At 33.2% G+C, this 60,948-nt stretch overlaps 1 protein-coding gene across 3 annotated transcripts; it reads left to right on the forward strand.

The window, feature by feature from the left end:
- The first annotated feature begins 55,740 nt into the window (after positions 1-55,740).
- Positions 55,741-59,664, forward strand: LOC104882119 (receptor-like protein EIX2). 3 transcript variants are annotated; one of them, XM_010664135.3, is made up of 3 exons: positions 55,741-57,167; positions 57,233-59,260; positions 59,476-59,664. In XM_010664135.3, exon 2 carries the CDS (start codon positions 57,260-57,262, stop codon positions 59,255-59,257), a length of 1,998 nt encoding a protein of 665 aa, XP_010662437.1. In that variant the 5' UTR covers positions 55,741-57,167; positions 57,233-57,259; the 3' UTR covers positions 59,258-59,260; positions 59,476-59,664. The 3 variants fall into 3 exon arrangements, with proteins under 3 accessions (XP_010662437.1, XP_010662436.1, XP_010662438.1); XM_010664134.3 differs by having other exon boundaries at positions 55,743-59,260; XM_010664136.3 differs by having other exon boundaries at positions 55,751-57,305.
- The last annotated feature ends 1,284 nt before the right edge of the window (positions 59,665-60,948 follow it).

A 60,948-nucleotide genomic window follows, 5' to 3' on the forward strand; every position in this document is an offset into this window, starting at 1 on the left:
GTCCAATTTATGCATGCTATATGTCGTTTCGAAGCTCAGGAAGTCAACAATCCAATGATTCAAACGGTGCGCAATTTGGAGTTGAAATGAAGGAGTTACAGCCATTTCAAGTCGGTCACTTCAAGCTGAAGGAAGAATTTTGCACAGCGCTGCGAAATCACCCTTTTGTTGCGAAATGATTTCGCAGCCTTTTTGTACAGTGCTGTGGATTTCCCCCTGAAGTTTTCCGTCATGATGGATGCCGAATACCACAAGCTGAAAGACCACTTCGCAGCGTTGCGAAATCAGCCGTTTTCTGCGAAGTGATTTCGCAGCCCTTTTTGTGCATCTGCGAAATCTCGCAGACCTCGTTTGCACCTGCGAAATGGTCCCTAGTGCTTCTTGATATTTATGACCGACACTTGGAGATATTTTTCATCAGATTTTTGATGTCTAAATCCCCATTTTCTCCTTGTAACCCACCAATTATAGGATTCCTTAGTTATGAAGTTTGGAAAAGGGGTGAATAACCTCAGATATTTTGTTTTGTAATTTTCTTTATATATAGCTCTCGGGAGCTTGTTCTCGGGAGGATCATGTAATCCAACGGGATATAGAAATATAGATATATAAATATATAGAATATACAGAGCCTTGCTCTGTTTTTTCCTTCTCTTTCTTTTTCATTTTCTTGCTAACCAAACTCTGAGGATTTTTCCTCAGAGGATGAGAGGCTAGGCTTTTCGTCTCTTGGAGTGAAGAAAGCCGGGTAAGTTTCCGAATAAAAAATTGGAAGTTTTGTTGTTTTAGTTTTTAATGAAGAGAAAGTGTGACCCGTTAATGGTTTTTATCTTTTTAGTTAACTTAAAACGCCTTTAAATCACCTGGGCCAACACTTGGTAAGGCAAGTGATCTCCGTCCATGGAGATTCACTAGTTTACCCCTTGCGAGCCTTTGGGAGGTGACTTAAAGGTAGGATTTTCTAGAATAGCCAACACTTGGTAAGCTTTTGGACTCCAAGGAGACATTCATTAGTTATCTCTTGCGAGCTTTTAACGGGTAATCCAAGGTTAAAGATCACCTTGAATGGCAAGTGCTAGGTGAGAGGTATGAGCCATTGCAAGGTGCATCAATGAGAGGGATTTAGTGTTTGAACCCATTAATGGGAAGCATCTGTACAGCACCGGTTAGAGAATTAACTATATGTTAATTCTTTAATGCGAGGAAAAGAAACAAGTGACCGGAACTCCCTTTTTGTATGAGGAACCTGAGCCTAGTGATCTGAACTCCAAGAAACATTTTTCTTTGTAAGTAAAATCAGTTACTATTTTTGGTTAGTTTAAATCTAAACCTTTTTCATTCAAACATCTTTATGTTTTCTTTTAAAGCTAACCTTGAAATGAAAAGACACCAATTCAACTTTGAATTAATATCATTTGTGAAGTGAAAACCCATCCCAGTGAACGATCCTAGAGCCACTATGCTATAGTAGCTTTGTCTTTGCTACCCTAGTATATGGTGTAATAGGTTATAAATTTTGTTGATTACTCCCTCAATCAAGGAGCACCAGCTAGACATGAATCAGCTGAGACACCAATTGGGCACGAATCAAGCCATTTCGTAAGGCAAGGCAAAGTACCTTGCCAAAATGCAATTTTCGCTAGGTGAAAATGCACCTTGCCAAATTTGGCAAGGTGAATTTACTCATGATGTGAAAATATGGCACTTCGCATCATGAGTAATTCACCTTGCGAAAATTTCGCAAGGTAACCTTTTACCTTGCCAAAATTTCGCAAGTAACCTTTTACCTTGCCAAATTTCCTTTGTTTCTCCATGCACGCACCACCGACTTCCCAGATATTTTTAGCTTGATATTTTCTCGTGTAAATTCCTTTTGTAACCTTGTATTCAGCCGACATAAGGCTTTATCTTGTAATTTTGCTATATATAGAGGTGCATAACGCCTCCAAAAGATTTATTATTGGGTGATCGATCCTCTGTACATTAATTTAGAAATATATAAAGCTCTGTTTTTCTCTCTTCTCCTGTTCTTCCCCATTTCTATTTTCTTAGTAGCCAAACAGCCTCTGAGGACTTTTCCTCAGAGGATGATTGGCTAAAACTTTTAAGTTTCTCAAAGTATGGATGTTATGTGATGGCTTGGATGCAATCCCATGGAAATTTCTCGCACCTGGAAGGTAAGGTAGTCGTTTTTCATTAATGGTTCATTAATGCAAAGTTTGGTTTTTATTTCCTTTGGACAACTGCTGACGGCCAATACTTGATAAGCTTTTGGATTTCTATCCATTAGTTATCTCGTACGAGCTATTGGAAGGTGAGGTTTTCAATTCCAAGTTTTGCATTAATCCGTTAGAACCAATTTCAATGGCCATTGAAAGGTGAGTTTATCACCTGGAATGACTTTGAGTTGCCAATATTTGGTAAGCTTTTGGATTTAGACCATTAGTTATCTCTTACGAGCCATTCAAAGGAATTCTAAGGTGAATAACCATTGATGAAATTCACTACCATCTGTTTTGCCATTTTAAAGGATTAAAACTTGATTTGCTAAATCCATACCGGTTCGGGAAGCAAGCGTCACCATAGTTGCAACCCCAACGCGAGGAGCCTATCCTGAGATTTCCAATTTGCATAAGAGCCAGAGCATAGCTATCCTATCTTTGAGAAACTTGTTTTTACACCCTTTCATTTTAGTCTTTAATGTTAGCTTAGATTAGTTTAAATATTTCTAAAACATTTACATCTTCTTTTAAAGCTAACATCCATAAGAAAATCACCTATTTTCCTAATTTGAATATCACTAGTGTTTGCGAAAACCCTTCCCAGTGAACGATCCTAGAACCACTATGCTATAGTAGCTTGGCTACTTTAGTAATAGTATTTAAGGTATAAATTTTGTTGATACGCCTTTAAAGCTAAGCTACCATAAGTCACATCACATCTTGTAAATTTATCAACAATAAGAAAGTAAGAATTTTCTGTTAAATTTCTGCTTTCATTTAGAATTTATTTTATTTTGTGTATTTTTCTTACCCTTAGGGGTAAAAAGGGTAAAAAGGTAAAGTAGGGAAATGAAAATTATTTGAATTATTTTCCAATTTTTTTTACTAGTTAATATCTATAATATACATGGATCCTTTATATATATAATTGATAAAACAACGGCTATGAATAATTAAGGAAAATACCCAAAAGGGGGGGGGGGGGGGGGGGTGAATTGGGTTTTTCAAAATCTTTTTCCACACAATAATATATGCACAAAATAAATAAAGGAAAGAGATAAAGTTAGAGAATTCAAACTCGGGTTTATAATGGTTCGGCACTCCCTTGCCTACGTCTACTCTCCTCAATCTCCTAACCAAGTGAGGGTTCCACTAACTTGAAGCTTCAATCAAGCTTTCAATCGTCTTACACTTGGATTCCGGCTTCAATGGGCTCTTACACAATCTCTTCAAGATTTGAACCACTTGAAGGCTTTCACACTCAGTTTACACAAGGATGAAACTCTCAACCTAGCTTGATTACAAGAGAAAGCTAGGATGAATTACAAGAGTGCACTAAGAATATGCAAGCGATGGTTTAATGCACTAAGAAAGAAAATGAGAGCTTTTTAGATCAAGAACAGGTAGGTAGGCTTTGAATGCAATTGTTCTCTTAGTCATAAATGAAGAGGAGCTCTCAATTTATAGGTTTCTAAGCTCGGGAGACAAAAACAGCAGAAAGTAGCCTCGACCGGACGAGCAAAGGGTCGACCGGATCACTAGCCGTTGGAGCATTTAATGCATGGCAGGTTACCGTTGCCTCGACCGGACCTCGACCGGACAAGGGTGAGGCTCGACCGGGAAGAGAAAGCTACTGGGAGAGAGAGAAGGTTTTTGTGCCTCCTTCGACCGGACCTCGACCAGACAAGGGAAACCGGTCGACCGATTCCCCAACCGGTTGGCCATAGCCTCGACCGGATGAGCCTTTTGGCCCTGAAAACCTATCCTTTTTTTATTTCTTTCTTTTCCAATACTTAGGCAAGGTCTTTAGGTGAGTTAATATGCCAATTTTGAATCAATTTGCCTAAGGTATATTTGATAAAACTCGGGTTTTAAAGAAAATCAAGTTTTAAATAATAAACTGAGTTTTCTAAGATGCATGAAAAGGTATGAACATCCTAAGTGCACTCATGCTATCATCTTACATTCATTTCCTATTATCACAAGTCTTCCAAATGATCTCGATCCCGTATTCGTTTGGTCCTTGATGAATTTTTGAGATTATGCCTAAGATTCTTAACAATTTAAAACAATTAGTCACTTAACCATGGTTTGTTATCATCAAAACCTGATTAGGAGAACCCTTGGGCTAACAATCTCCCCCTTTTTGATGATGACAAACCTTGGTTATCTAGGAGACAGAGAAATCTCCCCCTCAAACCAACCATGGGATAATCAACACAAAATTTAGGAAATTTAAAGCGAGAAGACAATGTAAATCAATAAGAGTGTCATATCATATATAAGCAAGAGCAAGAGTACATGAAAGCATAAGTATGATATGCATGGAAATGAAAAAGTCTCCTAAGGTCCCTATCCTAACATATCTCCCCCTTTGGCAACATAAAAAAGAAACGAAGGGGGGTCCCAAACAAAGTCAAGGCTGAGGAGGTGGTGGTGGAAACACAGAACGGAGGTAAGCCATCATCTCCTCGTGCTGACTCTCCTAGCGGCTCTCAAGACGCTCAATCCTCTGTACAAGATGCTCAAACTGAGAGGTGAAGCCGACCTGATACTGATCGATGTGATCCTCCATGGAATAAAAGCGAGTATCATGAACTACTGCTAACTCCTCCATATGAGTCCCGAGAGAGCTAATCTGTGCCGACAAATCCATCCAAGGTGGATGATCAGGAGCATGAGGAGCCTGAGATGGTAGCTCGGTAAATGATGGCTGAGATGAAGGGCCTGCTGTGAAGGATGGCTTAGTCATCATAGGCTCTGAGAAGGTAGCCTCAACATGAATGCCCTCTAACTGATGTGGAAGCGGAATGTCAAGCTCGGGCCCTCTCTGCTCAAGGTCCCTCTGAGGGTCCAACCCATCCTTCATCTCTCTGATCTCGTCCTCCTCCTCTACTCCGGGGTGTATCTGATCATGTCCCCAGGCCTGTCGCTCGGCTTTCCTAACCCAGGAGCCATCGGGGGCCTTCTCAAGCTTCATGCGCCCCAGAGAATGCTCGTCATACGTGTCATAGATGCTGGGTGCCTCAAACTCTGTCTCTCTACTCAAGTCTACCCCAGCATCCTTGAAGACACGAGTAAGGAAGCGGCCGTAGGGAAGCACTCGTGTGGTGCTCTCACAGCAGGACATCATATGCCTCATCATCACATATCCTACATGTATCCGCCTCCCGGTGAGAAGTGAGTCGACAAGAAAGGCCTCATAGTAGGAGACCTCGTCCCGATGTCCTCCCCGTGGTAATAGGATGGAGCAGATCATATGGTGAAGGACTCGGCTAGGCACGGTCAGGCTATGTGCTGAAGGTTTGCCCATCCCATGGGCATCTGCAAGTCCGCACAGTCTCTAAATGGCCTCTCTAGGCTCGAACCCTGGGATAGTAAGCCATGCCTTGGCCTCATATACTCTAAGACCAACGGGGGGAATGTCAAGGATACGGCAGATGCTCTCCGGACTCAACTCAATCTCAACTCCTCGGACAGTAGTCCTAATCGGTCCTCCAAGTCCATAGGTCATCCTGGAGTAGAATGCACTCACTAAGGTCGGAAAGATAGGCTCGGAAACCGTCACAACTGGCAGCCATCCCATCCTGATGAAGAGTCCCTCAAACCCGAGGCTCTGAAGTTGGGAGAAATTTATGTTTCTCCCTGGAACCACCTTTCTCTTGGCGAAATGCGTCTTGTACCTCTGATAATCCTCAACTGAGCCGAAGAGGGCGGTGTCGTACCTCGCCTTTCGACGAGCCTCGGTCTGCTCAGGCTGCTGAGAGGGCTCAGCAGGGCGCTTGCCCTGAGCCTTGGAAGTACCCGTCTCCTTTCGAGAAGCCATCCAAAATCCAAAAATGGAGATAAGCTCGGAGAACTGAAGCGAGCAGGCAAAGAGAGAAGACCGACCCGAATAAGCCCTAGGCGTGTAGGGAAGGAGCAAAACCAAAAGATGGTGCGCAAACATAGAGGAACCCGCCCAGATCCGAAGTCCAAATCCGTCTAGAGATGAAACCCTAGCCTCAAAATCTCGTCAAAAATCACTTCAAAACCTTAAATCGGTCCAAGGAATAACCCAAACTGGTCTCTGAAGGCGGGAAGATGAAGAGTCTTCAAGGAATGGCAAAGAATAGTGGAAAAAAAAAACTGACGCACGGGGGCCTTTTAAATTCCCAGCCCCGACGAACCGGTCGACTGGTTACCCAACCGGTCGACCGCCTGGTCAACGGTCAACGGTCACATTTTCCAATTTTTCTTGCTTTTTCTTGTCTCGTGATCCTCTCCCTGCTCTTTTCAGTTGAAATCCCCAATTTTTTATGTCCAATGCCACGGGAATTTTGATTTTTGGTCAAAAATTGACCTATTTCCTAAGGGATTGCTATATGATGCGTATGAGATGAAATTTATGCAATCATAATGCATTTCCAACAAGAATTCATTATACAAACATCAGATCAAAGAGAAATAACCCCTAGTTGTCTTCTAATATCGGAAAATTGTTCTTCACTTAGAGGTTTTGTAAAAATATCTGCAAGTTGATCTTTTGTGCTTACAAATTCAAGTGTAATGTCACCCTTTTGTGCATGATCTCTAAGAAAATGATGTCTAATTTCTATATGCTTGGTCCTAGAGTGTTGCACGGGATTTTTTGAAATATTTATGGCACTAGTGTTATCACATTTGATAGGAACATGCTCAAAAGACAAGTTAAAATTACTAAGTGTTTGTTTCATCCAAAGGATTTGTGCACAACACAAACTGGCTGCTATGTATTCTGCTTCCACCGTTGACAAAGCTACCGAATTTTGCTTCTTACTATGCCATGAGACAAATGAGTGTCCTAAGAAATGACAAGTGCCACTAGTGCTCTTTCTTTCAACTCTACAACCGGCAAAATCAGCATCCGAGAAACCAATCAATTCAAAATTATCACCCTTAAGATACCACAAACCAATATTCATTGTCCCTTTCAAATATCTAAGAATTCTTTTAACGTCACTTAAGTGAGATTCTTTAGGACAAGATTGAAATCTAGCACACAAGCATACACTATACATGATATCGGGTCTACTAGCGGTCAAATAAAGCAAGGATCCTATCATGCCTCTATACATAGTTGAGTCAATAGATTTACCTTTTTCATCCATGTCAAGCTTGATGGATGAGCTCATTGGAGTTTTCATCACCTTGGATTCTTCCATGTTAAACCTCTTGAGAAGATCCTTTATATACTTTGCTTGATTGATGAAGGTTCCTTCCTTTAGTTGCTTGATTTGAAGTCCAAGGAAGAAATTGAGTTCTCCCATCATGCTCATTTCAAACTCACTATGCATACACTTAGAGAAATCTTCACAAAGAGAGTCATTAGTAGCTCCAAAAATAATATCATCAACATATATTTGAACTAGGAGCATATCCTTTTCTTTGGTTTTTATGAAAAGAGTTGTGTCAATTTTTCCCATTTTAAAACCCTTTTTCAAAAGAAATTTACTTAGTCTTTCATACCAAGCTCTAGGTGCTTGTTTCAAACCATAAAGTGCCTTTTTAAGTTTAAAAACATGGTTTGGAAAGTTAAAGCTTTGAAAACCGGGTGGTTGTTCAACATATACTTCCTCATTTATGAAGCCATTTAGAAAAGCACTTTTCACATCCATTTGATATAGAATAAAGTCTTTGAAACATGCAAAAGCAAGCAACATTCTAATTGCTTCCAATCTAGCTACGGGGGCAAAAGTCTCTTCATAGTCTATTCCTTCTTCTTGATTATACCCTTGGGCTACCAATCTTGCCTTATTTCTTACTATGATGCCATTTTCATCCATTTTGTTTCTAAAGACCCATTTGGTTCCAATAACACTTTGATTTGAAGGTCTTGGTACTAGTTCCCATACTTCACTTCTTTCAAATTGATTTAATTCTTCTTGCATAGCAATCATCCAATTTTCATCAACTATAGCATCTTTTATGTTTTTAGGTTTAATTTGAGAGATGAATGCAAGATTATTACAAATATTTCTAAGGGATGATCTAGTTATTACCCCACTTGATGGATTACCAATGATTTGATCTTGTGGATGGTTGATGACAAACTTCCAATATTTTGGAAGGTCTTGGCTTGATTCACCTTGCACTTGTTGAGGAGGAGGTAGTGCCAAAGGTGATTCTTCTTTCTTGGGATCCTCTCCACTTTCTTCTTGTTGTCTTTTGTCCTCAATTTGCAATTTTCTCATGGAGGTCTCCAATCCTAAATCATCATCAAAACTATCTCTTTCTTGAAGAGAATTGTTAGATTCATCAAAAATGACATGGATGGACTCTTCTACAACCATGGTTCTTTTGTTGAAAACTCTAAAAGCTTTACTTGAAGTTGAGTAGCCAAGAAAAATTCCAACATCGGATTTTGCATCAAATTTTCCAAGATTATCTTTGGTGTTTAATATAAAACATTTGCACCCAAAGACTTTGAAATAGCTAATGTTGGGTTTCTTGTTTTTCCAAAGCTCATAGGGAGTTTTCTTAAGAATGGGCCTCAACAATATTCTATTTAAAACATAGCAAGAAGTGTTTACCGCTTCGGCCCAAAAATACTTTGGCAAATTGTTTTCATTTAGCATGGTTCTAGCCATTTCTTGAAGAGTTCTATTTTTCCTTTCAACTACCCCATTTTGTTGAGGAGTTCTAGGAGCCGAAAAATTGTGATTGATACCATGCTTATTGCAATATTCCTCAAAGTCAAAATTCTCAAATTCTCTCCCATGATCACTTCTAATGCAAGTGATTGAAAAGCCTTTTTCATTTTGAACCTTGTTACAAAATTTTGAAAACTCATAAAAAGCTTCACTCTTTTGACTTAAAAACAAGACCCATGTGTATCTAGAGAAATCATCCACAATGACATAAGCATAAGATTTTCCTCCTTGACTAGGTGTCCTAGAAGGACCAAATAAATCCATGTGTAGCAATTCAAGAGGTCTAGATGTTGAGATGAAATTTTTGTTTTTAAAAGAGTTTTTTATTTGCTTTCCCATTTGACAAGCTTCACAAATTTTGTCTTTTTGAAAATTAATTTTGGGAAGGCCTCTAACGAGTTCATCTTTGTTGAGTTGGGAAATGAGGTCCATGTTAGCATGTCCCAACCTCCTATGCCATAACCAACTTTGATCATGTATGCTTGAAAAACATCTATCATGGCCATCATATTTTGAAATATTTATAGCATATACATTTTCACACCTATGGCCCATGAAGATGGTTTTTGTCATTTTGAATATCCTTGATGATACAATGAGATGCTTCAAAAATTACTTTAAAACCTTTGTCACAAAGTTGACTAATGCTCAAAAGATTGTGTTTTAAACCATCTACTAATAAAACACTTTCAATAAGGGAGGATGTACCATTACCTATGTTACCTTGACCAATGATTCTTCCTTTTGCATTGTCTCCAAAGGTGACATATCCTCCTTTTCTCTTTGTAAGGAAGGCAAACTTGGATTCATCCCCGGTCATGTGTCTTGAGCACCCACTATCCAAGAACCACTTATCCTCCTTTGAGCCTTACAAAATAGAACTCAAGTTGGTTTAGGTACCCATGTCTTTTTGGGTCCTTGAGGGTTAGTGACTTTGGATTTTTCAATCCAAAATTTTTTAACCTTAGCATTTGAATTCTTTTGAGCACCATTTCTTAAGGGACATGTACTACTAATGTGCCCTCCTCTTCCACAAAAGTTACAAATAGTGGAAGGACATTCACTTGAGGATTCTTTTACAAAATAGTTTTTAAAATAATTTTGGTTCTTTGAAGATTTAAATCCTAGTCCTTGTTTGTCAAAAACACATTTTTGGCTTGCTAAGATCATTTCAAAGGACTTTTGTCCACAAGAGAAAATTGAAAGAGAGGAGGTCAACCATTCATTTTTCTTTTTCAAAATTTCATTTTCATTTCTTCAAATCTCATTCTCTTTTTCAAGATGAGTTTTAGAGATTTCATCAATCGAAAACTTTTCTTTCACTTCCTCAAGTTCTTTTTCAAGTTCTTGAATTCTCTTTTTAAGAGAATTATTTTTCAAACTAAGTTTTTCAAAATCCTCATATAGTTCTTCAAAAATAACATGCATATCTTCATCACTAGAGTTAGAGTTTACCTCATCAAGATCATCTATTGCCATGAAGCACATGTTTGCCACTTCTTTTTCCTTTTCTTCCTCGGAAGATTCTTCACTCACTCCAAGTGGCCATCATTGCCTTCTTCATTCTTCTTTTGGATTCAATTTTGTAGAGAGGACAATCATATTTAATGTGTCCCGACTTTTTGCATTTGAAGCATATCAAATCTCCTTTCTCTTCCCATTTTTCCTTGTCACCATGTGATGAGGATTCCCTTCTTGAGGGATTTCTTCTAGAGGTAAACTTTTTCCCTCTAAACCTTTCACCTCTCATGTACTTGTTTAGCTTTCTTGTGATGAGAGCTAAATCATCATCTTCTTCACTTGGTTTTTCTTCTTCAACATCTTCTTCTTCCTTGGTTGTAGCCTTGAGAGCTATGTTTTTCTTCTTTTTGTCTTCACTCTCTTGTAGTTACTTTGTCAAACTGATTTCATAAGTCATTAATGACCCTAAGAGTTCTTCCATAGGTAGCTTGGTCAAATCTTTAGCTTCTTGAATAGCGGTGACCTTTGTATGCCACTTTGAGGGGAGAGACCTTAATATCTTCATCACCTTTTCGGATTCATTTATGACCCTTCCCAATGCTTCAAGGCCATTGACAATTTTAGTGAACCTAGTGATCATCTCAACAATAGTTTCAGTTTCTTTCATTGAAAACAATTCATAGTTATGGACAAGTATATTAATTTTTTACTCTTTCACTTGATTTGTTCCTTCATGAGTTATTTCAAGCAATCTCCAAATTTCCTTAGCAGATTTACATTGGCATATTCTATTATATTCATTCCTATCCATAGCACATTGCAAAGTAAAAACGGCTTTAGCATTTAATTGAAAATTTCTTCTATCAAGCTCATTCCATTCTTTCTTGGGTTTTGGAACCAAAACTCCATCAACTAATTTAGTGGGAAAAGTTGGGTCATCTTCAATGACATCCCATACATCTAAATCAGTTGATTGTAAGAACCAAGTCATTCTAGCTTTCCAATAGGGATAGTCGGTTCCCGTAAAGAATGGAGCTCTATGTTTTGAACAATTTTCAGTTTGAGATGAGCTTGATGGAATAGCCATTTTCCTCTTAGATGATTAAGTCTTAAGCAAGAGGTCTAGCTCTGATACCAATTGATAAAACAACGGCTATGAATAATTAAGGAAAATACCCAAAAGAGGGGGTGAATTGGGTTTTTCAAAATCTTTTTCCACACAATAATATATGCACAAAATAAATAAAGGAAAGAGATAAAGTTAGAGAATTCAAACTCAGGTTTATAGTGGTTCGGCACTCCCTTACCTACGTCCACTCTCCTCAATCTCCTAACCGAGTGAGGGTTCCATTAACTTGAAGCTTCAATCAAGCTTTCAATCGTCTTACACTTGGATTTCGGCTCCAATGGGCTCTTACACAATCTCTTCAAGCTTTGAACCACTTGAAGGCTTTCACACTCAGTTTACACAAGGATGAAACTCTCAACCTAGCTTAAGGAAGGCTCAAGTACAAGAGAGAGCTAGGATGAATTACAAGAGTGCACTAAGAATATGCAAGTGATGGTTTAATGCACTAAGAAAGAAAATGAGAGCTTTTTAGATCAAGAACAGGTAGGTAGGCTTTGAATGCAATTGTTCTCTTAGTCATAAATGAAGAGGAGCTCTCAATTTATAGGTTTCTAAGCTCGGGAGACAAAAACAACAGAAAGTAGCCTCGACCGGACGAGCAAAGGGTTGACCGGATCACTAGCCGTTGGAGCATTTAATGCATGGCAGGTTACCGTTGCCTCGACCGGACCTCGACCGGACAAGGGTGAGGCTCGACCGGGAAGAGAAAGCTACTGGGAGAGAGAGAAGGTTTTTGTGCCTCCCTCGACCGGACCTCGACCAGACAAGGGAAACCGGTCGACCGGTTCCCCAACCGATTGAGCCGGTTGGCCATAGCCTCGACCGGATGAGCCTTTTGGCCCTGAAAACCTATCCTTTTTTTATTTCTTTCTTTTCCAATACTTAGGCAAGGTCTTTAGGTGAGTTAATATGCCAATTTTGAATCAATTTGCCTAAGGTATATTTGATAAAACTCGGGTTTTAAAGAAAATCAAGTTTTAAAGAATAAACCGAGTTTTCTAAGATGCATGAAAAGGTATGAACATCCTAAGTGCACTCATGCTATCATCTTACATTCATTTCCTATGATCACAAGTCTTCCAAATGATCTCAATCCTGTATTCGTTTGGTCCTTGGTGAATTTTTGAGATTATGCCTGAGATTCTTAACAATTTAAAACAATTAGTCACTTAACCATGGTTTGTTATCATCAAAACCTGATTAAGAGAACCCTTGGGCTAACAATAATGTTCTTGTCAATATAAAAAAAATAAAATTGGGTTATTTAGAAAATTTTGGGTGTAAAATCAGGTTTTAAAACTAGAGTCTTTAGTCTTAACCCTTGACCTATGACCCGTTTTTGCCGAAAAAATTAGCGTGTTAGGAAGACTTTGTCTGGTAAGAAGGGGGGTATTACCTTGGCACAAAGTGATGTTTTAAAATTTTGATTTTTATTACCTGAATTTTTGAGATATCTGATTTCAAAAACTTAACTTTTATGCATTAAATGGTTTCATACTATAAACTCAGAGCTTTAAGTTAAATATGTTTTACAATAATAAGTGTTTGAAAATGTTTATATTAAAATAATGAGTGTTTGAAATGTTTATATTAAAATAATAACTATTTTGAAATGCTTATATTAAAATAATGAGGATAATAAATGCATTCACACTCTAATTGAATTTAAAACTTTCATTTTGAACGAAGATTTCAAAACCCCTACCACTATGTGTCAATAGCAAACTGTTGTTGAAATTGTTGCTACTGCTGATGGGAAAATTTTGTATCAGAGCCCCTCTGTGTATTGCAATATATTGCAAAGGAGACTCTAGATTCAAATTAATTTTCAGAGTACGAAACTTTATCTTACCCTATTTAAATATTTGCTTGATTTATTCTGCATCTTTATTTAATCTGTTATTTATTCGCTCATTTGATATGAATTAATGTCTTTTATTTGTTATCCTCTCGGTATATATACATTAATTCATATCAAATGAGTGGATAAATGACAGATTAAATAAAGATGCAGAATAAATCAAGCAAATATTTAAATGGGGTAAGATAAAGTTCGTTACTCTGAAAATTAATTTGAATCTACAGTCTCCTTTGCTAATTAATATACTGCAATACACAAAGGAGCTCTGATACCAACTTTTTCCATCAGCAACAGCATTAGTTTCAACAGCAGTTTGCTATTGACACACAGTCAAGGTAATGGCAAGGGTTTTGAAATCTCCGTTCAAAATGAAAGTTTTAAATTCAATTAGAGTGTGAATGCATTTATTATCCTTATTATTTTAATATAAACATTTTCAAATACTTATTATTTTAATATAAACATTTCAAACACTCATGATTTTAATATAAACATTTTCAAACACTTATTATTTTAATTTATATTTAACTTAAAGCTCTCAGTTTATAGTATGAAGCCATTTAATGCATAAAAGTTAAGTTTTTGAAATCAAATATCTAAAAAAATTCAGGTAATAAAAATCAAAATTTTAAAACATCACTCCGTGTCAAGGTAATACCCCCCGTTTGACCAGACAAAGTATCCCTAATACGCTAATTTTTTCAACAAAACGGGTCATAGGTCGACGGTTAAGACTAAAGACTCTAGTTTGAAAACCTGATTTTACACCCAAAATTTTCTAAATAAAACAATTTTTTTTTATATTGATAGGAACATTATATATATAAAGGATCCATGTATATTGCAGATATTAACTAGTAAAGGAAATTGGAAAATAATTTAAATAATTTTCATTTCCCTACTTTACCTTTTTACCCCCTAAGGGTAAGAAAAATACACAAAATAAAATAAATTCTAAATGAAAGCAGAAATTTAACATAAAATTCTTACTTTCTTATTGTTGATAAATTTACAAGAAGACTTAAGATACAGATGATTACTCCACTTGCTACTTTGCTCTCACTTTTCACACACTTTTTTCTACACTCCTTCGGACACACTTTTCTACTGCAACTAATTTATAGACAAAGCATTTACAAGTGACAGGTGAAAATTAATTCAAGTGGTTGGATGGTAGGAAAAATATTTACAGGTTTGGTTAATAATAAATACAAGGATGGTAAAGTCATTATGAGGTTTGACTTTTGGTTTTTCTTTAACCATCTGTCTGATACTTCTTCCACTTTCTCCTTGTCTTTTTCTTTTCTTTTCCATCACATGCCAAATATGTGGCTTGTACATGGTCTTCTTTTTGAACTTCTACTACTATATTAAATTTTTGTAGTTGGAGATGCATTTACTGCTTCATTGTCGTCATTGTTGACATCATCCTTCCATTGCATTTTGCAAATTATGAAAACTTTCATCATCCAAGTTTTCCCAAAATAATGTGTCATCGCTGAGGTAGGAAGAGGGTTCTGGTATATCTACATTGAGTTCGGTTATAAAATCCCATTCTTCAGAAGTAATAAAAGGTTTTGGAACAATGATGTGTTTTAACGGTTTGTTTCTCCATATAGACATGGTTTTTGTTTCACCAATGAGATGAAATAGCTTTTTTCGGGTTGGTCTAAGATCATAAATCTGAAAAGCTCTAAAACGAGTAAAAAATTCTAGAAATTCATTCGAACAGGTCATTTCCCATTCTGGTTCTTGTTGAGGGATGAGTGGTTCTTTATTGTGTTTTATATATACATGGTGATAGGATGGTACTACTGATCCATTGGTTTGAAATAAAGGTGGAATGGTTTCAAAAGAAATATATATCTATTTTTCGGTTTTAAAAAGATAGGTTAAAATATCCTTCAATTTTTTTTGGGAAATTTTCAGGGATTTGAGATACATGGTTCATAAAAACATTTTTTAAAATTCCTTGATCCATGAGCTAGGGTACTAAATAAAAAATTTCTCTATTTACAATAGACATATTTACATAAGCTAAATATATAACAACGGAAAATTCAGGGTCATGATATGCCATATACCTTGTTTTTATCCCGACATTTTTTGTTCTAAAATGTTTATACAAAAGTTCTTGATTTTTAAACACTTTGTTATATTGGGGTTGTAGAAAAAAGGTTTCGACTAAAGAGTAGTTATTAGCTCCAATTAGGTTTTTAACAACAAGTTTTTCATATTGTTCGGTCAGAAGAGTTGGTTTCTTAATTAAACTAATTACTTCAGGTTGACTATTCGAACAATTGGTTTGACTGGTTGACACTGTACTGGTTTTCAAATCTTCTATAAGTTTTTCCTGATTTTGAGGTTTTGAAATTTTTGGGTTTCTAAAGCAATCAGTTGGTTTTGAAGGTTTTGTAAATGTTGGGCTAAAGTTGACACAGTTTTTCCATAAGCGTATTCTAAATTTTGGTTCAAAAAACTTTGTGGTTTTAGAGACCAAAAGTTATCTACAATAACCTTATGTTCTTCAAAAAGGTTTTGAGAAAATAAAGAGTTAAACCTCAAATTTAGATTCAACACTTCGTTCAAACATATGTTTCCATATTGAAAGGTTCTAGCTTTAGTGGGTTTTCTTTTAGCCATGTTCCTATAATCATAAAATCAATCATTAGTATTATCAACATTATTAATTATTTATCTACTTAACCAATCTACTAATATATTATCTTTTCCTTGTTCAAATTTAGGTTTGAAACCAATTAAAAAGTTTTGAAACTTTATCCATCTTTTGGTAGACAGTTTTGAAGAATTTTTGTTTTTAAAGAATTTTTGTTTTCAAAGAATTTTTTAATATTCTCACAATCGATTCTTAAGGTAAATTGTTCTTGGTTAAAAAATAATTGGAATTTTTCTAAGACTAATATTATTGCTTCAATTTCTAAGTCTGTAGAACTAAGTTCTTTTGATAATCATTAAAAGTTCCTCTACAATATCTACAAAGTTTCTTTTCTCCTATATTAGTTACTGCTGAAAGAATACCTCCTCATCCTGTTTGACTAGCATCAGTTTGAACTATTTTATATTCATTTTCTAAGGGTAAATGTAAGGTTGGGAGATGCTTCACAAGTTCTTTTATTTTCTGTACAAGTTTAATATCTTCTTGGTTAAAATATCTTTGCCCTGTGTTTTTTGTTTTACTATAAAGGGGTCCAGCTAATCTACTAAGGTTTTTAATATATGGCCTAACATAATTTAATAATCCTAAAAAACTTTGAAGGGTTTTTAAGTTTTCGAGTTTATCCCAAAAATTATTTATTTTTTGCACTATATGATCTTGCAATTTGATTTGTCCATCCTCTAATTCTAATCCTAAAAATTGTATTTGGGTCTTAAATAATTTCAATTTCTTTTTACTTACTATTAATCCATGACTAATTAGTTTTTCAAAAATAAATTCTAAATGTTTTATGTGTTCCTGAAGAGTATATGAAAAAACAAGAATTATCATCAATATATACAAAAACAAAAGAATATTTACCAAAAAATATTATCTATCATTTGTTGGAATATCTGAGGAGCATTTTTTAGTCCAAATGACATTACATTCCATTCATATAATCCACAAGGACATGAAAACGTTGTCCATGGTTTATTATCTTCTTCTAATCTAATTTGCCAAAATCCACTTTTACAATCTAACTGAGAAAAGTATTTACATCCTTTAATAGAATTAATTAAATAATCTTTATTTGGAATTTTATGGCATCATCATATGTATTATCATTTAATCTTTTATAATTAATAACCATCCTAGCTTTTCCTCGTTTTTCTTCATTATGGTTTCTAAATAAAAAAAGTTGAGGATCTATGGGGACTGAAACTTGATTTTATGAGGTTAAAAAAATTAAACGAGACAGGGCAAGACAAAGCAAGTATGTGAATTTCCCATATCCGCCGCCACGCCCTGTTTAACTTTTTTTTTTTTTTTTTTGAAAAAAATTAATTTTTTTCAATATTTTTTATTTTTTTAATTATATTAAAATAAATATATTTTATAAATAATTAAAATATTATAATTTTATATAACTTATTTGATTGAAAATATTTTATTATTATCATTATTATTATTATTATTATTTTAAAATTAATTTTATATATAATTGAGGCAAGACAAGGCATACATGAACCCACCCTCTTGAGTATAAAAAAAATCTCAAACTCGATCCTAACCCATTTACTTAAATTTTAAATTTGTCTCATTAGAGGTATCGGAAAAAACTAGCCCTATTGTCATTCCTAACCAAAACTAATGAGTCAACCTTGTCAAAAGTCTTGAAAAATTTAAGGAAAAAAAAAATTAGTGGGGCCTTACTAGTTATAATTTTAGAACCAATACCGTATGAGAAGGGACAAGCTTAATGTTTGGATTAGACATAGAACCATGAAGCCAATAAAAGTAGAAAGTTGTCACATCCTTATTCACAACTTTGATGACTTGTCGATTCAACAAACCATTTTTTCTTTCTCATTTGCCATTACTAAATTTGATTTGTCTTTATCAAAGTATTATGCAACTTGAATTAGAAGCCATCTTATATAGAAATGTCAAATGTTTATTATTCATAAAATTGGAAATTTGCTAGAATTTCAAATATAAATATTTGAAAATTTTAATTTCTATTTTCAATCAAAGCCCGGAATAAAGTAGAAGGAAACTACCAGAAAATTTCTAACATAAAATGCATTCAAAAAGGTGGGGTCAGAAAAAAAAACGACGGTTGAAGAAATTTGAATCAGTCAAACCTATCATTCAGGTGAACAAAGTCGTTAAAATGGTTTCATAAATTAATATATATATATATATATATAAGTGGAGAAATTAATTTGTCGAGGAGAGCATGTAGATAAATTAAACATATCCAAATATATTATATAAAATCTCAAGTTGATATATATGTGATTTTTTCAAGAGAAAAAAAATGTAGAAAAAAATGTACAATCTTCCACAGAAGACCATGAAATTGAATGAGTTTCCATAGACTATTTAACAAGAAAATGTATTGACAAAATTTTCCACACGATGAACAGATAACGATGAAATTGAATGAGTTTCCATGGACTATTTAACAAGAAATGAACAGATATTTTCCATTGACTTGGATGTTATATAAGACTTCCATGTGGAATTTTCAAGTGTCGCGTGGTTTCGGGAAGAATGAATGGAAATTTTTGATGAGTTAACACTGTCATATTTAACGTGGGCCTTCCGACACGTATGACGTCATCGATCATCCAAAACAATCCAATAAATTATAATAATGATATAAGACATAATTAAATGGGTGGGACAAGCGTGAGAAATAGAGCGGTTGGCTTAGTAGAGAGAGAGAGAGGTGCACATGGGAAACAGTTGCTAAGGAAATTGCTGGGTCCTTTCTGTATGTTCAGTCATTGAATCTGTCCACCTTCTAATTCCAAAGTGTCAAATGGTGAGAGATTGCCTACACAACAAAACTCTCACATACAAAAACACAAAGAAATTAAGAGGTCATTAGGCTTTGTGTGTTGTCAATCATCCCAATGCCTACTATTTGAGTTATACTATACCTCTTAACCAAATGTCCCTACTATTCAAGTTATATTGTACCTAAACCAAGGAGTGTACCTAAAGTTAGGATACCATCTCTCTGCTACATCAAGATTGATCTCAAAGTAGGGCAAATCTGCTTTAAGAACAATGCTCTATCACTCTCCAAGCCACCCTAATTTGATAAGTGCCTAAACCTTCTTTTTTTTTTTTTCTTTTTTTTGCCCACTTGTTTGTTTGTGTTTTAAGCTTATTCTTGTTTCTACTTAGTTAAATTCAACCCTCTAGTATTTTGAACCAACAATCCTAAAGTCGAGCTTAATTTATAAAGATTCTTCCTTAGTTCACACCCATCGCTAACCCTCTAAGATTGATCCTTTCAATGGGACCTTCTTGAAGACATGGTAGGAAATGACCTTTTCTACCATTAACATTGTGAACTTGGAACATATTTTGATTGGCCTAAAACTTGAGGAAAATTATGAAAATTTGCCTATGTAGGAAATTGGAAATAGACAAGTTAGGCATGTTATCCTTAGTACACTTTCTAAGGAACTATTTGATGTATATTGTCAATATTAAATAGCTAAAGGTACTTGGGATATCACAAATAAGAAATATGTTATGAAAGATGCAAGAATCTGGAAATATGTCATGGGGAATTTTAAGAAAATGATCAAGGATATAAATGTATCATCTCAAATCCATGATTAACACTTGCTAATTAATAAGTTATCTAATGAGGACGTAAAACTATCTAAACCTTTTATGGCTATGAATTTGCTGGATACTCTTCCAGATTCTTTGGAAAGATTATAAAAACAACATGAAACGCAAAAGGAAACAAATGTCCCTAAAAAAATGTTATAATCGATATTTTAGGACTAGTCCTTGAAAATAATCAAGTGGTTGTCAATCATCCTAATGCCTACTATTTGAGTTATACCATACCTCATAAACAAATGTCCCTAATATTTGAGTTATATTGTACCTCAACCAAGAAGTGTACCTAGAGGTAGGATACCAACTCTATGCTACATCAAGATTGATATCAAAGTAAGGCAGATCTACTTTAAGGACAATGTTTTATCACTCTTCAAGCCACCCTAATTTGATACGTGTCTAAACTCTCTTTTTTTTCCCACTTGTTTGTTTGTGTTTTAGGTTCAGTCTTGTTTCAACTTAGTTTCAACCCTCTAGTATTTTGAACCAACAATCTTAAAGTAGAGCTTAATTTATAAAGATTCTTCCTTAGTTCGCTCCCATCCCGAACCCTTTAAGATTGATCCCTTCAATGGGACCTTCTTCAAGAGACGATAGGAAAGGACCTTTTTTGACATGAACATTGTGAACTTAGAACATATTTTGATTGGCCTAAAACTTGAGGAAAATTATGAAAAATTGCCTATGTAGGAAATTGGAAATAAAAAAGTTAGGGATGTTATCATTGGTACACTTTCTAAGGAACTATTTGATGTATATTGACAATATTAGATTAAGAATATTTGGGATATCATGAATAAGAAATATGTTATGGAAGATGCAGGGATCCGAAAATATGCCATGGAGAATTTTACGAAATTTTGGATGACCAAGGATAGAAATGTGCCATCTCAAATCCATGATTACCACTAGCTAATAATGACTTATCTAATGAGGATATAAGATTGCCTAAACCTTTTATGGTTAGAAAATTGATAGAAACTCTTCTAAATTCCTAGAAAGATTATAAAGACAGCATGAAGCATAAAAGGAAATAAATGCCCTTGAAAAATGTTATAATCCATATTTTAGGACCGATCATAAAAAGGAATCAAGTGGTTGTTGATCATCCCACTTAAGAACTTATTTGGATATGTAGTGATCTAAATTGTTGTTTTGACAATTTAAGAGGTTTGTTCTTGGTTTTCCATTTTCTTTCCAATTCATTCTTAAAAGAAATTATAATCCTTTTAGGCTTACTTCACATTATGGAGTTATAGGTAGATTTTTTAATTTCTTTGTCCTACCTCAATTGTACTCCACCAATGTATTTGATTAATTGGTACCCTATTTGAATTTGCAAGGCTAGCATTAGCGGTTGGGAAGACTCTTGTTAATTCAGGTTTGTGTTGAAAATATGCTTAATCCATCTATGAACTATTTAATAGTTATAGTAGAATACCTTGATACTTACACCACCCATTTACTAAATAAATAACATGACATAACATGTTTAATAAATAGGTTGGATTGAAATATTAATTATGAATTGATACTTTTTACCCATAACTTGATAGCATGATTCTAACTCGTTAAATCGGTTAACATAATTACAATCCATTTAACCTCTTTATGATTTTGAATTAATAAAATGTATTTTTCAAATATTTTTTAATTACTTTTAAGTTTTAATTTCAAAAATTTTCTAAATCATAATTAATTTAATTAATTGTAATATGCAATATGCTTATAAGATAAGAGAAAAATCAAACTTTAATTTACACTTGTATAGAGTTTTATTTTAATTTTTCAATTATAAAATATTTTTAATCTTTTTAATTTTTTAAATATATAAAGCTTTACTCTATTAGTTATTTAATTTTTTAATTAATTAAAAACTATCATTTTTTGAATTTTAATATATATAAAAATTAATAAATTTAATGGTTAAACTTAAATAAATGAGTTTTTAGCAACATTTTTTCATCAACATCTGTTGCAGGAAATGAATAATCCATAAACCTTGCAATATCGTTGCACTCTTTAAAATTTTAAATTTATAAAATAATATTTTAAAAATGCTATTTACTGAATTTTAAGTTTTCTAAATCTTGATTAATTTAATTATTTATTTTTAATTATAATATTTTTATATGATAAAAGATAAAATTAAACATTTAATTCTATTTATAAAAGATAATTATATATATATATATACACACACACATAGACACCTAGGACAAGGTCATATGCAATGAAAACAGGAATTATGTCATGATTCAAAACAAAGAAGAGGGTTAGAAATCCAACAAGATAAATAACCAAAGAAATTTAAAAAGAGAAGGAACCACAAATTTTTTAGTTCATTTATCTTGTTGGATTTCTAACCCTCTTCTTTGTTTTGAATCATGGCATAATTCCTGTTTTCATTGCATATGACCTTGTCCTGGGTCAGAGCCATCGAGAAGGGAAGTTGGGTTTGTTTTGGGTGTTTTGAGCTATCCTAAGATAGGTAGCAGTGTGCCTAGGAGCACTAGCCTTGCCGGTAGAGCCGTTGTTAGCCATGGATAGGTGTTTGTTAGGCTGTAAGAGGGTTGGGGTGACATCTCATAAGGTTTGTCAATCTGCTATTAGGCTCCAGATCAAAACCCTAAAATGAGTTCAATTTTCAGAACCATGTCTAGGAGATCCAGTGATTCTCAAGATACTGTTGTAAACAGTGAAGAGATCAATTATCCTAAGATCCAAAATGATTTAGATGATTGGAAGTTACCCAAGGTGTCTAATCAAGAAATTTATAAGAAATGAACCTTTAAGTTTTTCACAGATTGTACCATCAAGACCTCTGAAATGTCAGTCAGCTTAGAACAAGACGACCAAGTCATAAGACTTCTAGATAACAGATCCATTGAAAAGCATAAGAAAGATGGCTATAATTTCATACACTTTGGTATGATTCAAGTAGCAGCTAAGCCTTTGACAAGATTAGGTTTAAACACCTCTATTGTCATGTGTTTAAGGGATAATAGGCATCTCGAATATCGAGATTCTATTATAGGCACAGTCCAAGCTGGACTGAATGATGGCCCAGTTTATTTCCAGTGTTATCCTAACTTCACAATTAGAATAAGAGATGCAGACATCTTAGATTCTGTTGTCCTGCATATTAAGACCCATGGCTTTAAGATCAAACCAGGAAACAGTCCTGTTTCAATCATAACCAGGTTTGCCTATAAAAGCATGAACACAAGCGTTGGATCTAGGGCTCTTTGCACCAATCCTAAGGGTGAGACCACTTACTTTCACTCAGATATGCTTGATAAGTCAGATTTCATCATCCCCAAGAAGATCTTGTGGAAAGATGTTGAGTTTCCTGAAAATTGGCATTTTGCTAATGTTGTTCCAACCATTGCACAACGATCTGAAAGGATTGAACAAATTGTTCAATATCCTGATGGAGGAGGAGAACTAGTTTTCTCCAACTCTTTCAGACATTCTAGCAGCCCTAGAGTTTCAGTTTATGAACCCTCTAGAGCTTCAAGCTCTTCCATTCCAGTTAGAACCACTAGAGAAGAGGAAGGTTCCAGCTCAGGAAATCCTAAGAACATTAAGCTAACAACTGTTAAAAGTCACACCAACGTGGCTAAACCATTTTACACAGAGGAAAATGAGTCTACTCAGGAATCCCAACAGGATGAGTCCCCTGTTATGTCTCCTACCTATTCCCAGATGATTAACACAATAAGCCTAAGTGATGAGGGCTTTGAGATCAACAAGGATCTCTTAAGAAAGGACTTCTATTCTGAAGTCAATAAGCAAAGAAATGATTGGTTCTTTAGCATTGTCCCTAAAGTCATTAGAACCATTTACCAAGAAGAATTCTATGCCTACTTAGGACAAGAAAAGAAAAATATTAAGTTTTGGATTTGGTTTGAACTCTTCAAACAAGAAGAATATCCATATTATCCTTATAAGCGTGTTAATAACACTAAGAGCACTAATAAAATTAAGTCTTTTGAATTTTTTAAGGAATTCCAGGAAAATCCCCAAATCAACCAGGCTTTTGTTGATAGGATAAATCAGAAGATTAAGGATAATCTTGTTGCTCCTTTGACTGTTCAGCCTCATAAGAGAATCAATATGGTTAAAGGTGATATTAGTTCAGAAGAAGAAGCTGATGAACTAATTAAGATGTTTGAGGAACCCCATAATCAAATTATTTCAAAAGATATTAACAATTTGGAAGCCTTTAAGATTAGGAATTATATTAATTTATACTCTTAATGCAAAATTACTTAGTTTTGAGCATATTAAAGAATTCTATCATTTAGACCGCGATTTTTGTGAGGAGTTTCGGGCCTGTGAGAAAAACGCAATGGGTAAGTTCTTTAGGTACAAAGGTTTCTTATTTCGAGAAAATAAATTGTGTGTGCCGAATTGCTCTTTGCGTGAATTGTTAGTAAGAGAATCCCATGGTGGAGGGTTAATGGCGCATTTTGGAGTTGCTAAGACCTTATTCATTTTGCAAAAACACTTCTATTGGCCACACATGAAAAGAGATGTTGAGAGAATTTGTGGTAGATTTGTCACATGTAGGCAAGCAAAATCCTGAGTGCAATCCCATGGTTTATACACACCACTGTCTATTCCTAGTGAGCCTTGGATTGATATTTCGATGGACTTTGTGTTAAGTTTTCCTAGGTCTAAACGTGGTAGGGATTCAATATTTGTGGTTGTGGATAGATTTTCTAAGATGATACATTTCATTCCAAGTCACAAAATCGATTATGCTTCACATGTTAATTTGTTCTTTAGAGAAATTGTAAGATTACATGGTATGCCTAGGACAATAGTTTGGGATAGAGATGCTAAGTTTTTGAGTTACTTTTGGAAGACTTTGTGGTGTAAGTTAGGAACTAAGTTATTATTTTCTACTACTAGTCACCCACAAACAGATGGTCAAACCGAAGTAGTGAATAAGACTTTGTGTACTTTGTTGAGGGCTATTATTAAAAAGAACATAAAACCTTGGGAATAGTGTTTACCACACGTTGAGTTTGCTTATAATTGTTGTGGACCCGCATTTTTCACTTGCGCCCCCACTCGATCGGCGAGACTCGCCTTTTATTTGTGAAAAATTAATTTTTAGAAAAGTTGGAGTCGCCACTTATTTTATTTTTATTTTAAAGGGAAAATAAAACAAGAAAGAAAAACCCTAAAAAATGACTCCATAATTTTTGGAAAAGCGTGTCTTTGAAAAACCCGAGTCTAAATCCGGGGATCAGGTTACTTATTGGGAAGGTACCTTTAAAAGGTAGCACCCCTCTAAGCCCTACAAAGGTCTCTACTGACAAAGTTAAGGGAAGTATGGCAATTAATCAGTTAATTATAGATACCTAAATAGGCTAGGTGATTTTAAAGAGTGGCATGCCAAACACAATCAAATTGCAATAAAGGAGAGTTAGGGTGCGTACCTGAACCGCTCTTCAAGCACTATCATAAAACATAAGAGTTAGTGTAGAAATCTATCACACAACATGTGTCTTACCAAGGCAAATCTAGTATATATTTAAACACCCAAGAATCACATCATGCATGGATATAGTCACCAATAGCGTACACGTCCATAGAATTCTCGAAAAAATATATGAGAAGGAGCGTACCTGGATAGCAAGCTAAAACACCTTTATGGGAAGCAAGGTTAACCCAATAACAAATATGAAACAAATTGAAGCATATCTCCAAGAGGAATCAAAATCAATTAAATACCAAACGATCATCTTTAAAATCAATATTAGTGAAGATATAAAGAATGTAGGACCCCCCACCAAAGTCCATATTACTTTTGCACGAATTGATTCAATGAATTCCCTTGTTTGGAATCATGAAGTTTGTTCATGCTTGTTGAAAATCGAGAAAATCAAAAAAATCAGTTGAAAATCAAATAAAACAATAGAAATGCGTGCCAGAAGGAAAGCGGCAAGAAAAGATTTGTTAAAATCTGGATTTTAAGCCTAGAGACTCCTAAAGATGTTTAAAGAAAACTGGAGTTATTTTGACGTAAAATGGTTTTGAAATCTAGATTTAAAATGTATAAGATCACAAAAAGAAGAAAAAGAAACAATAGGAGGAGTATGATGTGTGGCGAGGTGGCCAAGCCGGTTTAGTGTATAGGCTACTTTTGAGACAGAATTACTTGGGTTGCCTGAGGATGTTTCTGCAAATTGCTGAAATGGAATTCTGCGTTCTGACATCAGTGGTCACTGTCTGCAAACTCAATTCACTCAAAGCAACTATGAAGAAAGAAATTTCACTGCCATCTCTTCCCAAAGTTTCTGTTTTCATGCTACTGGCATCACAACCCAAACCAGATTGGTGTACTCCAACTGATGTCTTCCAATATTTCTTCTAATTCGGGTTTAGAGAATGACGAGAAGTCATTTGGATTCACCACATTGGAGGGAATAGAACCATTGTCATTATTCTAAAGGTGTTTTACCATGGCAGGAAAGAGGAAACGCTGGCGGAAAAGCAATTTTACAGCTTATCATCTGATCTGGAAACATGTATGAGTAGTTTCTCTTATATAAACATCTGAGTTCCATTTCTGTTGTCAACTTTCTCACAGATAGTTTTCTTCAATTGAGTGCTCGTGTTTTAATTGATTTTCAGATATTCAATTTCCTGAATAACTTCCCATTCTTTAAGCGCATTGAATTGCTCAGAATCCGAAGTTTACCCTCAGTCAATAAGATTCAGCTACTTCTTCGCGTGTGTGAGGGTAAATGGGTAGTAAGCTAGGGACTTTCTGATAGATTCTGCATTTCTGGACTTTCGAGAGTGGTTGCCAAGAAGACACCAAGCTCCACCATCCTCTTATTCCTCCTGAAGGCTTCTTCTCGACAGTCTTCTCTGCTGTTCTGTGAACCAGGACCATCACATGTAGGGCACAGAGTTGGATGATCTGCTCATTATTGATGTCTTCTGGAGATGTTGGGGTTTTCTTGAGCAGTTAATGGTCGAATGACAATTTGGCCTATTCCATCTTGAAGCTCTCTTGAAATAGACAAGCTGACTAAATTATTTACATCTGTGTAACCCTCCTCATTCAAATCTGAATCGTTATCTGGGAGCTGATCTCCATCTTCTAAACAGCTTAGGAGTTAGTCGTCCGTTTGCCTGCAGAAGTTTTGAGCACTGCAATGGTGACTCCAAAAAGTTCAACTGTACTTATACTTTCTTTAACGCCAAACTCTTAGCGTCTATACTCTACAGAACATGGCGTGTTCCCTCTTTTGTTATTGGACTTGCATACATTCTGAACCTTGAGGATGTCCCTTTAAGTGTAGTCAGAGTGTTCTATTATTTTGTGAACATGAGATACTAGAAAATAAGAAGCAGGCACCAAGCTTTACAAATTCAGGGACCATTCCAGCGAATCTTTATTGCCATTGACTTGAATAGCCGGCACCTGAAAACTGTATCCCTAGACTGTATCTTTGGTCTGAACATGGTGTCGATGAGTTCGTCGATCAACTCTAAGGAGCCTCTATCTTTTACTCGTTCTCAAGGACTTTGAGCTACTCCAGATCTTCTTCCAGTAAGAGAGGAGTAGGAGAGGGCTCTGAATATATCCTTAGAAACTGGGCATCCTTAAAGTGCAAGCATAGTATCTACTAGAGGAATATGCATGCCTATGTCAATTACACAACCCTCCTGTACCATGCTGCTGATTTATGAGAAATTCAATCAGTAAACTGCAATCTCTTCAAATATAGGAACCGAATAGGCACCAGACTCAATGAAGGGAAACTTGATTTGAATCAGGATGAATGCAATTGAAACTCAGATCAAAGGAAATTTGAGCGAATCTGAGATAGATCTAATAAGTAAGCAGGAAGGGCAAGCTGCTGGAAGGCCAGAGCATGGCTTCCTTGTGACAAGATTGAGCTTCTAGTTGCCCAGTCCATCAATTAGCGGAGAAGTTTGACATGACCCAGATAATGGCTAGATCACTCCTAGTTTTTAGTCTTCTTATGGTGCAGAGATGACTGAACAGCAGAATTTAGCAACTGAAGCAGCCAGGATATCGTCAGTTGACACAATCATGTGATGGTAAGAGTTGTCAGAGAGTAGAGAAAGTAATTCCGGAGAAGGCAACTGTTTTCGTGCATGAGCATTGGAGGAGTATTCATCAGTCAGATAAAGAGACAGGCAGTGGGAATGGCATTTGCTGCAAAGTGCTTATTCATCAATTCTGCAAACTTTGATTCCCTGATATCCCTTTCAAGTTTCTCCATCATTGCCCGTAACATGGAAGCAAATGCCTTTGCATCATAGTGTTTGTTCTTCAATTCAGAAACAAGTTGACTGAATGTATTTGGAAGCTTTAGAAGATGCCTTTCTGTTAGCGGTACTTTTGGTAGAACCAGTATGGGTAACCTTGGAAAGCTTTTCGAAATCTAGGCGAATCCATGTATGAACTGTCCAAGTATTCTCTATTCGTGCGGTGCTGTACTGGATACATAACAATAATCTCAATAATCATTCCAACAACAATACATCAAATACACAAATTACCACAGGCAGTGAGGATCTTCTAGAAGTGCCTAATTAAATTGATGCTATCCACCAAATGAGCAGCCTTACCAAGTCTATGCAGACTTTTTCAGATAACATGTTTAATTCACAAGCCTCAAACATCAATTGATACCGATCCAGAATTCCATGACACTCCTTCAATACCTTTTGAAATGACCCTTCACCCGTTAGATTCAAATAGCTCCTTTCGATGAACTTAACCACCACACAAACAGGCAAAAACTTCGTACTCTTCCTTACTCTTCGTGACTGAGTTATAGTCAAAGGTGATCTCCTCACCATCTAGTTGTGTTTTCTGATTTTATACAATTACTGTAGGAAGACGGGTTTCTGCCATCTTCTCGCATATTGGCTTCAGCACTTGTATCAACTATCCAGACATCTTCGGTCAGTAGATCATCTTGACTATTTCATTACTGTTTCCTTCATACTGCCCATCTAAAGATTGGCTTTGGCAAGTTTGACCATCTCCGAAAACGATTCGATTGCAATTTCTGGTCGATCCTCATGCAAATAACCAGACATTAATAAATTCCAAGTGGCCATGTCCGATAGGACATTTCATCGAATAGCCGTTGAGCACTTGAAGCCGCACCACATTTACCATACACATCCATAGGAACAATGGACAGCAAGTGTGGGGTTGTCCCCTGTTTCAGCAAATGAATTTACATAGAAACCCAGCATTGTGTCCTCCTAGGTCTGTACTTTTTTACGAGTGACACATTCAGAAATCTACAAATGACAAGGAGGACCGAGCCTGAAAGAGATTCAAATCCTACAACCCCAAGAAGGATTCCAATGGATAGAAAACGTTGGAAGATGCAGCTCCATGCTGAATGGAACCACCAAAGAAATTCCCCTATTTTATAAGTGTCAACCACAATATAATTCACAATCCGGCCAGAGAAGTCCTCCTTAATGCTGTCCCGGATGAAGAAGTCGGTGGTACATTCCCTCTCTTCACCTTATCAATGACAGTGGGCTCAAAGTCAACAGACACAGCACCGGGGACATGCTTTCTAATACCACTGTGTCATTCCGAGACTTTCCATCATGACCCAATCATTTTCTGCATTTGTTTTTATTGAAACATCAATAGGACCATGCACTGACTCTCGTGGTCTCAGCTCAATAGTTATAAACTGAAGCTTTCTTCCCCTTTTGAATTATTCATGACATCCCAATGAACCTTTTCAAGCTGAAGGATGGCCATCTGTGGGAGGTCCATATGGTAAAAGGATATGTAGAATAATATGCATAATGTTCTGAAGATTAAGGCATGAACACAGTTGCATTTAAGGCAAGTAATATATTTATACCCTCCAAAGCTGTAATGGGCACAACCTTCTAACAAATTCTGTTTAATTCTCTGTATTTCGCCACTTTCTTTAATAGCACCCTTTCTATTTCGTTGCCACCACTGGATGACCAGCAAACCCATGTAGAAGAGTCTTCCTTCAATGCATATAGCCAGGCACTTTTGAGAAGTAGTTTCCTTTAGCATAGGCCTCGACAGTACTCTTGTAGTATCTTTGCCAGGAAAACATTCTCAGACTTTGTCCAACCTAGGTTCCCCACATCTTTCCATATAAATTCTTCCTACTCTTTCTGAATTTTAGTTTTAGGCCACGCCATGAACCAAAGTAGTTCACTATGCAATGAATTTTTGATACCTTCCACTCCATCCAGATGAATTAAAACTTCTACTGAATCACATTTCACAAAGGATTAACATTTGTATGATAGATGCTTCTTCTCTGATGCAGACTGAATCATAAGCCGCCTGTGATAATCTGTTTGTCACTTGATTTATATGATCATGCAAATCATTGTATGAGAACTACCCAGATTCACAGTAGTAGGTGATGGACGGGGATGGAGGAAAAACACAAGACTCAGAATCATCCCTTGTCGTGTCTGAGAACTTTTTGACTGTAGCCACAGAAGCAGACTCAAACTCTCTTCTCTGAATTTATTTCTGATTCTCGAATTCTCTGGAGTTACTAAGAACTTGGCTTTCTTTGCTATCCAAGGACTAATCACAACTGACCCAGGAGAATACCCAGTAGGTGTGCAAACTATCGTGCAGCAAGGGATGGGTGATAGAGAAATAGAAAAAGATGCGAAAAGAAACAAAGAAACAAAACAAAACAGAGGAAAGGTGGGCATAGAGTAAATCATCAAGCAAAGCCACATTCCATTACTTTGTCAATGGGCTAAAAAAAAGAACAGGTGAGGATATCAGAGGAGAAGAGAACGGTTCTTGAATATCAATATCAATGATAATCCCATACATCAGCCATTAACAATAGAGATTAAAAAGATTAAAAATAGAAACCAAAAACAGAGCATACTCATGTTTAAATATATTCAGCAAGAGAAACGATCAGTCCTAAACCTCCACAACAATCAATAAGACAATACCCGGACTTGCAGAATAATATCTAGGATCATATAGGGATGAGAGGATGCAAATTTGGTGTGACCATACCTGGAAGAACCAATCTTTGAGGAGTATTGCTCGGCTTCAAGCGAGATGAGGATGCCTGCTGCCAGTCCCTCTCTCTGTGTTTTTTGCCCCAGACGATCCCGGAATCCCCAAAAAATCTACTCCTTTCTCCCTCTCCTTCCTCCAATGCGTATCCCACTTTTTCATTCTTTTCCTTTTCTCACCTATATATATCACCCCTCAAGACCTAAATTTGTTTCCAAAAATGAAAATTCTCCTATTTCCTTTCTTCTTCTCTTCTTTTTTTTTAAATCTTCCACAAATCTTCCCAATTTCAAATTCCTCTCCAAAACCTTCCAAGGAGAGTCCCACCTTCCTTAAACTCCAATGGTAAGTTTCCTTGCAAACACATGAAATTTTTGAAGTTAAATAATTGAATGAATAGATAAGCAAGTAAATAAATTAGGAAACGGTAAAAATAAAATAAAATAAAAATAAACCAATAAACAAAAGTCGAGCCCAAAAGCCATGTAACCATGCAAGTCATACAAGTCACGCTAAAAATGTCCAAATGGGCCAAGTGTGCCTAAACGGGCCTATGATGAGACTAAGTAGGCCTAGAGCGGTGCCTAAAGGCCAAGTGTATCTAAAAGCTATCCTAAAAATGAATGAAAAACCTAAGTCTAAATTAGGGCTGCCAAGGACCATAATAAGGGGTCAAATAATCCCTCAACCAAAATCTCCGAAGTGACTTAGAAAAGGTAAGTCGTACGAATAGTAATGGGCCACCAAGGAGTTACTATGGGGCACTGAAAACGAATTTAAAGACATGTACTAAAAGGACAAAATTGAGGGTCTACAATTGTACTATTCATTCTGACACTAAGTTTTTACCATTTGAAATTGTTTATGATTTTAATCCTTTAACTTCATTAGATTTAACGTCATTACCTTTGTCTAAACGTGCTAACTTAGATGGAAAGAAAAAGACTGAATTTGTTAAGCAGATACATGAGAAAACAAGGCTCAACATTGAGAAAATGATGGAGCACTATGCAAAACAAGCTAATAAAGGGCGCCGAAAACTGATTTTTGAACTCAAATATTGGGTTTGGTTGCCGAAAGAAAGATTTTCGACACAAAGGTGATCTAAGTTGTTTCCAATGGGAGATAGACCTTTTCAAGTCCTTAAGTGCATCAATGACAATGCATATAATTTGGATTTTCCAGGTGAGTACAATGTTAATGCCACTTTCAATGTTATTGATTTAAGTCCTTTTAATGTAGGTGATGATTTGAGGACAAATCCTTTTCAAGAGGAGGAGAATGATAAGGGCACAACTAACAAATGGAATGCAGATCTTATTCAAGTTCTACTTGGTCCGGTTACAAGGGCTTGAGCTAAAAAGTTCAAGAAAACTCTTAATGGATTGATTCAAAACATTTGGGTTGAGGTGAATTTGTGGAGGCCCAAGGAAGATGCTCTACATGTTCCATAAGGTTGGATTTCCATGATTCAAGTTTTGGAATGATCTAAAAGAATCCATCAAAGAGAACAGATCACAAATTGCATGGATTGAATGGAGTTTCCTAAATTGGTGATTACCCAATTTTTGACTCATCAAGGAGATTAGCTAGTGCAATCTAAAGCAATCTTTTAAGATTGCTAAATTACCTTTCTTATTTGTTACTATATTTTATATTTTGAATTTTATGGGAAAGTGATAAATTAGAAATTCCCTTCTTTCCTTTTTACTTTGGGGTAGGCATGATTTTAGGAAATAATGGATTCAATTTTCACAATCCAACTTAGGATATTTTAGTTTCCCTTTTCTCGTTATTTGCGAATTCTAGGCAGAATATTTAGGGATTTTCTAATTGCCAAATTCATGGACCTCTTTATATTTAAATAGCCATCAACTTATTGAAAAATAATACAAATTTCATTCATAATTTTGTGAGAGAAAATTCTCTTTGGTTCTTTTAGAACTCTTTGAACTTATCGCAAAGATTTGAGTGGTGTTCTCCTTTAGCTTATCAATCAATCCTTCTATAATTGATTGTGGTGTCTTCATTATACCAAGGTTCTTGCTTCCATATAAGTAACGGGCTGCAGTTACATACAAATATGTTTTAAAACAATCTTGGAGCCATTCTTGATCCACAAGTTTCTCAACTTTGGTATGGATTGTATCACAGTCTTGTTAGTTATGTCTTTCTGATATTTTGTTACAATAGATGTTGTAATTCCATATTTTGTTGAACCAATCAAAGAGTATAGACCATTCGAAAGAACCCCTTTCATCACAGTTAATTCACCTTTCACAACCTTCATCACCCCATTTTCAATTCTGATAGAACAACCTATTGAATCAAGCATCCTAAGAGAAATCAAATTTCTTTTAGCTCTGGAATGTACCGTACATTCTATAGTACTCTATAACAACCATCAAACATTTGCACCTTGATAGATCCAATCCCTCAAATCTTACATGCCTTGTTGCATAGTAAAACAATCCCTCCATTAATCTCCTTGAATGTTTGAAACCACTCATAATTGGACTCATATGAAACGACACCCAGAGTTCAAGACCCACTCCTGGTGAGTATCTTGTGCTAAGTGAACAAGTACCTCTACCGAATCATAACCATCCAACACCACTAATGCGTCACCAGATTCCTACTTATCATTTGACTTCTTCTTCTTATTAGGGCACTCTCTCTTTCTGTGACCCTCCTTGTTGCAGTGATAACACCTAAACTTTCTTTGTGATTTGGATCTTGATTTTCTTTTGTTCTTGTTATCTCATTTCTCCATTCTACCTCTAACATTAAGAGCCTCATTGTTACTATTTGTCTTCTTTTCTGCCCTCAATTCCAATTCTTTAGACCTAATAGCTAGTTCCAAATAATCAAGAGACAATGTATCCCTACCATACTTTATGGTATCACGAAGTTGACTATAGGTTGATGGTAACGAGTTCAACAATATGATGTCTGATCTTCATCATTGATTTTTTCTCCAATGTTCTCCAATTCAATAACCAACTTATTGAATTCATCGAGGTTCTCATCAAGATTCTTGTCCTCTTGCATCTTGAACCCTAACAAATTTGGTTATTGAGAGATTTTGTCATATAAAGACTCTCCAATTTCAACCATAAGCTTGCTGCAATTGTTTCCTTGTTGCACTTCCTTAAAACACTATCACTAAAATATAATATCATAGTGCTATATGCTGTTTCGAGCATCTCCATCTTCTTTGTCTCTATCATGGTGCTTGGAAGGTTTTTTTTTCTCCTTGTAGTACTTGAGTAACCTTTTGTTGAACCAAGATTGCTCTCATAAGTTGCCCCCAAATGTCGAAGTCTCCCTTGCCATTGAATTGTTGCATCTCAAACTTAGTTGTAGCCATTTTCGACAATTCCACACTCACTGCACCAATTGTGGGAATATGAAGAAGAAATAATCAACCAATTTATTGAATTCAATGCACAAACTCCTTGTAGGTGTAATACTACCCACACAACAAAGAAGAACTCACGCACGCAAACACCAAAGAAACGATAATCAAGACACAAAGTTTTATGTGGTTCAATCCAAACTGACCTACATCCACGAATTGTAGCAACAATTTTCAGTATTTACAGTCAATGATACAAGGCAAAAAAAATATTAGAACAATTTTCCTCGATGTAAACCCCAAATTACAAGCACTCTGTCTGCCACCCTTAATAGCAGGCTATAAATCTAGTTTGATTTACACCTCGTTTCCTATTCCATATTTTTCCCAAAAAACCAAATTTGACTAGTTACCCAATCAATATCATAAGGAAATAAATCCCCTATTTACTTTTCTAGAAACAAAAAATACAAAAGGAAAAAATCATCTTGACTAACCATAAAATCTACTATGATGATACATGTCCAGAAACCAAATTTTTTCACATAGTTGAAGGATTTGATCCCTTTCATTTATGGGTTCTCCAATGGTTGCTAGGTTATCAGAGATATTCATTACTTTAATAATATACTCCATCATTGATAAAGAACTCTTTCTTACTGTTTGAAATTCTAAATGAAGTTGCATTATCTGAGCTTTGATGAAACTAAAAAGATTTTCTCTAATGCAATCTATAACACCCAAGTATTTTTTAGAGATAATTTAGGAAAATAATAATAATAATAATAATTTAATTATTTATTTATTTAATTTAATAAAATGAAAAATGGGTAAAAATGTAATTTTACGAAAAAATACCCTAGGTGTAAATTATAAATTCTGTTCTTCCTGTTCTTTTTTTAATAGTGTTCCTGTTCACAAAATTCCAAAGAACGTAAAGTTGAAGTCAAATTTCAGGGTTTGAAGAACAGATCTCTATGGGTAAGATTCTAATCCCTAGATTAATATTTTAGATTCATTATTTAAATTCAAACACATTAGATATTTTTTGGAAAATCCAAATCTAGGTTAGGGTTTGTTTATTTAACTTTTAGATCAAAATGTTTGAAATTTTTTTTTTCAAGTATAGGTTGATTTATTGATGAAGATAGGAAAATTTGAAAATTTTCAATGGAATAGAAAAATAAATAAATAAATTTAAAATGAAAAAAAAAAACAGAAGAAATCTCAATTTTGATTAATTTGAGAGAACATGTAGCATATGCATTACAATGCCTTTTTACAATAAAGTGATGATTTAATCTGTCTGAAATGGAACATCTAGTAATGTGGACTATAAAATAACTTGTTCATAATGATTCCAATTGACACCCAATGCAAGGCTCGCCTATTATCCTATCAAATCACCCAAAGAATCCACTACTTCCAAGTGGTGGAACCATATAGAATGAGGTAATTGCAGGGGGTGCAATCCGTGTGTGCTAGAAGCATGACTCAAAAAGTACACCAGCCTAAGAAAATAATAATAATAATAATAATAATAATAATAATAATAATAAAGCTTGAAATAGCCAAGACATTATTACTACTTAAATAACTAATGAACTCCAAAGAAACTTCTCCTACATGTAGAAACGTCAACATTATCTCTTTGATCTTGACAGTGTACAATTCCAACCTCTCTTAGCTTCTTGGGTCCTTTTTCCAGTGCTCAAGCTAAACTCAAAGGGGTGATATAGATACTAGATACTTGTATTTATGGTATTGAGGCATTGTATTTGTGTGCACACTGTTGGAAGAAGAAAAGAAAAAAAAGAATTTTATCGAATTTTATAATGAAATAAAATTGCAATTTAATTAAATTAGTAATGTGTTATTAGAAAAAAATTGGGAATTTATTAATTTGTTTAAATAAGGAATAAATTTTATTTCAATTATAGATAAATAGTAATAGTTGTTTCTCTTATGTTATATTAGGTGAAGAGTAGATTTTCCAGAATTATTTTTTCTCCCACGTTTTCGAGGACTTCTTTTGAGGTAAAGGAAATTAATGCAATTGCTTTTTCTTTTTAGAAACAAATTTTTATATACATCATTTGGAAATGTTTTGAGTTATTATTCATTTTATGCTTAGATCAAATATGTTTTACATGAAAAGTATGTTAAAACTTTACATTTTGTTTATAACAGAGAAATGTGGAGATATTATATTTTGCAAATTTAAATAATTGAAATTAGTGTTTGACTCTGGTTTGTTTGGCCCTTGTCAACGGGATATAATAGTTGACCTTTACATATCTTGGTAGGGAATGTAATTGATTTGGACCCCACCCTCCAAGGGTTTGGTTAGAAGTTACTAGTACTAGTAGTGTTTGGTTCGGTCTATCTTAAAGGAACAATTTGAGGCTAGCCACCTATTTGAAAAGTCCCACCTAACTGAGCACCATTTAATGTTTGATGATCATAGTAAATAAATGATTTGAATGTTTTGATTGAATTTGATATGAAAATGTTTGAATCATAAATGAAAGTATACAGTGAAAAGTTTTGAATGTATTGACAAAACTGACTCAAAGGTTTACGAAAATAATGAGTTATAATATCTCTTATTTTGCAAGTGAACTTAAAATATTTGATCCATGAACTGCATTAATGTTCCTTATTGGGCTTTGAGCTCATTCCCCTTTGTTGATAATTTTTCAGGTACCCTTAGTTCGAGCGAGGAGTGATGGCTAGGTCGAGGAATGGTCATCATTAGGATTTTGCTTATGATGTTATTTTTGGATATTGTTAGCTTATAAGTTTATGTTCATTTGGCTTATTTGATTTTTGGAAGCTATTTAGATATTGAACTTTTGAATTTTTTATGATAGTTTGAAGTTGAAATTTGAGATTATGAAAATTTTTTATAGCACTTGAATTGTTTGAGTTTGCAATCTATTTATAATGGATTTTGGTTGATGGATGTTTAGTTTTAAAGTTTAGTTTTGAAGATTTTAAAATTTGTTCCGCTACTCTGAATAGATATTTGGTAATTGGTAACTTCTAGTTACAAGATAATTGTTTGGGTTAGGTTACACTTTAAGCCCTCGGGTTTGAGGTTTGAAATGACCGTCATGCCCTTGGAGTGGGTCTTGGGGCGTGACACAATCCATATTGTATGTGATGTCTGGTATCCAACTACATGTCCCATGATTTCAGGAGTAAGAGTGGAGTAGATCTAGCGTAGGATCATTCGGTCAAAGCGCCTCATGAAATGAAGTCTGGATTTATCTCACCAGAATTTATTTCTTTCAAACCATCAATGTGGTCTTCAAAACCATTGGCAAATACTACATTTTCCATTTATGTACGCCATAAAATGTAGTTGTTTCTACCTAGTTTAATGGGGAGTGTATGATTAAGTTCCTACATTTGAGGAATGCTACTATTTGAAGATGATACATGTGTGACTCTAGCTTGTTGTCCATACGACTCTGTTGAAGATTGCTGCATTTTTAAGCCTTGATATCTTTCTGTAGATGACAATATTCTTGGATCTCGAGAAATTTTCTAGATTGCCAAATTGGCTTTGATACCATGATATCCAGCATATACACTGTTCAAAAAGAGAAAAAAATGAATCACTAGTTTTCATGCAGTACTGTTCTTAAAGTAACAACATATACATGCCAAATTGACTTTTATACACTTCTTTCTAACCTACTGCTATTAGTACTGCCTTTGGTTGTTACAACAACTTGCTATATTCCAACTATTTTTAATTGAGAGAACAATTGATTTGTTTGAGAGATTAGTTGACTGTTTGTTTGTTTGGCTATCGAAACTGTCATGAACGTTTTTTTTATAATAGTTTTCTAACCATAATATATAAAATTGTATTATTAAATAAAAATCGAAATGCTTTACTTAAACAATATAAATTTTTGTACTCACAAGTATTGTGCATAACATTTAAATTTGACATTAACATTTTTTTTTTTAATAATTAATTTCTAGTTTGATAGATTTGGTAATTTTATAAAAAATAATTAATGGGTTATATCAGATTTATATTACCAAACATATACACTTTAAGGACAAATAGTATACATCAAGATTGATCAAAGTAAGGCAGATCTACTTTGAAGACAATGCTCTACAAGCCACCCTAATTTTATAAGTGTCTAAACTCTTTTTTTTCCCCACTTGCTTGTTTGTGTTTTAGGGTCAAGTCTTGTTTCTACTTAGTTTCAACCCTATAGTATTTTGAACCAACAATCATAAAGTAGAGTTTAATTTATAAAGATTCTTCCTTAGTTCACACCCATCCAGAACCCTCTAAGATTGATCCCTTCAATAGGACCTTTTTCAAGAGATGGTAGGAAAGGACCTTTTTTGCCATTAACATTGTGAACTTGGAAGATATTTTGATTGACCTAAAACTTAAGGAAAATTATGAAAATTTGCCTATATAGGAATTGGAGATAAAAAAAAGTTATGCATGTTGTCATTGGTACACTTTCTAAGGAACAATTTGATGTATATCATCAAATAGTTTTCAAAAATTGTTCTCAAAAATTGTTTTTCAGTACCGTTTTCTAAAACAGTTACCAAACAGGGTCATGTCTATTTAGATATAAGTACTCTTGGTTTTTGTTTTTAAAATCAGAAAATTCTATATAAAAATAGAGCATCTTATGCAAAAAGTCTAGATTTGCTTTATCTATTTATAAATCACCTTTAGAAATTTAAAAATGTGAGTTAAATTTTTTTTATTACCTCAATTTTTGTAGATAGTTTTCAAAACCATTACTTATTCAATATTAATGTTTAAAATTTCTTATATAGGAAAGTTATAGTTATTTTGAGGAAACTCATTCCTTCACTCCTTGAGGCCCTTAAGAAAATGTATTCTTTTTCCTCTATGAATAAAAGTTGGGTAAGAAGACTCTTATTAAGCTGTTGAAATTATTTTAAAATGACATAATGAAATATTTAATTATGTTAAACTTGGACCATAAATGACATAGATACATGTTAAAATGATGAATATAAAAATAAAAAGGACATAATAACATATTAAAAGCAAAAATTATAATGTTTTAAATTAATTTAATAAGATATTAAATTACTAATTTTTTAATTAAAAATTTTTATGTATGAATAATCTAGATTCATGAACCGGAAAACATATTTTAATCTCTTTGGTTCAATGAACTTTTGTAAATTTCAAGTAATATTAAATTAGTGAGACTCTTAACATATCAAAACTAAAGTAATGAACATCATTGTTATATTCCTTTTATTTAATTCATGTAAATATCAATAATCATTTACCAAATTAATAAATTGTGAAAAAAATTAAGAATATGGTCTTCTTAATAAGTATCCATAGTCAATAATATGATGTTCTTAATCCAAATTTTATTTTAATTTTATGAGTCTAACATTTGTGCATTACTAATTCTAAATCTCTTTTACATTTTTTTGGGACAAAGTTATAATCCTTTTAAAATATATCAACGAACTAGGGGATTATTTAAAAAATGATACATCAGATTTTTTTTCTTGTATCTCTTTACATAAAAAGGATAGTGTGATAAAACATACACATTTCATTCCATTTCATTTTTATTATGGTAAACATATAAAATATTAAATAAAGCTACATTTTCTCTCTCTACACCTGCTTCATTTGAAAAGAAACTAGAGAAGCAGGTATAGAGAGGAAGGGTACATTTAACATTTCCATAATTAGTAAACACATTCAAGCAATCAATTTGATTTCATTCTATTTTCTATGTAGTCGTTTAATTATTTATGTATAATTTTTATTCTTATGTAGAAGTTATCTCAAAATTGCCCAAGGTAGAGGGAAAAATACGAGGTACTTTATTTCTTAGTCTAGCTTTTATGGAAACTTTAACAATTTATGGATTGGTTTCATAGAAGTACTAGCAAATCATTCAATCCTAATAATATGTTTGAATTGTTAATTGCTAATAAGAAGCCAAAAATTCTCTTTTGAAGTTTAATAAAAATTTTATGTATATATTTGGATAATTTATTAAGAAGTAATGACTTGAAACTTTTTTCTAATATAATAATCATAAAAACATTGTTTCTCCTATAAACACTATATTGGCTTATATAGGTTAATGTTAACATTTCCAATAAATAAAAACTACTCATTAAAATAAGACTTAATAGGATTTAAGCTCTATTTGGAAAAAAAAATTGCTTTTAATATTTTTTTTATAAAAAAAGTCTAAAACATGCAATCATACTCTTCTACATGATTTATCAAATGTCTTTCATCAAATGTGTCATGCGATGAGACAATTTTTATTTAATTAAAGTTTAAAGTATTAAAATATTCTAATTTTTAACAAAACATATTAAAATATATTGTTAAACATAAAATTTCATCCCACAACAATCTACTATTAGTGCTATGTTTGTTTCTCGTAATATTTGAAGGGAAATATAAAAAATCGAAAATAGAAAGGGAAAGTACAAAAAGAGAAAAATGGAAGGAAAGTAAAAAATGAATTTAAAATTAATAAATTATTATTATATGTTACTTCAAACTTATTTTATTTATTTTAATTCTTTGATACAAACATTAAATAATTTGAAAATGTTAACTTTTTAATTAATTTTTATTTGATTTTCTTGGACATTTTTTATAGAATAGTTACATGTGAGAAAATCATTTTTGGTGGTATTTTTTTTTTCTTTTCTTGATACTTTCTAGAAACTAAACATAACCTAAAACACGAAACCCAAAAGTTATCCCAGCAAGCTCTTTGAGTAACAATATTCAATAATTTATTTTATTAAAAATCAGGAAACAAATAATAAAAATTTTCACCCAACATTAAAGTCATCAAGGATATATTTAGTACTCTCACACACCTTATAAAATAAACAAGGAAAGAGAGAAATGAGGAGCACAAATTTAATTATAACAATTTTTTTTTGCCATATTTTTAGTTTTCAATAAACTAATGAACATATAGAAGAATTTAAAAATGCATAAATTTTTTATTTTATTTTTTTCCATCAAAGCCAAACAATAACTAGAAAGAAAGTGTGAGTTAACTTCACAAGCAAAATTAATTCATATGTTAAGAGTTGGAAAAAAGGTCACAAGATAAGAATTCTTCCTCTCATATTTCACTTAGAGCTCGTCCTAATGTATAACTCTTTAATTTATTTAATATGAATAACAGGAGAAGAGTCGGAGAATGTGATTCTATTACACCAAAACTCAATATTCTTCTAAAAAACCCATTCACTCAAAACGTTCACAACAATTAAAATTAGAATAAAATAATAAATTTGTGATAAAAACATATAAAATTAGAATAACTTAAATATAATTATAAATTTTAATTTAAATATAATAGATTCAACTTCACAATGCACGTTATGATGATTATATCAATACTTTACAATTCGATTTTTTTCTTGCATCCCTTTTCTTGCTTAGTATCTCTCCTCTTTGTCACACTCTTATATTACAAAGGACTAAACTAATTAACCTTCCCAAAGAGCTCACTTACTTCAAAAGTGGGACTCTCATAAGGGATATCCCAAGCTTCACCTTGATCCTTGATAAATCATCAAAGTTCAGGTCCATAAGTAGTGACGGTTGCATAAAGAAAAATATTGATATTTTAAAATTTTCAATTACTTTTTCTTCATTAATAGTTGGCACATAAAAAATGATAAAATAAGTAAAATAATAGGAATGTCAAAAGTGGAAAAGTAAAGTTAATTGGTTGTTGGCTTTGTGGTGGACTTCATAGTCTACTCATGGAAATATATTACTCACTTGACTTAGACTTTAAAAGCTAAGATCCAATTCCACTCCTTATCGTGAAATAGGTGGTTCAGATTATGTAAAATTGTGGATATGATTTAAAGCATTATAGTAAAATGTGGCAAGGAAAGTGTACTAATGTGTTAATAATTCAGTTGGAAAATTTATTAAAGTGAGAGCATTGTAATCTTTCTTTATTGTCCTCTATTTTTAAGCCTTAGCCTAGTTCATTCACTTGTCCCCAAAATTGGATGAAGAGCATTTAGACTAAAGATTTCTATAGTTTAAATGCATAAAATCTAACTTGATTAAAATTTTAGATGTTGAATCTAACTTGATTAAAAGCTTTGACATGTGAATAAAAGTTTTATGTATTCTCTAGAATTATTGTTGCATCCAATGCTATTTGCACTAAAAAAATAAAAAGTCGAGTGGCAATCATCTTATTGCCAACATTGTGTTCATAATTCTTTGTTTAAAAATTTATTAATCTTATATTCCTTCCAAATCTTCTCAGATATTAGATAAAAAGGTTAATTCATACAACCTTTCCATAAAAATAAAAAGTCAACAATCTAGGTTTTTATAACTTTTTATGATTAATTTTGATTTATTAAGTAAATATTATTTTTTAAATCTTATTATTTAGCTAGAAAGATAAATCATGTTTAAAAAAAATATATAAAATTATTTTAGAACATGTATAAGGATATTATTATCAATTTTTTCCATTTATTTTCCAATTGTTACCAAATGCTGAAATGTTAACAAATATTCATTCCAAGCTTACATTTCTAGTATATCCAAATATTGAAATCATCAAATTTATTCCCATTTAAGAAGAATGGAAATAGAAACAAAATATTTATTTCCATTCCACTCTCACATACCAAACATGATCTTGTAGTCTATCTATGGAAATACCTCACTCTAACCCATTACATAGAAGTGTGGGCTAGACGGGCTAACATCTTATGTTGGTTAGAAAATTAAAGCTAAAGATAGTCTAATCTCTCTTTTTTTTATCTTCTATTTTGCTAATATACCCTATTGATTGACTAAGTCAAAAATTGAATTAAGATCATTTGCATAGGACTAAAAGTGGAGGTGTCCATTATTGGGCCGGGCCGCCCATTTTGGTCGTGGCACAGCACGCCAAAAGGCCGGGCCAGGCTGGAATGGCTCAATACTGTAGCAGGTTGGGCTGGCACAGCCCAAAAGGAGCGGGTCGTGCTGGGCCTAAAGAAACAGCCCGCACGGCCCGCCATGCCCATGGGCCACAGCCCGCCATGAGGTTACTATGTTCACATTGATCCCTTTACTTCCATTCTTATTGTTTCTAGCTCCCTTTAATTTTAAAGTATTGCATTTGGGGCAGGAACTTCTTGCCCTAGGAGAAAGCATTGGAAATGTTAGCACAGGCTTGTCTGAAGATATGGTCTCAAAGTGTTTGACAAAAACAACATACCATTCATCAGATCAAAACCAGGAGGAAGCAATGTGCACAATATGCCTTGTAAGAACTGTTGCACCTTACCTATTTCAATTGGACAGGGATTGACTTTCATTTTAGACCCAAAACATTGGTAGCAACCATACAAGTTAAATGGTGAAGCACCCACGTCTTGATAGCTTCATATAGAAGATTATGATTAAAATCATCATGGTCCATGATTTTGAATGTCCCAATCTAAATATTTCCTCCAGTGCTCTTAAACATTACATAACAACTTCAATTTGAGAAAGGTGTTGCTTTAGAAACTCGTAGATCCGATGTCCTTTTGTTGGTTGTATTGGATAAGCAGGTTTTGTCTTAGGTGGGTTCAGTAAGATATTGGGTCCTAATTTCATACTTAAGAGCCGCCTCATTTAAAATATTTGTTGAACTGGTAGAAGGCTGTTTATTTGGGTTCAAAATTTCCACAACTAAAAAACATTTAGATTTTATGGACCTGTATGGGAGTTCCATATGATAACCTGTATGGCATGAACTTGACCAATGGAACTCAAGAGGCAAATAGAACTTGGGAGGTGTTGGATCATGCTCTCACAAATGTTGCATTATTTCTTTTTAGCTTTTAGGAAGCCTGTCTCATAACTGTTGCTTTGCAATGACAGGAGGAATACAAAAGCAAGGAAGAAGTAGGGAGAATGAAGAACTGTGGTCATGAGTACCATGTGGGCTGCATCAGGAAATGGTTGTCAATGAAGAATTCCTGCCCCATTTGCAAAGCACCTGCTCTTGCAAATGGTTTGAAGGAGGAATGATTTATATTTTAGCAAAATGGGTGGCCCATGGGCCACAGCCCGCCTAGCACGGCACGGCCTGGCCTAGCCCGACATGATTAGCCCACAAACCTATGGGCTATGACGGGCCACCTCTTTCCTTGCATGGGTCGGCCCGACCCAACACGATTTTTAAGTGGGCCATGCTAGCCTGGCACATTGGCCCATAATGGCCCGATCAACATCGGGCCGTGCCGGGAGGTTTGTAAAGACTAAATGTATAAAATCTAACTTAATTAAAAGCTTTAAACATTCTTTTACCTTATTTAAATTTCTTTTGTTTATTTTTATTTTCACTTTTTGGAAAATCCAATTGGATCTTAGCATTCAATATCATCATAATTATCATATTATAATGTGTGATATACTAGGAATTTTTATGCTTTATATTCAAAAACTTGAATTTATCTATAATGCTCTTATATATTAGAAATGCATTTTTTTATATAAATATTTTTCAATGAAAACACTTAATATTACCTATGAAGTGGCAAATTTAAGCAAAAAGACTTAAAAACATTACGAGTAGTTTTTACAACTATACAGATTTTTCCAGGTAAGATTCTAACCTTAAATTAATATATTATATTCATTAGTTCATTTTGAACACGCTAAATATTTTTTGAAATTTTTTAATTTAGATTAGGGTTAGTTTTTTTTTAATTCTTTTTAATATCAAAATATTGGAAATTTAAGATTTTGGGTTGATTTATTGTTGGAAATCGAGAAATCTTAATTTTTTAGATGAAAAAAAAAATTCTTTGGAAGATTTCGATTTAGGCTAGGGTTAATCTATTTAAAATTTTTAGGTCAAAATTTTGAAATTACGAATATAGGTTGTTCCATTGATGAAAATAGGGAAATTCAAAATTTCTTAGATGAATAGATTTAAGCAATGAAATTTCAAAATTTAAATGAGTAAATAAATATATGATTATATATGACTTAAGGGATTGGAAAATATTAGGAAAAATAATAATAAGATTTCATAGGTGATTTCTAAAAGTATATAATAATAATAAATAGGTTTGGAGATAGTATGCACAATGGCCATTAAAAAGAAAAAAGAAGAATGTGTGGTGTGGAAGAATGATGAAAATAATAATATTAATAATAATAAAGATGCATGCACTATGCGTGGAGTGTGTGGGTGTGATGAATGTGATATGTATAGTTAAATATATTATATTGGTATTTGTATGAGCTTGTTATGGTAGTTGTGTTTGGAAAATATGAAAATAATATAATAAATTAGGTATAAATAAAATGAGGTGAAGTACAAATTAGTTAAATTTATAGAATTATAATTAGATTAATGATAAATATTAAGTTAATAAGTAGCATAAAATTTAATTAGTAAAATAAATTGTAGTTTAATTAAATTATGTTGTGTCCCAAGAAATAAATTGAAAATAAAATTTAAGTTTTATATGAATTAAAAATTTATTAATTTTTTTAAAATAGGAATAGATTAAATTATCTTTCATAATTAAAAACATTAATTTGAATATCTAAAATTTTAGAATTGTCAAACCTATAATTTTAGATAAATAGTAATGGTTATTTCTCTTATACTTTGTTAGGTGAAGAGTAGATTTTCCAGAATTATTTTTCTCCAAAGGTTTGGGCTATGTTTGGTTCCCGGAAAATGGGAGAGAAAGAAAATTGGAAGGAAAAATGAAAGGAAAAAAAAAGGTAAGGAAAGTAATATAAATTTTTTCACTTGTTTGGTTATCCATGAAAAATTCAAGGGAAAAAAAATTATTCTCTTTTGTTTGGTTAACTATGAAAAATAAGTCAAGAAAAAATGAAAGGAAAATAAATTCAATAATTTGTCTAAGATGATTATCAATTTATAGAATAATAAAATAAATTTTATATTCGTATTTTCTAAAAATCAGAGGAAGACCCAATTTTCCAATCGTCCAATTCCAGATGGACCAAATCGAAGATCCTTCACAATTGAAGGGTCTCGAATAAAGCAAAGCACCAAGCCTGGGAGAGCTGGACGCTGCGGACGACGGGGAGGGGGATGAAGAGGTAGAGGAGGGACATGAGGCTGGTGGCGCCGAAGATGAAGAGGGTGGCGGCAGTGGAGAGACTCGCGACAACGATTTGGGGGAGGGAGAGGAGGGGGTCAGAGATGGCGACGACAACAATGGACTTCATGGGCTGGAGAGGCATTGGGATGCTGAAGAGAAAGCTGATGGAGATGTTGTAGAGAGCCGTGAAGATGAGGGTTGTGGAGAGGTCCAGGTGGTTGACCAGTGTGAGAGTTAGGACGATGGGTATGTAGGTGCCCAGGTCGCCCACAGAGCCCCCGAGCTCGACGGAGAGAGTGGTTTTGAGACGGAAGGAGCTGAACCACCGCCGGCTGGGGCGGATGAGAGGGGTGGTGGTGGTGGTGGTGGAAGGTGTGTCGTCGGCCATGAAGGCAGCACAGTCAAAGGACTGAGTTTGTGAATTCAGTTTTGCGGTGAGAGAGAGAGACGGGGGGCCGGGGGGGAGCCATAGCAACCGGTGAAGAGCCCGATAAATTTTCCTTCCTCTTTTTCTCTTATTTTCTCTATTATCTTTTAAGGAAAATAGTAAGAAAAATATTATGATATTTTCCATCATATTTTCCTTTATATTTTTTTTCCATCATATTTTCCATGTAATCCAAACTAAAGAAAATGATTTTCCACATAATTTTTTTTCCTTTCCTTAGCATTTTCCAGGAACCAAACATAGCCTTGAATGACTTCTTCTGAGGTAAGGGAAATTAACACAGATTTTGCAATAGAAAATAATTTATATAAGTATGTGTGTGTGTGTGTGTGTGTGTGTTGTTTGAAGTATGTAATTGTTAATTTTGCTTTTAAGCATGGATCAAATATATTTTTGTATGGAAAAATGTGTTATAACATTTATTTTGTTTATATCCAAATACTTGGAGATTTTCTGTTTTTGTAAGTTAGAATAAATAAAATAAATAATTTGACTCTAGTTTGTTTGGCCTTTGTCAACGGGATATAATAGTTGACCTCTAGGGGTTTAGTTAAAGGTTACTAGTACTAGTAGTGTTTGGTTCCATCCACCTTAAAAGGAACATTTGAGGATAGCCACCTATTTGTAAAGTTTTACTTAAATGGGCATTATTTGCTATTTGATAACCAGAGTGAAAACAATTGAAATGTATTTGATTTGAAATGGATATGATATGATTTTTATATATAGGAAAATGTTTGTTGAACTGTTTAAATGCATTAACATGTTTAATTCAAAAGTTTTATAAATAGAGTATATGTTATATCTCCTATTTGTAAGTATAATTGAAAATATTTTATCCATGAAACTGTATTAATATTCTTTATTGGACTTTGAGCTCATTCCCCCCCCCCCCCCCCCCTTTGTTGATAACTTCTTACGTACCCTTAGTTCGGGTGAGGAGTGACGATTAGGAGGGGAAATTGGCTTGTTAGGACTTTTGTCAAAACTCTTTTTTATTTTGAGCATTGTTTAGATGTTAAAATTTATTTTCCATTAGAATTATTTGAGTTTGGAGTTATTTGGACAACAACACTTGGTTTGATGTGTTAGTTTAAAAAGTTGTTATATGGAGATTTTAGAATTTTTGTTATACTACTCTGAACAGAAATTTGGTAATTAGTAATTTTCCAGTTATAATACAAATGTTTAGGTCGTTTCCACTTTGAGCCTTTGGGCTTGAGGTATGAAATGACCATCATGCCCTTGGAGTGGGTTTTGGGGCATGACATAAGTAATGAAACTAAGAGTTTTGATGATTATACTTTGATGATACAAGAGCTAACAATTTGGTAAAAAAAAAAAAAAAAATTGAGTGGTAGTTTTGTAAGTTATGAGATTAGACTCGATGATAGAAAAAAAAAACAAAACAAAACAAGTACCATGTGAAAATAAAGGAAAATGAGAGTCTCTTGTGTAACTAGGTGATAAATAGTGATTAAATGAAGGAAAATGCATATATTTTTAATTTTCATAAATCTTCCTTTCATTATTGTGACATACTATCGTACAAGATGAAATAAATGTAAACTAAGAAGCACTAATAAGCAAAGTTAAAAAAATAAAAAATAAAAAAGTAATATACAAGTCTTGCTTTATATGTAATCAAAATCCTCTTTAATGTTATTTGTGTTTTATATGCCATTGACTTCATGAGAAGTTTCAATTAATTATTTATGAATTAAAATAATAGATAGATGTAAGGAAAGAGAAAGACTAATATGCTTATTGGAAACATAGACTTTTAGTAAATAGAGAAAGAATAATTATCCTATTTTTCCCCTATTTCACACATGGCAGTGATATACATTCATAAAACTTTCTATGTTATTTAGCAAGGATACATTACCTTTTAGTAAATAGAGATGTTGTCAAGTTAAGTTAAGCCAATTGATATTGAAAGCATAGACCTTGGACAGTTATCCTTTCTTTTCCCCTCTTTCACACATGGTAGAGACATACATTGATATTTCTATGTTCTTTATAAAGGAAACATTACTTTTTTCTTTTCTTGGTTGGGTCAAGTCATTAGATGACTAGGTAGAGGAGAAACAACAAACTAACAATCCTAGACCTTAGACTATCATTTTTTTTCTCTTTCACACATGATAATGGTCTTAGTCCACAAATTTTTCTATGTCCATTACCAAAGGTAGGGAATCTTCATTTTTATCTTTCATGTTGTCATCTTTCGTCTTTAATATCTCACATGCTGACTTATTCCACCTTTAACTTATAATATGGTGGAAGGCCTATTTATCATAAATTATAAGCCAAGTATTTGGAAAATTTAAAATTCTTTTTAGCAAGACTATCAAGTCTTGGTGTTGAACTACATTTTTCACTTTCATCCTCACTTGATGGAGAGACTCGTTTTTTATTGTGATAAGTTGATTTTTGAAAAAGTTGGATTTATTCTTTTATAAAAATTCTCTACAAAATTTACATAAAAAATTTATTTAATATATAAAAATTTAAACAAATGCAATACATATTTCCAATACATACAACACAATTTTTTATAAATTTTTTTATTGGGCAAAGATTTTTCATATAACTTTAATAATGTTGGATCAATTTGTTAAAGTTTAATTAAATCCATTTTATACACTTAAATAAAAGAAATTTGAATTTTCATCTTAGTACTTACAAGTTACATGATCCACTCTTAATAATTTGTGCAAATTTGTAGAAAATAACTTACCTATGGTTTATCATCCTAGTGCCTACACAATCTATGCTTAATAATTGGTGTAGATATGTGGAGATTTAAATTTGTATGTTGAAATTTTAATTAAAAGATTTGCTTTTACTTTTCCACGCTCTTTCCAATTGCTCCATAAAACAAATTAGAGGCTTTAAGTTTATGTTACAATATGGAGTTATAAATAAACCTTTTTTTAAGAATCTTTTTCCTATGTTAACTACAACTAATATGTAAGTTTGAAGTACTCCCCAAATGCATTTGATTAGTAACTAATTTGAAATTACAACTTTACATCAATACTTCATAATGGATGTTATGATGATTACATCAATACTTCACAATCTGATTTTTTTTCTTAATTGTATCACTTTTCTTGCTTAGCATCTCCTCTTTGTCGCACTCTTCTAATGCAAAGGAGTAAACTGATTGACCTTCCTAGAGAGTTCACTTACTTTAAAGATGGGACTCTCATAGGGGATATTCCAAGCTTCATCCTGGTCCTAAATAGAGCACACAAGTTCAATAATAGTTACCGCATAAAAATGATAAAATAAGTGAAATAACAGAAATATCAAGAGTGAAAAAGTAAGGTTGATTGTGGGCTTCATAGTTTGAAATAGATTACTCACTTGACTCTTAGACCTTAAAAGTTAAGATCCAATTTCACTCTTTATTGTGAAATAGGTGGTTGAGATAATCTAAAATTGTTGATTTGAGTTAAAGCATTATATTGAAATGTGGGAAGGAAAGAGTACTAATGGGTTAATATTTCGGTTGGAAAATTTATTAAAACAAGGGCATTATAATCTTTCTTTATTATCGTCTATTTTTAAGCCTTAGCCTAGCTGATTGACTTGTCCCCGAAATTGGGTTAAGAGCATTTGGAGAGACTAAAGATTTCTATAGGTTAAATGCATAAAATCTGACTTGATTAAAAATTTAGATGTTGAATCTGACTTGATTAAAAGCTTTAACATGTGAATAAATGTTTTACGTATTCTCTAGAATTATTGTTGCATCCAATGCTATTTGCATTAAAAAAAAAAAGTAAAAAAGTAAAAAATTGAGTGGCAATCATCCTATCACTAACATTGTGTTCATTATTCTTTGTGTAAATTTATAGTGATTTTTAAATTTGCAAAGGAGAATCTAACAAGCTTATTTTTAGTTTTCCAAATCCTTTTTTCCACTCGTTCCTCAAAATCTCTTACAATAACTATATAGTGCGACAAGCATATTTGGAATTAATGCTAGAATAAGGAATGGAAAGGAGAAATTCATTCTATTTCTTATTCATTATATAATTACTTTTGGATTGCTTGTTTGAGAATGAGAATAAGAATAAAATAATTATTCTTATGGAAACCAAAGGATTTTTTATTCTTCTTTTCCATATGATACTATAATTCATCAATATTTTCATTTCTCTTCGAATGCCATACATTAAATTTTTTATTAAGGCAAAAAAAATTATTAAAATTTTATGAAATTAATATAATATTATTCAAATGATACTTCAAATATCTATTAATTCCTTCAAAATCTTCTTAGATATCATATTACAAAGTTATTTCATTCAACTTTTTTTAGAAACATTTTGGTAAAATTTTACATGAAAAAAAAAAAATGAAAGCCATTGTAAAAAACATTTCACAAACTTTAAAAACTTATCCATAGATGACCTTGGAATTTATGATAATTAGATATATCATGACTTTTGCATGCTATGATGAAACCTACCATGTAAGAAGGATAAATTATAATGATAGTTTTATTTTTTTTTTTATTTGTTTATTTTTAGCATTAGGACCTTTGTGATATGATGATTAAACAATGCAAGTTGCAACATATATATATATATATATACCATAAATAGTGATTCAATAGAAGAGTTTGATATTTCTATTTTTAATTTTTTAATTTTTTCAATTTTTTATCAATGTTTTATTAATTGTCATTATTTAATGGTTACTACCTCTCAGAGTATGATAAGAATGATTAAAAATAATAATAAAAATACTAAGAGAAAAAAATAATAATCTAAATTTTATTTAGTTGGAAAAGTAAAATTGAGTTCTTGTGGACTTTCCAATAAACTTTATAATCTATGAATGGAATCATCACAATCTCTGCCATTACATAAAGTGTGGGAGAGAAGACCTCGGAATCTTCAAAGTCAACAATCCTGTACAATAAAATCATAATAAAAAATTTATAAATACAAGACCTTGTTTTTTATGATAATTAAATATGTCAAGAGTACTACTACTACATGTTTTGATGAGGCATATGTGTAAGAGGGATATGAAGTCTAGGTAAAAGGCTTAAAACAATTAACGGTCCTTATAATCTATAAGTACTACAATTTTTCTTTTTTGCATTTCTCTCTCTCTCTCTTTTTTTTTTTTTTTTTCTTTTGGGCATTAGGGCTTTTGTTATATGGTGATTAAACATTGCAAGTTGTAGCAATTAAATAAAACAACAGTGTGCATGAAGTGGAAAGGGAAAAACAAGAATAATCATGTTATTTTTTCTAATCTTATTATATCATAAATGGTGATTCAATATAGAGAAGTTTGCAATGGAATTTAGACCTATTTGGAACGAGGGAATGAAGAGTTAGAATGAATATTTCATCATTTTTTCATCAATTTCTATGTTTCAATAAGTTAAATAATGGTAGGAAAGAAATAAGAAATGATTTTTATAGAAATGTTCCACCCATAAGTGAGATTTCAATTGATTTTCATTAGGGGGTATTTTGATTTCCTTGGTATAGGAAATGATATATAATATCTTGAAATTACTATTTTATCCTTATATTTCTATTAGGTTTTTATTACTTTTTACAATTTTTGTATTTATTAAGTAAATATTATTTTTTAATCTTATTATTTAGCTAAAAATAAAACTCTTAAATCACATTCTTTTAAAATAAACATAAAAAAAAAATTTAAAACATGTGTAAGGGTATTATTGTCAAAATTTTCATTTATTTTTTCATTGTTATGTTGGAATATAAACAAATAATCATTTTAAGCTTATAATATTCCTAGTGTATTCAAATAGGAAAATTGAAATCACCAAATTCATACTTACTAAAGGAGAAATAAAAATGAAAACAAAATATTTATTTTCATTCCTCATTCTTACGCACCAAACATGCTCTTATAGTTTATCCATGGAAATATATCAATCTAACCCATTACATAGAAGTGTGGGGAAGACGCACTAATGTCTTGTGTGTGTTGGAAAATTAAAACTAAAGATAGTCTAATCTCTCGTTCTTTATCTTCTATTTTGCAAATATATCCTATTGATTGACTTAGTCCGAAACTGAATTAAGAGCATTCGCATAGGATTAAAAGGTTTGTAAAGATTAAATGTATAAAATCTAACTTAATTAAAAGTTTTAAACATGTGAACATTTGTTGCTAAAGATGCAACAAGTGGGTCATTCCATCTTGATCCCCCGGTAGATTAGCTAAATACACTCTTTCCCAAAAGCAAAATAGAGTGAGGCAAGGTAAGAAAGCAGATTCCCATACCCGCTCCATAACTCTCCATTGTTTATTCTAAATTTTAAATTATATAAAAAAATATAATTTATATATAAATAAAGTAAGTATTTCACAAAATTTTATATTTTGTTGTTTATAAGAAATAATATTGAATTTTTATTTTATATGTTTAAGAAGGTTAAAGTGAAAAAAAATTAATTCAATCAAATTTTATTTTCATTTATATACAAAGGTGGAATAGTATTATAATAAAATGCATCTTAGGTTTTAAAAAATAAAATTTCAAACCTACCCTTCATATGACTATGTCTCCTCCAAGCCTATTCCATGCTTTAGAGCAAGGTTGGACTTTGTCTATCATCCTAATGTCTGTCTATATACATATTCTATTCTCGATCATTTGTGTAGGTATGTTGGTTATATTTGATTTTCAAAAGATTTGAAGAAAGAGGGAAAGTACAACAAAATAAAAAGTGAAGAAAAATAAAAAATAGATTTAAAGTCAATAAATTATTTTTATATACTATTTTAATTTTTTTTACTTATTTAACTCTTCTACGTAAAGATTAAATAATTTAAATATATATAAATTTATTAATAATTTGAAGTATATTTGACTTTCTTTTTCTTTGTACTTTCTGAAACCAAACGTGCATAGCCATAGTGATTTAAGAGATTTGAATCTTGTATTTTGATACCTCTTTCAATTGCTCCTTACAAGAAATTAAAATTAGGGGTAGATTTTTTAATTTTATTTCATAAATCAACTAGAACTAGCTAATATATAAGTCTAAACAAATGTATTTCTTGTACCCAATTTGAATTTACAAGCTTAGCATTGGTGGTAATGGCTGGTGTTCTTGAGGTATAAAAAAAATAAAAAAATTACTGAAAATTGACTCAATCCATATGGTAACAATTTAATAATCATATCTAAATGACTTAACACGTGTATCACCTATTTAATAAATGAGGTAGATTGACTTGTTTATAAACTGACGTGGATTACCCATAAACCTTGCAATACTGTTTACACTCTTTAAAATTCTAAAGCTTAATTAATTTAATTAATTATTTTTAATTACAATATTTTTGTATGATAGAAGATAAATTAAACTTTTAATTCTATACCTGTTTAGAATTTTATTTTATTTTTATTATAATTTTTTTAAATATTTATAGTTATTTAAATATATAAAAGTTTATTTTATTTTTTATTTAATTTTTAAATTATAAAATATTTATAAATAAAAACTATCTTTGATTTATATAATTTTAAATATATAAAATTAGTAAATTTATATGGTTAAATGGTTCATAAAAGAGTAAAAACATATATAAACATGCCATTTTAAGGTGATTTTGTAAACAGGTGAACTGCATGGATTAGACAAGTTGAGCCATCAAGCCAAAACATAGGTTAAATGAATTCATATCATTTCATATTGTCATGTGATGTCAAATTTGCCCCAAAATGGTTGAGTCAACTGTATCAAAAGTCTTCAAAAATTTAAGAAAAAACGAGTAGTGGGACCTTACTAACCATAGGATTATACAATCTCTCTTGATAAAAGAAAAAAAAGAAAAATTGGAGAAAGTATATGGAAAAAAAAAAAATCATTTAATCATAACATGTGTTAAGGGACGAAGTCAATAGAGGTAGCAAGTTGTTGGCTACCTCAACCACGTCTTCTTCATATCCAAATCCATTACTCTTGCTCTCTCATAATTCTAAAACCTTAGAGCTTGCTTTACTTCGAATTCGTTCAGTATTGACTGTTCATTTTCTTGCTCATCTTCCTTTTCCTTTTGGCTTTTCTCATCCTATTTAGCCAATTTTTATAGCCCATTTATACATGAATCAATCCATCTAACCTATTTAGCAGGTTGACCCATTTATGATTTATTTGTTGTTGGGCTTCGTCGTATGTGGGGGAGTGGGCCCCATATGCTGGGGCCCAAGTCAGTTGCATTAAAAAATATTAAAAAAATGGGAAAAAAAAACAAAGAGAAGAGAAGAAAGAGAAAAAAACCACATTTGTCCAGATTTTATCAATAACTTGATTATGCTTCATATGTGGTTCGATTGAGTGAAAATTTGGAGGAAAGGTTCGAAACTCGAGTAGGAACAATATGAACGGTGAAGATCAGATTTTGAGCTTGGGAATTAGTGTTATTGTCCGTGAACAGTAATGACGTTTTTTTTTTTATACTTTCTCCAATTTTTTTTGTTTCTTTCACCAAGAGAGATGGTATAATCCAAGATTATATGTATTTTTGATGTATTTGGCAGCCTTTTGAAGACTAGTTATGATTTTCAAACCAACACCATGTGTTAAGGGACGAAGTCAATAGAGGTAGCGAGTTGTCACATCCTCATTTACACCTTTGATGACTTATCAATTCAACAAACCCTTTTTTTCTTCCTCATTTGTCAGTATTAAATTTGATTTTTGTATTAGGATGTCTTAATCAATTTATGTGAGCTAAATTAAAAGACATCATATATAAAAAAAATTACGGTTTCTTTATTTCTAAAATACCTACAATCCCAGATAGAAGATTCAATCCCATTAAGGTTTAATGTAAATGTAGAAGTTAAAAATTAATTTGAGTAATAGTTAGTTCTCTCACTAACCATAGGACAAAAACAAGGAAAGGGAGTGGGTGTAGAGAAGAAATTTAATCATGACATGTCTTTTTGTCAAAGCCCAGCATACAGTAGAAGGCGGCTACCAGAGAATTTCATTCCAAGAAACAAATGCATTCACATGGTAGGGCCAGAAAAAAAACCGACAACCCAAAGAAATTTGACCCAGCATAAAGTAGAAGGCGGCTACCTGAGAGTTTCATTCCAAGAAATAAATGCATTCACATGGTAAGAATTGAAATGAGCACAAATAGATATGAGAGTGCTTGGTCTTGTGTGAATTCATAAAAGAAATCAGCTGTTGCGGAGCCATGGCTGTACGGTCCTTTGAACAGCTTCTTAGCTTTCTTGTGCTTTTGCTGCTATGTGTCAAACCTGGCCTTGGAACCACTCTGGAGAAAGTTGGGTGCATAGAGGGGGAGAGACAAGCTCTCCTTAAGTTCAAACGTGGCCTCGTTGATGATTATGGCCTTCTTTCCTTGTGGGGAGATGAACAAGATAAAAGAGATTGTTGCCGATGGAGAGGAGTTCGGTGTAATAATCGATCAGGTCACGTCATCATGCTTCGTCTTCCTGCCCCGCCGATCGATGAATACGGTAATTACCAGTCTCTAAGAGGTGAGATAAGTCCTTCATTGCTTGAATTGGAGCACTTGAATCATTTGGATCTCAGCTATAATGATTTTGAAGGCAAGCAAATACCTTCATTCCTTGGTTCTCTCAGCAAAATGCAGTACCTCAATCTCTCTTATGCCAAATTCGCTAAAACTATTCCCACTCAACTCGGAAATCTTTCCAACTTGCTTTCCCTTGACCTCAGCGGTAGTTATTATGAGTTGAATTCTGGGAACCTGGAGTGGCTTTCTCATCTTTCGTCTTTAAGATTCCTTGACTTGAGTCTGGTTGATCTTGGTGCAGCCATCCACTGGTCACAAGCAATCAATAAACTCCCTTCTCTCGTTCACTTAAACTTATATGGTTGTGGCCTCCCTCCCTTCACCACTGGGTCTCTTTTCCATGCTAATTCCTCTGCCCCTCTTGTTTTCCTTGATCTTTCCAACAATTATCTTATCAATTCTTCAATATACCCATGGTTGTTCAACTTCAGTACCACCCTTGTTCATCTGGATCTCTCTAGCAATGATCTAAATGGTTCGATTCCCGATGCTTTTGGGAACATGATTTCTCTTGCATATCTCAACCTCAGAGACTGTGCATTTGAAGGTGAGATTCCGTTTGCATTTGGGGGCATGAGTGCCCTTGAATATCTTGATATCTCTGGACATGGACTTCATGGTGAGATTCCAGACACATTTGGGAACATGACTTCTCTTGCATATCTTGCTCTCTCTTCCAATCAACTTCAAGGAGGGATTCCGGACGCAGTTGGAGACCTAGCTTCTCTTACATATCTTGAACTCTTTGGCAATCAACTTAAAGCTCTTCCCAAGACATTTGGTAGAAGCCTTGTTCATGTTGATATCTCCTCCAATCAAATGAAGGGTTCAATTCCAGACACATTTGGTAACATGGTTTCTCTTGAAGAACTCTTTCTCTCACACAATCAACTTGAAGGTGAGATTCCAAAATCCTTTGGTAGAAGCCTTGTTATTCTTGATCTCTCATCGAATCGACTACAGGGCTCAATTCCAGATACAGTTGGGGACATGGTTTCTCTTGAAAGGCTCTCTCTCTCTCTGAATCAACTCCAAGGTGAGATTCCAAAATCCTTCAGTAATTTATGTAATCTGCAAGAAGTAGAGTTGGATAGCAACAATCTCACTGGACAACTTCCACAAGACTTGTTGGCTTGCGCAAATGGTACATTACGGACTTTGTCTTTGTCTGATAATCGGTTCAGAGGATTAGTTCCTCATCTTATTGGATTTTCATTCTTGGAAAGGTTATATCTTGATTATAATCAACTAAATGGAACTTTACCTGAAAGTATTGGGCAACTAGCCAAGCTTACTTGGTTTGATATTGGTTCAAATTCATTGCAAGGTGTCATCTCTGAAGCTCATTTCTTTAATCTATCCAACTTGTATCGTTTAGACTTATCTTACAACTCTCTCACTTTCAACATGAGCTTGGAGTGGGTCCCTCCATCTCAATTGGGTTCTCTACAATTAGCCTCCTGCAAATTGGGACCTCGTTTTCCTAGCTGGCTGCAAACTCAAAAGCATTTGACAGAGCTTGATCTCTCCAATTCTGACATTTCAGATGTCCTCCCAGACTGGTTTTGGAATTTAACTTCCAATATCAATACCTTAAATATTTCCAACAATCAGATCAGAGGGGTCTTACCCAATTTATCATCACAATTTGGTACTTATCCTGACATTGATATAAGCTCAAACAGTTTTGAGGGTTCAATACCACAACTTCCTTCTACTGTGACAAGGTTGGATCTTTCCAATAACAAGTTATCAGGGTCCATTTCTTTGTTGTGTATAGTTGCTAATTCGTATTTGGTCTATCTTGACCTCTCAAACAACTCATTAACAGGGGCCCTGCCCAATTGTTGGCCACAGTGGGCAAGTTTGGTAGTCCTTAATTTGGAAAATAATAAATTTTCTGGGAAGATTCCAAATTCATTGGGCTCTTTGCAATTGATTCAAACATTGCATTTGCGCAGCAACAATTTAACTGGAGAATTGCCTTCATCTTTGAAGAATTGTACAAGTTTAAGGCTTATTGATTTGGGAAAAAATAGGTTATCAGGGAAAATCCCTCTATGGATAGGAGGAAGCCTTCCAAATTTGACTATTCTAAGCCTACGATCTAATCGATTCAGTGGAAGTATATGTTCAGAGCTATGTCAATTGAAAAAAATTCAGATATTAGACCTCTCAAGTAATGATATATCAGGTGTTATACCAAGATGCCTTAATAATTTCACTGCCATGACTAAGAAAGGGAGTTTGGTTGTTGCTCATAATTATTCATTTGGGTCTTTTGCTTATAAAGACCCACTAAAGTTTAAGAATGAGTCCTACGTTGATGAGGCATTGATTAAATGGAAAGGAAGTGAATTTGAGTATAAGAATACTCTTGGACTTATAAGGAGTATTGATCTTTCAAGAAACAATCTATTGGGGGAGATTCCAAAAGAGATTACTGATCTTCTTGAGTTAGTTTCATTAAACTTATCAAGAAACAATTTGACTGGACTGATCCCTACAACAATTGGTCAATTGAAGTCATTAGAGATTCTTGATTTGTCTCAAAATGAACTTTTTGGAGAAATTCCAACTAGCCTTTCGGAAATAAGTCTTCTTAGTGTCTTAGATCTCTCTAACAATAACTTATCTGGTAAAATTCCGAAAGGTACTCAACTTCAAAGCTTCAATTCTTACTCTTATAAGGGAAATCCTACACTTTGTGGACTACCCCTTTTGAAAAAGTGTCCAGAAGATGAAATGAAGCAAGATTCTCCCACTCGTAGCATTGAAGACAAAATTCAGCAAGATGGAAATGACATGTGGTTTTATATTAGCATTGCTCTTGGATTCATTGTTGGATTTTGGGGAGTGTGTGGAACTTTACTACTCAACAACTCATTGAGATATGCCTATTTCCACTTCTTGAATAAAATCAAAGATTGGTTTTATGTGACGATAGCAATAAATATGGCCAAAGTAAGAAGAAGCCTCCAAAGCTAAATGGTACAACTCTCACTCTATTACCCTCTCTCTTATTTGTACTTTTTTCAAAGGCCAACAATTATGAAAGAAAAGTAGGCCATTACTATTATTTTTGGGATAAATAATTTTAAAGTTTATAAACTAAGAATATTGCTAATGAAAATGTTCTTTCCATTGAACTGGTTAAAGAGATTTTTTCAAACTAATGAACATTGCTTTTTTACTTTGTTTTGCAGGATCTCAACTCCTTTTTCTTCTCATATTAGCTTGTTGTGGTGTATTATCTAATGTGGGATAGATGCATGTTTGAATGCAAATGCCTTTGTCCTTTCAAGTTCTTCTATAATTGATTTTGGGATTTAATAGGTTTCTTGCTTTATTTTTTATGATTGTTTATATTCTTAAGATGATTGTTTTATCTTTTATTTAGAGATTCGTCGACACATTATTTTTGCTCTTCTTTATGTAATGCTACTATTTTGTGTTTTGATGCTTTATAATTCATCCAAATAGTGTTGTAAAAAGATATGAAGGTGTATTAGTGTCAGACTTTCTAATTAAAATTAATATTTCGTTCACTCCAAAACAAGTTAATTTCATTCATTAAAATTTGAACAAAATAAAAGACAATGTTATTTGGTTCTATATAACATAAATTTTCATGGAATTATTGATAGTCAAATCATAATTTGAACACTAAGGAAAGAAGAAAAGTAATTATGACATTTTTTCTCTCTCACTTTGCTAACTCTTACAAATGAAAACCTCTTTCTTTCTAATCTCCAAAGTTTTCTCACATAAAGTTATCTTATTTCATAGAAACAAAATAGATCAATGAAATTAATAATGAAAACAAGACGTAAAAGAAGAATATAAACAAATCCACAAAAGTCACCAATAATTTACTTGGTTTGGTTGTTTGCCTCCATCCACGACAGTAGCAAGATCGTTAGGAACCTTAAATTACTCTATTCTCATATCCTGAATCTTATAAGGTGTATATATATATATTGTTGGGAACCCTGAATTACCCCATTCCCATGCCCTGAATCTCATAATGTGTTTCTTAATATTAAAGAATTAAAGAAATTACTTGTAGTTTAAAGGGAAGAGAGCACTCAAATCCAAAAATGAAAACTGGTGAACAACGTTTTAGATGGACAAGAGATCAACCATAAGGTGAGTCCAAGGGATCTGAAACAATATCCAAGAGGTAAAATCCAAGTTCAGATCCATTTTGGAACTACTCGGCAGTAATATTAATGACCCCTGAACCTTGGTATGTATGGAAGACTATAATAAGCCATGACTCTTAAGTTAAATCATTCCACAAGTGACCTTGAACCAATACAACTTTGTTTGTAGCCTAACATTTAGCTCACGGAGTTATATATATGGTTTATTATTTGGACAAATATAATTATACACAAAAAGATATATTGTGACATCAGCCCTCCACGAATTATAATCAATGTTTTTAGAATCGGATCAAACATCGAATCGAAAAAGATACCTATTTACAGTTCACTAATCGAACTGGTGGTCGAAATGCAGTCGAACCGGTAATGTAATAAATATATAATTTATATTTTATTAAAATTAAAAATAATTTTAAAATATTTAAAATATATATTTAAAAATTAATAGTATTTGTAATATTATTTATTCATTTTTATATAAATATATCAATATTTTAAATTTATTAAACA

This window comes from Vitis vinifera, chromosome 16 (assembly GCF_030704535.1).
Source record: "Vitis vinifera cultivar Pinot Noir 40024 chromosome 16, ASM3070453v1".
Taxonomy (NCBI): domain Eukaryota; kingdom Viridiplantae; phylum Streptophyta; class Magnoliopsida; order Vitales; family Vitaceae; genus Vitis; species Vitis vinifera.

Bases quoted from the DNA above. Each gene is read 5' to 3' on its own strand.
- LOC104882119 (XM_010664134.3), top strand. From the start codon at position 55,904: ATGGCTGTACGGTCCTTTGAACAGCTTCTTAGCTTTCTTGTGCTTTTG.